This window comes from Physeter macrocephalus, unplaced genomic scaffold (assembly GCF_002837175.3).
Source record: "Physeter macrocephalus isolate SW-GA unplaced genomic scaffold, ASM283717v5 random_32, whole genome shotgun sequence".
Classification (NCBI taxonomy): domain Eukaryota; kingdom Metazoa; phylum Chordata; class Mammalia; order Artiodactyla; family Physeteridae; genus Physeter; species Physeter macrocephalus.
Window position 1 is genome coordinate 14493 of NW_021145318.1, and position 68056 is coordinate 82548.

Consider the following 68056-nt stretch of genomic DNA (forward strand, 5'->3'; position numbering starts at 1 on the left):
TGCCCCGATGGTGCCTGTGAACCCCCAGACTGACACAAAAGGGCAGAAAACACTATGCTGTAAAAATCCAAGAAGGAAAATATTCTCCACCCTGTCAATCGAGCCTGGCTCACCAGCAGGGCTCAGGTAGCAGACGGAAAGACACCCAGGGCATGAGTTGACAGTGGCCAACCCTGGACTTGTCAGATCTGGGTTCCAGTCCCAGCTATTGCTCAAGTTTGCTGCGTGACCTTGAGCAAGTTCCCAGCCTGCTCTGGGTCTGTTTACTCTTCTGTACAATAACGGGGTTGATGCAGGTGGTCCTTCCGGCCAGGTGAGCTGGGAGAGTGGGGCTGGGGCTGTGGAGGCGGACCCCAGGTGCTTCTACGATCCTGTGCCCTCAGGTCGTAGGGAACCTCCTGTACTACCGCTTCCTGAACCCGGCTGTAGTGGCCCCCGACGCCTTCGACATTGTGGCAATGGCAGCAGGCGGCGCCCTGGCCACCCCCCAGCGCCACGCCCTGGGGGCTGTGGCTCAACTCCTGCAGCATGCTGCAGCTGGCAAGGCCTTCTCCAGGGAGAGCCAGCACCTGCGGGTCTTGAATGACTATCTGGAGGAGACACACCTCAAGTTCAGGTCTTGGGTCCTGGCATCCTATTCCTCCCTGTCCCCTCCTCCTCTTCCCATCTTCTTTCACGTACCACTTCCCCTCTCAACTCCATGAGGAGGGGAGGCATAGAGGTGAAGAGTATAGTTAGTGGGTTGGAGGATAGATTGTTGGAAGAACTCCCCATTGGAGAGAAAAGAGGACTGTTGAAGGAAGTTGGCTTGAGGGGACCACCGGGAGAGAAGGTAGAGCAGCACAGAAGGGCCGGAGCCGAGACTGGAGAGTCACAGTTGGCTTGAGCAGTCACTGGAGAGGGCCGGCGGAAGGCTGATGGGAATAGAAATGTGGTGGGTGCCGGCCCGCCCCACCCTCTCACATGATCTTCCTCTGGAGGTAGGAGGTTCATCTGCCGAGCCTGCCACGTGCCAGAGCCAGAAGAGCGCTTTGCGATGGATGAGTACTCAGACATGGTGGCTGTGGCCAAACCTGTGGTGTACATCACCGTGGGGGAGCTGGTCAACACGCACAGGGTGAGGGGCGGCAACCTGGGGGCGCTGGGTATGTGGGCTGGCTCTGGAAGGCCTGGTTCAAACTCTGCATCTCTTTTTCTCCCTCCATCCTATAGCTGTTGCTAGAACACCAGGACTGGATCGCCCCTGATCACCGTGACCCCCTGCACGAGCTCCTGGAGGACCTTGGGGAGCTGCCCACCGTCCCTGACCTCATCGGTGCGTGCCATCCTTGACAGCTGGGGCGGGCGGCGGGGGCCTGCAGGCAGGGGCGGGCAGTCAGGTGAGCAGGGCATGGGAACGTGCCCCCTCAAGTTTTTGTTCAGTCGGGGACGTGTGCCAGGAAACTGGTTACACGCTCTCCCTCTCTCCCTCTGGTCCTAGGATGGACAGACAGTAGGGCACCCCGTACCATCACGTAAATGGCCAGTTAAATCATGCGAGAGAGCCGTGGAGGGATAGGGCCTGTCTTGGGTCTTAAAATGTGTCTCTGATGAGGGGGGATTTCAGGAGCTGTGGAATGGAAGGAAGCTGGCTTACAGGGGTGGAAGGGCAGGGTGGAGGTGGTGACAGATGGGAGACAGCCAGGAGCTCCAGGCTTGGGGAGGCACAGCCCCAGTAATGCAAGGGTGAGCTCTGTGGTTAACAGCCCTTCCGCTGGTGCTCAGGGCTGAGGGTACAGGGTGGTGCCGCAGGGCAGTGTGGGAAAGCTTCCTGGAAGAGGGGCTCATGGAGCAGTGTATTTATTTACCATGGCCCCATCTGTGTGTAAGTGTGCTAGTCTCTCTCCTTCCTCACCTGCCTCAGGGGAGAACGTAGCTGCGGATGGGAACGTGGATCTGAGCAAGCTAGAAGTGTCCCTGACACTGACCAACAAGTTTGAAGGGCTAGAGACAGATGCTGATGACACCAATGCCCGGAGCCTGCTTCTGAGGTGGGAGAGCAGCCTCGGCCCCGTGAGCCTCCCCAGGCCAGTAAGATGGCTACTCTGGAGTGGCCATCCCACCTTCTTCCTGGGCTCTCTTATCCTTCAGAAAGTTCTCCCTGAAGCCGAACTGGCCTTCCCCTTGCTGCAGTCTCAGCTGTTTTCCTTCTGGCAGCCTCAGCTTTTTGCTCTGTCTTGTGGCTGAAGGCAAAGGAATAGTTAGGACATTGGCAACACAGTTGTTTGCATATTGTTGTGCTGTTTACCAAATGCTTTCTTATACATCATTTAACCTAAGGGACAAACGGTGAGGTAGATGATGGTTTCCCGGCCTTCCAGTGGAGGAAAGAAACTTGGGTTAAGTAACTTGCCTGAAGTCCCACAGCCAGTCGGCGGAGGAGCTCGTGTTCTAATTCCCTGTCCTTACGAGTGATGGTCAGGAGACGGGCATGGAGCTTTTCAACCCCAGTTCTGCAAAAGTGAGGGAGGACCCTGCTGGTCATCCAGGCAGAAGAGGAGCCAGGTCGCCACTTTGATCCCCCTGCCAGCAAGGCAGCCCCTCTGCTCACCCATTCACCCGGTAAACCAGTGAGCTGGGTGTTCAGCTCTGTCCTGCCATCAAAGCCCTTACAGCGGGGCGAGGCTAGGGGCGAGCACACATCAGAGAGCCACCAAGAGGGAGGTGGGTGTCAGGTGCATGAGAGCTCAGAGGGACACCTAGGTAGGAAAAGGTCTCACAGAGGAGGAAGTGTGTCCTTCAGCCAAAGGACTCAAAGGAAGACCATTTGTGGGAGGCACTGTAGGCAGAGGACACAGAGGTGTAAGAGAGCACAGTGTGTTCGGAACCATGGTAGTTCTGTATCACAGACCCATCAACCCACCTCCTGGGTCTTCCTCCTGGTTGTGTTCTCCTCACAACACCGACCCCCATCGCACCCTCTCTCCTTACCACCCAAGCATCCCTGGCAGCCATGATGTGTGGCAAGGTCCACTTACTCTCAGCGCCCTAGCCAGCCCCATGTCCAGACCCTCCCCCTGTCCCTCACCTCTCCCCCATCACTTCCCTCCTCCTGCAGCACCAAGCAGATGCTGGCTGACATCATGCAGTTCCACTCTGGGGATTCCCTCAAGGAGATCCTGTCCCTCTCGGCCTCCAGAGAGCAGGTGAGCGGCAGGCTGACCCACAGGTACTGTCTTGTTTGCCCCCCACCAGCATGGCTGATGCCTTTCCTGGGCAGAGACCTGTGCTCACCAGTAATGTGAGCTCTGGGGGGCCGAGGCCTCTGCCCTTGACCCCCAGAGACCCTCAGGCTGTAGAGTGCCAAGACTCCACCTCCCTCCCTACTCCCCACTGAAATAAGAGAGTCCTGCCGGGACCCCAGCCCCTGCTGTCAGTGCTAGGAGTTGCTGGGGGTGAAGAGAGGCAGTCTGGGCAGGCTCCCTTGAAGAGCACCGAAGGGCTGGTGCTCAGCGTAGGGAGTGGGCTGCTTGAGGGCCTGGAGGCAGGAGAAGGTGGTGAGTGGTGGGTGGCCAGGGGCAAGTTGGGCCAGCTGGAGTACAGACTCAGCCAGGGGCTTCCCAGAGAACAGGTGGGGACAACCAGTAGAGGCCTGTCCCAAAACGCAGGACGGAAGGAGGGAGAGAACCCCAGATACCCTGGAGCCGTCACAAAGCTCCGTCGTTGGGAAGTCGCAGCCAGTGTCTACCGGAATCCTTTATGCTGTACTCCTAGTGGGTCCCCCTTGGCCACTCTTCCTCTCAGGTGACCCACGAGGCCCTTCAGCATCTGCGAGGTTGTACACTTTGATGTTCTTCACAAGCTACCTCACCCCGCCCCTCCCCCTCTGGACCATGGCTTGGGGGAGAATGGTAGGGCCTGCTAGACCCCTCAGCATCTCTGCCCCCCAGGAAGCAGCCCACAAGCGGCTGATGTGCCGACGCCAGGCCTGTGAAGCCCAGACCCCAGAGTCGCTGCGACGACACCGCTCGCTGACAGCTCACTCCCTCCTGCCGCTGGCAGAGAAGCAACGGCGTGTCCTGCGGAACCTGCGCCGGCTCGAGGGCCTGGCTTTGGTCAGCGCCAGCAACGGCTACCAGGGGCTGGTAGACGAACTGGCCAAGGTAACGGCCTGGGCCTGGAGGGAGCGGGAGGACGAGAAAGAGAGAGAGAGAGAGGGAGTGAGAGAGAGAGAGAGAGAGAGAGAGAGAGAGAGAGAGAGAGTGTGTGTGTGTGTGTGTGTGTGTGTGTGTGTGTGTGTGTGTGTGTGTACGCATGTCCATAGTGCTGGCACCTCAAGGGCAGGCCTCTCCCTGGTGAGTGCCTACCCAAAATTGTCACCAGCCATGGGAAGGCCAAGCGATCTCCAAGGGTCCTTTTTGAAGGAAAGGTCTCAAAATTCGTCAGGGAAGGGAGTATCCTTGAAACTCTCTTCCACTAAAAAACAAGGAGCCATGGAACAGTTACTCCTCAATCGGGGAGAGGCCCTGGAAACGTCCTTCAAGGGTTTGGGATAGGGTCCTTGAGATTGCCCTCCTCCTAGGGAAAACAACCTTGAAATCTTCCTCTTCCTGCTTTTCCTGAAGATCCTTACAGTGAGTTGTTCTTGGGCCTGAATCAGACCCTGAGGCTCTCCTGCCAGGAAGGGTCAACTCACCCCTCCCCTGGTGCCCCCAACCCCAGGACATCCGCAACCAACGCAGGCACCGGCAGCGGCGGAAGGCAGAGCTGGTGAAGCTCCAGGCCACGTTCCAGGCCCTGAGCACTAAGACCACCTTTTATGAGGAGCAGGGTGACTACTACAGCCAGTACATCCGGGCCTGCCTGGACCACCTGGCCCCCAGCTCCAAGTAGGTGCTCCCTTCCTACACTTTGAAGCTTACCTGTGACCTCTCCTCCTGCCCATGTCGACCTTTGCCCCACTCTTTACCAGCTTTGATAGGGACATCTCACCCCAGAACAGCATGGTCCCTTCCTGACTCTGGTCTTTGAGTTTCACTCGCAAAGTCTTGGGTTCAAGTGCAGCCCCCTCCTTTGTCCTCCACCAGTGAGAAGTCTTCCTCGGGGTCTAATTTCCTTCCTACCAGCCACAGAGAGAACTAGTGTATTTGGTGTTGAAGGGTTTGTTAGATGAATTCTCTGGGGCCTTTTCTTCATCAGGAGTTCTGGCAAAGGGAAGAAGCAGCCATCTCTCCATTACACTGCTGCCCAGCTCCTGGAGAAGGGTGTCTTGGTGGAAATTGAAGATCTTCCCACCTCTCAGTATGTGTCTTTGGAGGGCAGAATGTCCGACCTTTCCCATGTCCTAACCTGGGGGTGGGGCTCTGGGCTGGGCACCAGGTGAGAGGGAAGGAGATGCATGGTCCCTGCCTTGAAGGAGCTGCTAGAACAGTGGGGAAGACACGACATTTCCAGACAGAGTTAAGGGCAGTGGGTGTGGTCTGGCACAGTTCTAGACACCCCCAGGCAGAAGATGCTGGGAAAGTGTCCTGGAGGAGAGAACAGTTGATTAGGGCTGGGCAGAGAAAAGAGCTGAGGTATAAGCAGAGGTGAAAATGGGAGGAGAAAGAGAGTGATAGAGGGAAAGCCTGGCTCTGGGTGACTCACAGCACTGCCTGGGATGAGCAGCAGTGGGTAGAAGAGTGCGGCTGTGACCCTGGAAAGAGGCAGTGGGTCCCTGTTTTGAATCCTGTTCTTGATAGCTTCAGAAATGTGATCTTTGACATCACCCCTGGAGATGAGGCAGGAAAGTTCGAAGTAAATGCCAAGTTCCTGGGTGTGGACATGGAGCGATTTCAGCTTCACTATCAGGTGAGGGGACACTCCCATGAGCCCTCAAGACACCCGATGGGCTTTCGGTGCTAGCCTAAAGATGGCAGCCTCGCCTGGCTTCCCTGGGCTGCGGATGACATCAGCTCTGTTCCCCACCCAATCCATATCATCTATTCCTGAAGAGAAGGGTGATGGTCTCTGTAGCCCAAGCCTCTCTGTCCCCGTGCCCTGACACAGACCCCACTGCCAAGCATCAGGAGAGTGGAGTGGGCTGGTGATGTCAGAGCAGGATTAATATTTGAAGCCCTATCACATGTCAGGGACTTTACACATTACCTCATTTAATCCTCTCCGAAACTCTCAAGCATTATCCCTATTTTATAGGCTCTGAGACTAAAAGGTTAAGAAGCCGGCCTAAGTCATAAGCCAGTGTTCAGGGAAGCAGTGATTTTAAATCCAAATCTTTTTGCTCTGCTGTTTTGTCTTTTAAATGATTTCAAGCCCTGGCTCTGCTTGAATTGACATTTGGTCAAGTCACTGTACTTGTCTCTTGGCCTTGGTTTCCTCCTCTGTGAAGGGGGTTTCAATGCCCACTTCAGTGGCCAGTACCACTGGATGACTGTGTAAGGCTCCAAGATGTTAGTGTTTTATAGACTAGCTGTATGGGCCACCGTGAGAAACCCTCAAACTTGCCTCCCTGCCCCTTCCCTCCCTCCTAGGACCTCCTGCAGCTCCAGTACGAGGGTGTGGCTGTCATGAAACTCTTCAACAAGGCCAAGGTCAACGTCAACCTTCTCATCTTCCTCCTCAACAAGAAATTCTTGCGGAAGTGACAGAGGCAGTGGGTGCTACCCAAGCCTTTCTTACCTCGCTGGATGCTTTTCTTAACACTAATGCACTATTCCACTTCCCTGCAGACACCCAGAGCTCAGGACTGGGCAGGGCTCAAGGAGTCTCACCCTTTCCCCAGCTGAGAGGAGTTTGTCTACCTGGCCACAGGCAGGGACTCTAATTGGCTCAAGCGAGCCCTGTCTCTGAGTCTGGCTGTGTGGCTTTGAAGTCCCAGAACCCCATGGTTCTCCAGCCAGATGGTAGGGGCCTGCCCTTTGACCTGAGAAAGCTATTGCTCTTGTGTCTGCTGCTGCCCTCCCAATACCGTGAGCGCTGCCCCAGCGGCCTGATTTCCTGCTGCCTCCCTTCTCTTCACAGACCCCAAAGCCAGGGCTAGGCTCCCTGTCCCCACTCCCACTTCATCAGCAGTGTGTGTTCCTGCCCTGCTGAAGCCCAGGCCACTCTGCTGCTGTGACGCCTCACACCCTCCAGCCCGTCACCCTCACTCCGGGTGGACAGCGCTCGTGAATGCCCACGTGGCATTGTGACACGGTTGCCGTCCAAGGCGGCCTAGGCAAGATGACCCTCCGTTAACCTCAAATCTCATTCCCTCGTTTACAGTCTGTTTTACATGTGGGTCACTAGGGTATTTATTCTCTCCTACCCCTATACTCTGTGCAGCCTTAATCATGGCTTTCTTTCTTTTTGAGCTCAGAGAAAGAGTTCCCATTTCCCTGTTCAAACTAATATTCGTGCCAATCTTTTATACCTTTTATATAAAGTCACCTTGGATCACTCATGTTTAAGGTCTCATTACTTCAGCTTCATACGGTACAAAGAGCAGGCTTCCCCTTTTCTCTCTCACCCTCAGGATTCTTGCACCTTAGAGCTGACCCTTCCAGGCAGTTTCCATAGATCTGCCGTCTTGTCTCTGCCACTGTCTCTCTCTTGTACCCACATCTACCCAGCTTCCTGTCCCTGTGGCCCTTCTGATTTCATTTTAATAAAAGCAGCTGTTACCCCCACATGTGTTGTTAACCCCTTATTTCACTTCCTGCAGAGCAGGCCTCCAAGTTCTGGGACAGATGTTCCCTGGTGAGCTGGGGAGTCCTTCCTGCAGCCTCCCCCAGCCTCCTGCCTGCCTCGGCTGTGGGCCCACTCTGCCTGCCTGAGCTCATCAATGCTTAATGAGATGTGGCATTTATTCCTCTCTTCCCTCCCCCAGGGGACAGAGAGTAGGAAGGAATGCTTAGGTTTCGATTCTGCTTTTATTGGCCACTCTGAAGACTAAAGCCAAGAGGAGGAGAAACCAGTCCGGCTTCTACTCCACCCGTTTTGCACACATTTGCTGCAAATTCTTTTCCTGAGCCTTGGGTGATGACACCAAACGTGCTTGAGCCGCAGCTCCTTAGTATCGTGGGTTCTACACTCTGATCAAAATCCCGTGTCCATGAGGAAAGCCACCCTCCTTTCCTCCCAGGTTTCAGGAAGCACGGAGGGGAGTCTGGAGGAGGGGACAGCCTATACAGACACCTGTCCTGACATCTGAACTCCCAAGCAGCTCCTACTCGGTGGGCGCACACAAGTTTGCCCGGTGCAGCCCATCTCCCTGCACTCCGTTCCATTCTGTCACTCAGGATCTGTCTTGCTGTCACTTTCAATCTCAGTCACATCCTCTCCCCCCCTTAACATGTCACAGCAAAAACTTCAAGTACTGCCTCGCTCTGGGTGACAGTGACACGTACCAGTGGATCCAAGTTTCTACACATGATCAGTCATCATTAAAAGTCTCTGGGGCTTCCCTGGTGGCGCAGTGGTTGAGAGTCTGCCTGCCGATGCAGGGGACGCGGGTTCGTGCCCCAGTCCGGGAGGATCCCACATGCTGCGGAGCGGCTGGGCCCGTGAGCCATGGCCGCTGAGCCTGCGCGTCTGGGGCCTGTGCCAACGGGAGAGGCCACAGCAGTGACAGGCCCGCGTACTGCAAAAAAAAAAAAGTCTCACACTCACCAAATGGCTCCAACACTATCCCACTGTGATGCCCCCCCCACAATCACATGATCTCAGCTGCAGGCACCACATGTAGAAAAGTCACAACAGCTACTGTTATTGCTGGGATATTTACATACACTTACTCCTCACAACAACTCTACAAAGGTAAGCAGTCACCATTTTTGTTTAACATGATGAAACTGTGATTCAGAGGATTAGATAACTACCCAATGCTACACAGCTGGTAAGGGGCAAAAAGTCTTTAAACTCAGGCCCATCTGCTCAGATTATATTCCCTTGCATTTTTCTCTTCTCTGAAGCATTTCCACTTCCTTCACGCCATACTCTCATGCCACTTCTTCCAGGCTCACCCGACTCGACCCTAGTGATGGTCCCTGATGAGCTTCAGTTCATCAAGTCTTTTCCTAACTGTTGATGCCCAATCTGAGATACAGACACTTAGCTCCAATGGTTGGGGCTATACACCAGTGCAACCTCTTCGGAGGACAATTTGGCAAAATCAGAAATATAAGTGCGGGGTGCCAGGACAATGCAATGGGGGAAAGAGTAGTCTTTTCAACAAATGGTGCTGGGACAACTGGATATCCACATACAAAAGAATGAAGTTGGACCCCTACCTCACACCATAAACAAAAATTAAAACATCATAAACCTAGACATAAGAGCTAAAACTATAAAACTCTTAGAAGAAGCACAGATATAAATTTTCATGACTTTGGATTAAGCAATGGTTTCTTTAGACACTGAAAGCACAAGCCACAAAAGAAAAAGTATTGATAGATAAATTGAACATCAAAATTCAAAACTTGTGCTTCAAAGGACACTTTCAAGAAAATAAAAAGACAACCCACAAAATGGGAGAAGATATTTTCAAACCATGTATCTGACAAGGGATTTATATCTACAATGTATAAAGAACTCTTACGGGCTTCCCTGGTGGCACAGTGGTTAAGAATCCTGCCAGTGCAGGGGACACGGGTTCGAGCCCTGGTCCGGGAAGATCCCACATGCCGCGGAGCAACTAAGCCCGTGCGCCACAACTACTGAAGCCTGCATGCCTAGAGCCCATGCTCCGCAACGAGAGAAGCCACCACAATGAGAAGCCCGCGCACCGCAACGAAGAGTAGCCCCCTCTCGCCGCAACTAGAGAAAGCCCGTGCGAGGCAACAAAAACCCAACACAGAAAGGGAGGGAGGGAGGGAGGCAGGGAGGAAGAAATTAAAAAAAAAAAACGAAACTCTTACAACTCAAAAATAAAAAGCCCAACTAAATGGGCAAAGAATTTGAAAAGCCATTTCTCCAAAGAAGATATACAGATGGCTAATAAGCACATGAAATGATGATCAACATCATTGGTCATTAACAAAATGCAAGTCAAAATCATGAGATACCACTTCACCCCCACTAGGATGTCTAAAGTAAAATAGGTAATAACAAGTGGTGAGGATGTGGAGAAATTACAAGTCATATATTGCTAGGGAGCATGTAAAATAGTGGAGCCACTTTGGAAAACAATTTGGCAGTTCCTCAAAATTTTAAACATAGAGTTACCATGTGAGCCAGCAATTTCACTCCTAGGTATATACCCAAGAAAATTGAAAGCATATGTCCACACAAAAATCTGTACATAAATGTTCATAGCATCATGATTCATAGTAGCCAAAAAGTGGAAATAATCCAAATGTTCATCAACTGATGAATAGATAAACAAAAGGTGATATATCCATACAATGGAATATTATTCAGCCATTGAAATGAAGTACTGATATATGCTACAACATGGAAGAACCTTGAAAACTTATGCTAAGTGAAAGCCAAATACAAAAGGTAATATATTGTATGATTTCATTTATATGAAATGTCCAGAACAGAAAGTAGATTAGTGGTTGCCAGGGCCTGGGGAAAGGGGAGAATGGAAAGTGGCTGCTCATGGATATGGGGTTTCTTTGGGGGATGTTGAAAATATTAATTAAATAGTGGTGATGGCTGCACAACTCTGTGAATATAGTAAAAAAACCACCTGATTGTACACCTTAAAAGGGTGAATTTAATGGTATGTGAATTATATTTATTTTTTTTAATGTAAGCATACATACCCAGTAAGGAATTTTTCCTGTGGAGACACCTGGATAAGGGAGCAAAGAGCTCTGGAGTGTTTGCTGCAGTATTATTTGTAATGGTGATGATCTTAGAAGGGCAGCCACACAATGGTACATTATGCAGCCAATAGAAATGATGAGCTAGATCTGAGTGCAATGATGTGAAAAGCTGTCAATGGTACATGTTGTTTGGAAAGATACACAAGAAATGTGGCAGTGGTCACCTTTGGGGAGGAGGAAGTATCTTTCTGTGCTGTTCTTACAGTGAGTTTATGCTAGTCTTATGAAAAGGAAAGCCAGCGCACGCTACGGCTCTAGAACTGAGGTGTGAACATCACGGAGGAGTGGCGTGTCCCTTGTTCTACAGCAGCGCTCCTGGGATTAGGCACCACAAGCTGTTCCTGGTCCGCTACTGGGACACATGCCGAAATTGAGAGCAAGCATGTAGAAACTCACAGCCAGCAGTTTTACCCCTGAATCTAATAAAAGATTGAGTTTATATTTTATGTCTTTTCATTTCATTTTTCTAATAACTAGTTTTTATTGTATTTCACGAAAATATCAGTCCATAACAGATGGGAAATTTTAAGATGTCACCCTTCATTACAGACAGTTTGAGAAGAACTGTTCTACAGGGAATACTTTTAGTCATGTGACATAAGAATGCATCAGCAGGGACTTCCCTGGTGGCACAGTGGTTAAGAATCCGCCTGCCAATGCAGGGGACACGGGTTCGAGCCCTGGTCCGGGAAAAGCCCACATGCTGTGGAGCAACTAAGCCCGTGAGCCATAACTACTGAGCCTGCGCTCTAGAGCCCATGAGCCACAACTACTGAGCCCGCGCAGCACAACTACTGAAGCCCGCGTGCCTAGAGCCTGTGCTCCACAACAAGAGAAGCCACAGCAATGAGAAGACCACACACCGCAACAGAGAAGCTCTCGCTCGCTGCAACTAGAGAAAGCCCGCACACAGTAAGGGAGACCCAACACAGCCAAAAATATATAAATAAATTTATTTTTTTCAAAAAAAGAATGCATTAGCACTGGGGTTTCTGTTTTTTTTTTTTAATATATTTATTTATTTATTTATTTATTTATTTGGTTGCTCCGGGTCTTAGTTGTGGCAGGCAGGCTCCTCAGTTGCGGCTTGTGGGCTCCCTAGTTGTGGCATGCGAACTCTTAGTTGCAGCATGCATGAGGGATCTAATACCCTGAGCAGGGATCAAACCCAGTCCCCTTGCATTGGGATCCCAGAGTCTTAACCACTGAGTCACCAGGGAAGTCCCACATTGTTACTGTTGAATTAAACCAGAGGGACTGAATGGAGTTGCTGAGATCACACTATATATGCAATTTTAGAGTCTGCTTTATTCATTTAGCTGTAAAAAACATTCTCTATGTCTTAAAAATTTCTTCAAAAACGTTATTAATGTCTATAACATAGCCCATATAGTTCATGTATTTAACATTCCCATAATATTGGACAGTTTTCCATTTTCATTAATTTATATAATTCTGCAATGTATATCTTTGGGTATAAGATCTTTATTTACATTTCTAATTATCTCCTTAGAATGCTAGGACAGAAATTACTAGATCAAAGAGCATGATATTTTAAAAAATTAGGTTTTTCCAGATTATAATACATACTCATTGTAGAAAATTTAGAAAATATTTAAAAAGCAAAAAAAGGTTAAAATAATTCATGATACCATCACCAAATGATAGCTACTTGCAACATTTTGATGTATTTTCTTCTAATCATATTTGCAATTAGAATCACACTATGCATCTTATTTTGTAACCTGCTTTTTCCATTTAACACTGTAAACAATTCACCATATTAAATGGGATATACAATAATTTACTTAATCCATCCACTATAAAATAACCATCTAGAGGGTTAAGTTTTGATATATAGAAGAATGTTATGTTGCAAATCCCTTGTAGGGGGGCTCTGTTGGCATTGTTCTCTCTGGATCTTTTTTTTTTTTTTTTTTTTTTTGGCCGCGCCACGCGGCACGCGGTATCTTAGTTCCCTGACCAGGGATCGAACCTGTGCCCCCTGCAGGGGAAGCCAGAGTCTTAACCACTGGACTGCCAGGGAAGTTCTGAGTCTTTTCCTTTAGGGTACTGATCCTCTCTTCCTCCAAATGACTGGTGGGATTAATGGTTAGCAGAATCTGCCTCCCCCTGACCAGGACACTGGGCTCAAGGCTATAGAATAGACACAGACTCCCTTCCCTTCTGCAATCAGAATTTGAATTCTGAGGGCGGCACCCAGGAAGTAAAGCCAGTTGAAGCTGAGTCACAAGCTGGCAGCACCCTGGAGAGACAGCCACCAGTTTCTGGCACTGAGATCCCTAGAGGGGTCAGCGTGTCATCTTTCCCAGCTCAAGTCATCTCACTCCTTACAACCCTGAGTGCTATCAGCGTCTCCTAACAGATCCCTGCTTGCTGAAATTCCTCAGCGCCATGTTTTATTATTTACAAAGATTCCTTCCTGATTCATCCTTGTACCTAAATCTTTGTGCCTGGGTTTATTTCCTTGGACTATACTCCTAGAAGGGAAGTTGTGTCAAAGGGTAGGCACCTTTTAAAGGCACTTTTTGCATATGACCTAATGTCCTCCAGAAAATCTGTATCAATTAACAAAGAAAGAGGGCACAGAAGGTGAGAGAAAACTGGTACACCCTATGGGGCCAGTACTCCTGGATCCAGAATGAAGCCCAGCCTGACTCTTGCAAATCAACACAAATCTGCCCTCGTGGGGCTTGCGAAACCTCTCAGTTGCCTTCCTACCGCTCCCAGTGTAGCATAAGAAGGCCCCTTCCTCTGCAAGGAACACACATTTAAAAAATACAGATTGCCAAATGCAATGTGGTACCCTGGACTGAATCTTGGGACAGAAAAAAGGACACCAATGGGAAACTGGTGAAAATGAATAAAGTCTAGAGTTTAGTTAATAATAATATGTTAATATTGGTTTCTTAGTTTTTTTTGTTTTTTTTGTTTTTTGCGATACGCGGGCCTCACACTGCTGTGGCCTCTCCCGTTGCGGAGCACAGGCTCCGGACGCGCAGGCCCAGCGGCCATGGCTCACGGGCCCAGCAGCTCCGCGGCATGTGGGATCTTCCCGGACCGGAGCACGAACCCGTATCCCCTGCATCGGCAGGCGGACTCTCAACCACTGCGCCACCAGGGAAGCCCGGTTTCTTAGTTTTGACAAATGTACCACAACAATGTAAGATGTTAACCTTAGGGATATACAGGAACTCTCTGTACTGTTTTTGCAACTTTTCTGTAAATTTAAAACTATTCCAAAATTAAAAGTTTATTTAATACTCTATTACACCAATTTATAGTCCCACTAAGAGGGCATAGAAGTGTTAGTCTTACCACGACCTTGCCAACAGCAAGTATTTTTAAAAATTCAGTCCTTCAGCAAATATTTATTAAGTGCCGTCTCTGTGCCAGGCACTATCCTAGGTACTTGGGATCCATCATTAAACAAAGCAGACATAGATTGATGCCCTCATGGTGTTGACATTGCAAAGAAAGGCAGATACTTTAGTATGTTAGAAGTTAACAAGTGCTTTGAACAACAAGGATTTACTGTATGGCACAAGGAACTATATTCAATAGCTTTTAATAAACTATAATGGAAAAGAATTGAAAAAAGAATATAGATATATACATATATAACCAAGTCACTTTGCTGTACACCTGAAACTAACACAATATTGTAAATCAACTATACTTCAATTGAAAAAAAAAGCAGTAGGAACTTCCATGGTGGCGCAGTGGTTAAGAATCCGCCTGCCAGCGCAGGGGACACAGGTTCGAGCCCTGGTCTGGGAAGATCTCACATGTCACAGAGCAACTAAGCCTGTGCGCCCCAACTACTGAGCCCATGTGCCACACTACTGAACCCTGCACACCTAGAGCCCATGCTTTGCAACAAGAGAAGCCACCGCAATGAGAAGCTCACACACTGCAACTAAAAAAGTAGCCCCTGCTCAACACAACTAGAGAAAGCCTGAACGCAGCAATGAAGACCCAACACAGCCAAAAATAAAGAAATTTAAAGAAAAAAAAAGAAGTAATAAGCACTTTGGAAAAAGCAGAATAAGGGACAGCACAGGTGAAGGAGAGGAATAAAGCGTGGGTTACAATTTTCAGTAGGGTGATCAAGAGAGGCTTCATTGAGGAGGAGACATCTCGGCAATGACTTGAAGGAGGTGAAGAGGTAAGCCATGTGGATATCTGGAGAAAAGGTTTGAGAGATAAGGTGGAAGGACAGATCGTGTATGGCCTTGTGGGGGTCACACAAGATGTGGCAGAGACCACTAAACGCTCACCCCAAGCCCCAATTACTCTGCTACATTCCCCAGCCCCTTGCAGCTAGACAGGTCTATATGAACAGTTTAGACCAATGAAATGTGAGAGCAAGTGTAGTGTGTCACTTCCAGGCTCACAGGCGACAAAAATCCCACATGTGATTTTCTGGTCTTTCTTTCCCTCATCGGTATCTGTGGTCCAGAGAGTGCAGCTTCAAGATGGTAGAGCCTCCATCAGCCTGGGTCACTACTGAGTGGCTTCATGGAGCAGAACCTCCCGCTACTATCCTGTGTGTGACAAGTGTCATGAGCTGAGTCACCAGCTGGTGGCACCCTGCAGAGACAGCCAGGCACTGTCTGGCACTGAGACTTACTATTTTCAGCTACTGAGATTTGGGGGGTGGTCATCACCGCAGCACAACTTAGCCCATCTGGCCTGAGACAGAAGGAGTTGGCTTTGACTCTGTGTTAACCGAATCCATTGTTCGTTTGAAAACTACAAGCGTCATTGTTTAGTTTTCATTTTTTGATAATTACTGAAATAGCAGATTATATTTTCTAAGCTGGCCATAACAAACTCTCCGAGCCCCCATGCTCTCCTTATCATGGCATTGGCACTCCTCCCATTGAGAGCTGGCATCTATGTTCCCTTCCCTTGAATCTGGGCAGGCCTAGAACTACACTGAAAGTGAGGCTCTGGGACCTCTAAAGCTAGTCACAAATGATATGGCTTCCGTCCAGTCCTGTTGGAACATTTGTTCTTGGTAGCCTACTGCCATGCTGTGAGGAAGCCAAGGTGACACAGAGGAGTCAAGTGTAGGTTCCAGTTGATGTTCCCAGCTGAGGTCCTAGCTGACAACTAAACATGTGAGGAAGCCTTTGGGAGGACTCCAGCCATTGTCTGTCTGCAACCCCATGAGTGACCCTAAGACGTAACTGCTTGGCTGAGCTCAGGCAAGCCCAGAACCATAATGATAATGATGATGGTGATGAAGGTGATGATTGTGATGATGACGATGATGGTGATGATGATGATGTTTTAAGCCACTACGTTTTTTGTTTTTTGTTTTTTGTTTTTTTAATAAATTTATTTATTTTTGGCTGCGTTGGGTCTTTGTTGCGTGGGCTTTCTCTAGTTGCAGCGAGCGGGGGCTACTCTTCGTTGCAGTGCGCTGGCTTCTCATTGCAGTGGCTTCTCTTGTTGCAGAGCACGGGCTCTAGGCACGTGGGCTTCAGTAGTTGTGGCATGCAGGCTCACTAGTTGTGGCTCACGGGCTCTAGAGTACAGGATCAGTAGTTGTGGCGCACGGGCTTAGTTGCTCTGTGGCATGTGGGATCTTCCCAGACCAAGGCGCAAACCCATGTCCCCTGCATTGGCAGGCGGATTCTTAACCACTGCGCCACCAGGGAAGTCCCCTAAGCCACTAAGTTGTAGGGTGGTTTGTTACATAGCAATAGATAACTGGAAGAGTGAGGCTGAATATTTTCACTATTTTTACCTAATATATTGAAGTTTTTTTACACCAACATGCCACTCACTCCTTACCAAGCCTGGCTTCTCTCTTTCCAGATAAATATGTGAAAAAGGGTGAGACAATGGATGGAACTACCAGACATGTCCCTCAAAATGGACTCAGAACAAAAATGTTCTGGGAATAGCTGTTCAGTTAACACATGTAGGTATTCAATAAATATTTGTTAAATGAATGAATGATCCTATCCATGGGGGGTGGGGAGATGGAAGATGTTGGTCAAAGGGTACAGACCTCTAGTTATAAGAGGAATAAATTCTGGGATCTAATGTACAGCATGGTGACTACAGTTAACAATACTGTATTCTATACTTGAAAGTTGCTAAAAGAGTAGATCTTAAATGTTCTCACCACACACACACACACGATAATTATGTGAGGTTTATGGAGGTGTTAACTAACCCTGTTGTGGTAATCATTTTGCAATACATACATGTAACAAATCATCACATTGTACACCTTAAATTTATACAATGTTATATGTTATGTCAATTATATCTTAATAAAGACAGAAAAATAATAATAATGCTGTCCAAACTAACACAACATTGTAAAACAACTATACCCCAATAAAAATAAACAAATAAAATAAAATAAAATAATGCTGTCCACACTTCTGCGTCTTGTTTAAATATATTATAATCAACCTAATTAAATGCTTTCATGAAATTCAGATGCATTATACAACATTCCCCAGAAATACCAATCTATTAAATAATTTTATTATAAAAGGCTTACAGCAAAGTTTTACTTTTTTCTTCTCTTCTGTTTCCTTTTCATTAAACAAATAAAATAATGTATATTGTATCTCAATGTAAAAGACTCAAGCAATAGATATGAAGGTAAGCTAAAACATATTTGCAACCTATTTTCCCCAGAGGAAAGGTTTATTGATAGTTTGGTATGGATCCCTCCAGATCTCCTTTCTATATATTATTTGCATTTATGTATATGAACTTTTTGTGGCAGAATGTATTTTCCAAAAATGGCCATGACAACGTTTCCCATCCCACATGCTCTTCCAAAACCTTACCACACCCACTCAGTGGAGGCTCTGTCCTCTACCCTACAGCCTGGGCAGGCCTCTGGGCCTGTCTCACTAAGGTGTGACAAGAGTGGTGCTAGGTGACACCCAAGGCTTGTCATAAGAAGCAATATTGATTCCCCTTGGCTGTCTGTGTTAGGACACATACTTCTAGAGCCGTAAGCCACATTGTAAGAAGTCTGGCTACCCTGAAGCCCCCATGCTGGAGAGACCACAAAGACAGACTACAGAGGGACTAGATCACAGCTTTTCCGGACCCCTGCTTGAGTGTCCCCACCCCATGTGCCAGACATGTGAGGAAGCTTTCACCTTAACCCCTATCAGAGTGTGACAGTGTGAGACCCTGAATGAAAAAGCCACTAACCATTAGATAATTAATATACATATACCTATGTATATTATGCTTACTTGCATAAATGACCTACTATTATATAGATTGCTCTGAGACTTGCTTTTTTCACTGAGCAATTCTGAGACTGATGTGTGTCAGTGGTCTCAGATCCACTCCATGTTTTGTAAGGCTGTGCAGCATTCCATAGCATAGATATTCCATAACAGGGCATAGAAGATTTTCAAACATCTTTTAGCTGTGGCCTGCCTCTTCAAAGGAAAAGTATTCTTGGAAGCCCACTGTTTAAAACAAGTGAAACAAGCCGCTGGGTCCCAGACAGAGCCTCTCCTCACTACACTCCATGGAGGGAGGGGCCCTTCCTTGAAAGAACTCCTAGCTTTTGATGACACATTTAAAAATCACTCACCTTGGGACTTCCCTGGCGGTCTAGGGGTTAAGACTCCACCCTTCCACTGCAGGGGGCACTGGTTCGATCCCTGGTGGGGGAAGTAAGATCCCACAAGCTGTGCTTGCATGGCCAAAAAAAAAAAATTCACTCACCTCATACAGGGTCCAACAGTAGGTCACAGCAGTGCTTCTTGTCTGTTTTTTATTCTCTTTTTCTTTTTTTAAGGTATAATTGGCATATAACATTATATTAGGTTCAGGTGTACAACATAATGATGATTCTATATTTGTATATATTGTGAAATGACCAGCACAATCCATCACCACACGTAGTTCCAATTTTTTTTTTTCTTGCGATAAGCGCGTCTCAGTCTTGAATGTACATTCGAATCACCTCTGAATCTTGTTCAATGCAAGTTGTGGGACTTCCCTGGTGGTCCGGTGGTTAAGACCCCATGCTCCCAATGGAGGGCGCACGGGTTCGATCCCTGGTTGGAGAACTAAGACCCCGCATGCCGCACGGCAGGGCCAAAAAAAGGAAAGGTAAAAAAAAAACAAAACGCGAGTTGTGATGAGTAGGTCTAGAGTGGGTCGAGATTCTCAGCAGTTCTGACCATCTCCCAGGTGATGCTTGTGCCCACTTGAGTGGTCAGGGATTAGCAAACCCCAGCTAGCTCCTGATGACCACTGCTTTCCTCTCTCACCTTCCAAAATGGTGGTGGGGGTTATCTTTCCCTCCTCCTTATTATTATTAATTAATTTATTTATTTTGGCTGTGAGGCATGTGGGGTCTTAGTTCCCCGACCAGGGATCGAACCTGCGCCCCCTGCAGTGGGAGCGTGGAGTCTTAACCACTGGACCGCCAAGGAAGTCTTTCCCTAAAGATTGGAGGCTCCTATTTTCACCTCCAGTCTTTGGCTCCCCTTCTATTCTCCAGAGTTCCTCACAGATCGGGGGCCATGCCACCACAACCATCTGTGCAAATTCCCTCTGCGCCGCTGCGCTGCTGAACTTCACGGGGTGGAGACAGGAAGTTGCTGAACGAATGGGCTGTGGATTTGATTCTCACCTTTCCAGAACTTCACTTCTCTCATTTCCACTTTAAATATCTGTTTTAGGAGAGAAACGGGTAGAAAACAGGAGTTGGGAATTGTGTTCCCTCTGTCATCTGTCACCATTACTCAGCCTGCTCCAGCAGAGGACCCTTATTTGGCCCTTTCTCAACACTTTTGCTCCAGACATGACCTTCCCCCACCCCCTGCCATGAGAGAAAGAGAGAAACCTCTAAGATGGTCCACAAACCTCTACCAGGCTTTGAGCATCCTGGTACTATGCCAACAGATTTGCACCACTCTGGAATCTGGCCTTGGTTACATGTGACCCTCTCCTTCCGTAGGGGATGGAAGGAGAGGGCCTTTGTAGCAAGGCACCATGCATACGTTATTTACATTAACTACTGTAATCTCTGCAGTACTTTATGAGTATCACCCTCATGTTATCACTGAGGAAATTGAGGCTCAGAAAGGGTCAGTGACCCACCTAAGGTCACACCGCTAGAAATGACTGAGCTAGGATTGGATCTCAGCCCTGCCTGACTCAGCATTTTCCCCAGGCTTTCTCTAAACCTGAGCAATTCTGAGGTCCCTGTGTGACCATGCTGGGTCTCTGAGTGCCCTTTTCTCCCTCATTGGCACTTTCAGTCCTGAATTCATGAGGATACAGCCCCAACTACGCCCTGGGGCCTCCCCTTCGGGTGGAGTCCTGGGCCCCTCCGGCGTTCCTGTAACCACGTAGTCAGGGTTGTCTTATTTGGCAACAGTGAAACCCTTTTGTCCCTGACCCGAATGGGCACACACGGGCCTGGGTTGGAATCCCACAGCCACCTGTTGTATGAATACAAACACGTTCCTTAACCTCTCTGAGCTTCAGTTTCATCATCTGTAACATGAGGATGATAACTCTATGTCAGATGGGCTATGGGAGGATGAGAATAGTGCCTCTAATGCCTTTCAGAGTGCCTGGCATCAAGCAGGAATGAAAACAAAACAAGCTTGTACCTTTTTATCCTCAATTTTGTAACTTTCTCATGGATCAGGACTTAGGTGGCCTCTCATTGGCCCCTGCGTCTTCGCAGCACACACAGCCCTCCAGGGGCAAGTCAGGAGTGTGTGAGATGGAGCAATTTCCCAGCTCTGACTGAGAGCAGGAGGGGCTGAAGCACACCCCGTTCCCTGTGGAATTTGGGGACCGTGCCAGGACAGACCGCAAGCAGTTATTAACCAGTATGCGCAACACGTGTGAGTGGAGAGCGATGGGAGAACCAGAGTTTGGCGAGGCACCAGCGGGCAGGCTGGCACTCCGCACGGCGAGCTGGGTATGGACCACCACGGTGCCCACCCCTCGTCACTTCCCCAGCTCCCTGTCACAGGTGCTCATTAAAACTTGTTGAACGAAGATGCTCTTTGGGGATAGGGGCTGAGCCAATGGGGGAAGCGACAGAAGAATGGTGATGGCCCTGTGCTGACACTGCATGAAGGCCTGAGCTGCTTCCTGATAGACCTGTTAGAGGTTTGGTTGGGTGGGTGACAGGGCTCAAAGGAGAAACAATAGAGTCGTTCCTATTGATGGTTACCTCTGTCAAACTCCAGCCAACTTGAAAATAAATTTAAAGTAATAGAATAAAAATAATGAAATACCGTGGGGGACTTCAGCTTTGAGAACACTGAGACTTCCAGGATGAGTGAGGGATCCCGCTGCCAGGCTGCCTCTCCTCTGCAGAGCCTCTGTCTGACTAGGAGGCCAGTGCGGGCTCCAGCCAGCCTCTCCTCCCATTCCAACTCCTGCCAAGCTTCTACCCTCCGGCCTTTGCAGTTCTGCAGAAGCTCCTACCTTTTAGTGGATGGGACAAATCCTTGACCCCTTCTATCACCCGATGAAAAATGCTTGACCTGGTCTTTTGTCCCCTACCTCCCGTCCGCACCCCCAACAGCCCTCAACAGATAGTCTGGAGCTTCCCTGGTGGCGCAGTGGTTAAGAATCCACCTACCAATGCAGGGGACACGGGTTCGATCCCTGGTCCGGGAAGATCCTACATGCTGTGGAGCAACTAAGCCCGCAGCACCACAACTACTGAGTCTGCGCTCTAGAGCCTGGGAGCCACAACTACTGAAGCCCGTGCACCTAGAGCCTGTGCTCTGCAACAGGAGAAGCTACTGCAATGAGAAGCCCGTGCAACGCAACAAAGAGTAGCCTCCGCTCATCGCAGCTAGAGAAAGCCCGTGCGCAGCAACGAAGACCCAACACAGCCAAAAATAAATTAATTAATTTTAAAAAAAAAAGAGAGTCTGATGAGTACCTCACAGGCAAGCCCACACACACAATCATAGCATCCTGGAGAAGGACCATACACACACTCATTAACACGTGGAGTGACAAGTACATCTCTCCTCTGTAACCATCATGAGGAGGATGGGAGAGGGAGCCTTGAGCTTTGTCCACCCTGTTCCTTTACTGTCTCCCTGCCTCCCCTGCCCCCTACAAACGGTGCCAGGGCTCCCTCCTATGCCGCCAGGTACACAGCCTCTGGTTGCTTAGCAACGGCGTGCCTCTTCCCCCTACCTCAGCAACCTCCCCTTGTAGCTCTAGTAGCAGCCACAGCAGGGAGAGCCAGGCTGGACCTGCCAGGAGTTGCTGCTGCTACTGAAGGGGAATGTGTGGGAACAAGCCCCCAAACAGGCCCAGGTGTGAAACCCAAGGTTCTTTTTTAACACACAGGTCCCACACTGACTCTCGGAAAGTCCTGCCACCCTCCCCTGTCCCTAGCTTCTGCCAGGCTGCTGGTTCCCCCTCCCACACTGGACATCTCACCCCACTGCTGTGCTTTCTCTGCCCTGGGTCTCTGGATCTGCCCCATGTGGTCTGTTCCCCTCTTGAGGCTCAAGGCCCCTTGTCCTTTGTCATCCTATAACTCCACATCCACGTGTGTTTGTCTCTGGGGTCTCAGTGGCTGTCCTAGGCTCTCTTTCAGCCCCTCCTGCTCAGACTGAGTAACTAACAGTCTGTCTCCCCTTCACTAACACCAATCCCCTCACTCCCCACCTCCAAAGACTGGTCACTGGGATGACTCCATGTTGCCCCAGCAACCATGACCACACCCCTTGTTACCACCTTTCCAGGAAAGGTCTGTGGTGGGAGGGGCTTCACCAAAATGGCCCCCAGGGGAATCCTGCTTTCTGCACTCAGCCTGCCCTGGGCTTCAGTTTCAATGGAAACTGACACTGGACTTCTGGCCAACTAGAAGAAGACCAGGTCCAGAAAAGAAAGAAAGTCCTCCCTGCTGCCTTCCCTCCATCCGATCAGCTACAATGTCAGAGTCCCCAAGAGAAGCACCTGAAGAGGCTCAGCGCCTGCAGTGGGCAGGAACCTGCCCCACCCAGAACAGTGCTGCCCAGCCCCCAGCTGATAGAGTGCCCTCCCAGGGCGTGGTGTCCATCTCCCTGTCTGTTTCCACCTGACCTGACCTCTTTACCTACACTCCCTGCCATCCCACCTCCCTCAGTCCCTTCGGCTTGGGTTTGACAATATTACCTGCGGGTTAAGAACCAGGACTAGGGAGCAGTCAGCAAAGAGATGGCTGAGAGGAAATACTTTGAGCGAAGGGAGATGGGGTGGAGCCCAGGCACAGCAGGGTTGGAGGGATGCTGAAATGAGAGCATGAGGGAGATTTAGGGAGGGAGGCCTGGATTCTGCCTTCTAGCAGAGGAAGCCAGCAAACAGCAGATGGAACTTTCAGGCAGGAGGCTGGACTGAGTGACCTCACCCAAACCCTGTGGTCTGCTGCTTTTGCAACCTGGCGAGTCTCCCAGCTCTCCTGGGTCCCCAAGTAGGAGAGCTTTTTATAGTTCACTCCCCAACTTGGGTTTGAATAATTAAACAAGATGGACAGAAATAGTAGCCGGACAGCTTAGGCGGGTTATTTTGGGGTTTTCTGGAACACAGAGTGCTCCTGGGCAGCACCCTACCCCGGCAGGGGGTGGAGCCAGCATGAAGGCCGATGGGAGATTCCTGTGCGGGGAAACCCACCGGCACCCCCCAGGGTTCCTTGGGTTGACAGGTTTGCTCTCAGCCAGAGGAGGGTCTCACCACATCTTCCTGGTCTTCAAGGAAGGAGAGGGCTCCCACTGCTTTCTGCTCATAGCTCCTCCCCTGGCAGGAAGTCCCTTCTGTTGTCTGTCAGCCCTTCTACTTCAGAGATGGTGACAGATATTGAAAATCAGATCGATAAGCATCTTCAAGACAGGCTGAACAAGGACGAGGTGGCTACTGCTCCTCTGGCCAAGGAGCTGGAATCAGGTGATAGGAGGTCTTGTGTCCCCCTCGCCCTCCACTATAACTGTTGGAAAGCTGTGGAGGGAATGAGGGTTGGAGTGGGGGACGGGAGGCAGAGCTGGGGAGACGAATTGATGGGGGGGACAGACTAGGCTCCAGGGAAGAAAAGGCCAAAGATGGATTAGTGTTGGGGCTGAGAAACTCTGAAGGGGCAAGAAGCTCTCTTCTTCCAGCTCCCTAGTGTCCTGTGTTCCTGGCAGATGCCCAGCCTGGGTTTGCTGGGACAGGGTTCTAGCAGCTGGGGATGGGGAGAGGTGGGGAGGGCGCCCCTTCAGGTCTCCATTGCAGACCAATCATTTGAGGCTTGACTGCCTAATACTTTTGGTTCAACCGCAGAGATTAGGGCCTCACCCCAACTCTACCTTGAGGCTCTACCACAGAGCTAAAAACCTGGGGCCAGAGGGGGCACTTGTAATGTTTTCTCCCTTTGGTAACAACTTCAGGGGTGGGTTTGGAGGTCAGATTTCAGGAAATACTGAAATACTCATTCATTCATGTTTATTCATTCAACAAACATTTTAAAAGCACCAACTATAAGCCTTGCTTTGTGTTGGTGCTGGGAATAAATTAGTATGGCAAGCTCCTTGCTCTCAAGAGGCTCGAAGTTTAGTGAGGGAGATGGCCATCTTAAAACCTGCTCTCCAACATTATTGAGTGCTTACTATGCATTAGATACCATATAGGAACGTCACAAAAATTGTCCCATTTAATCCTCATAACAAATCTGTGGTCTAAGTAGCATTAGCCCCATTTGACAGTTATTAGAACCAAGATGAAGAGATTTGTCCAAAGTCACTCAGCTTATAAACTATACAAATGGAACTGGAACCTACGTTTATGTGATTCCAAGTTCTGTGCTCTTAACCACTGCCCTTGTGGTCGCTAATGCCTAGAAGGAAGATGTAAATTCATTAAACGCCGTGGGTGTTCAAAAGAGAGTGAGATTGCCTTTAGCTTCGGGTATGTGCTATGCTTGGCTGGGTGGGGCAATCAGGTAAAGCCTCCTAAAAGAGGTGGCTTTGCACTGTACTCCATTCATTCTACAAATACTTAAATTGAGCATCTACTCCCCTTGTTGTTGGTGCTGAGGATCCCGAAGTGACCGAAGTCCTTGCGCTGTGGACATGCTGGGCAGGGATAGAGGAAAGGCTGAAATTATAATTGCGCGAGTCGTAAATGCCAGGTTTCCTTTACCCTCAGAGTTGTTCTGCTCCTCCTGGGTTTCTCTCCCAGGAGCAAATACCCAAACTTCTGGGGAATCTAGAGGAAAGGCCTGTCCGTCCTACTCTGGGAAGTCCTTCCTAACGTCTATCCTGCATTTCTTTCTGTTCCAACAGAGTTCCCCACCTTCCATTTCATTCCTCTTTTTCAAGGCCAAATCTCACAGCACTAACCCGGCAGGCCGAGAGCGTCTGGCCCTTTAAGGCCACCTTCTTCCCCCCACGTGCCGTCTGGTTGGGCTGGCGACGCTGACGCACGCGTGACGTCAATGGCAGCTGGCGGAGTCTGGGCACGAGGAGCGAAGATGGGGTGGGGGTGGGGGGGGCGAAAGTGAGAGGGCGGTTCATTTGCATTTAAAGGGTCCACTCCAGGGTTAGCGATCAAGGCTTTAAAGAAATGTGTATTTGGAAAACTTTCCGTCTTGCGCTATGGGGCAAGAAAAAGGCGTGGTATAGCTAAAGTCGCTGGTGACTCAAGTTTGCAATGTCAATTATGTCCTTCCGCGGAAAGGGGGAAATAGTCCGTCGGTGCCCGGGCTAGAACCACGTGACATGGAGGGGGCGGTGGGGGGTGGGGAGAGGGAAGAAGGGAGGAGCTGGGGAGACGACTGTCAGGCTTCGTTTCAGCTGCCCCCACCCCCACATCCTGCCCACCCTCCTGCAGCTGCCACCACATCCTGCCCAGCCGGGGGCAGGGAACTCGTGGAGGGGGGGGGCACTCACCCAGGACCCAGGTTAGGCACCCCTTCCCTACCTCCTTCAGTTCCAGGGTGGGGCGTCTGCCCTTTACCCTGGGCCTGGCCCCAGGCACCCTGGCATTGAGCTTGGGGCACAGCTCTGCCAACACAGTCTTGGACACCTCTCTGCCCGATTCCGCCCCACACCCTGCCCCTGCCCAAAGCGGGACTTGTTCAGTCCCAGATCAGAGCCCCATCCCTGGACTAGCACAGTTATCAATAGACAATTAGAAGAGTTCAATAACGTTTTTATAATCTTAACTCAGATACACAGCTACAAACACATATACAGATTCATGAGACAGACGTTTGCTGAGCACATTCCATGCCAGGCCCTGAAAAGCCCTGAAGACTCAAAGTTGAGTTAAACTGCTGCCCTCATGGAGCTCAAAATCTAGTGAAGGAGAATAAATTAGAAACCAAAAATGTCAGTACAATGCAGTGTGTACTGATGAGGTAGATACACAGAGCGGAGAACACTATACAGAAGCAGAGGTACAGGAAGACACACAAGTCCACATGGAGAATATGTACACAGAAGGATCGCCAGTATATTAACCCGTGCTGATGGCCCTTCCCCTCACAAGTGAGGTGGAAGATGGGAGAGATTGGGGGCCTTTGCTGGGATTACTGGAAAACTGGGAGGAAGAATGATCAGCCCAATGGAAAGGATGACATGGACGGAGGTGAGGATGGAGATTGTCCAGATGACTGTGGAGACGGCAAGAGGGTTAACCAAGCAGCCAGTTAGAGGCTGAAACAGCGGTAATGGCTTCCCATAGTTATGAAACAGCAGTCAGGAGAGAAGCAGCCCTTGTGGATGAGGAAGACCTTTCCAAATTAAGTTGGATAGGGATGCTTGGGGAGGTGTGAATAAAGGGAGCTATTGATGTCCCTTTGCCATATAAATTGATGAAGATGATACTGTACAGAGGAGTTCACACACACGTTTTAGGACTTTGGTGGGCATCTGTCCGACTCACAGGGGATTTTATAGCAACGTTAGTTGACTTTTCTCTAAGAAAGACTGAGTTGGTAGTCAGAGGGAGAGAAGGAAAAACGAGACTCAGCCATCTGAGCCTGCCTAGGCATTTTCCACCTAGCACATCCTGGGATGGGTAGTCCAGGGGCTAGAAGAAAAAGATGTAGTGAGTCATTTTCAGGAAGTCTTTATTATAATCTAACTTCCAGCAACACTCCCTAGATCCTTTCTTAGTTCTCCATGGAAATCAAGACCTCATGTTTGTTACTTTTCCTTTCCTATGAAGTTCTCTCTATAAATACATGTATATGTAAATTCTATTCTACTTGTAATCTCAGCCTCTCCTACTCTTTCCTACTCTGTTTTCTAGTGGATTATCATTTCAGCATCTCAGGATCCAGGACACTCCATATCCCCCATTGAGCTTTTCCCTGCCCTCCTTTCTCCCTCCTGCTCTTCCTGGCCCTTTAACACCCTCCTAGGTGACTCACCTACCTTCCTTCCTCATTCCTTTATTTAGGACCCAACATTCCAAGGCAGGGAGGACCAGCTGGCCAATCACAGCCCTGGCAAACCTACCTCGGGCTTGAGACTGGCTGGAGCTGTGGTTGGCGGGAGGCTCACCACTCAGATCTCTAGGATGTTGGGGAGGGGGTTTCTGGGAATCAGCCCTGGGAAATAATTTGTTCTGGGGCTGCTAATGGTTTTGGAGAGAATCCTTCCAATAGGGCTGGGGCCAGAGGGGTCTCTAGCTTGAGAGCCTCAAAACTGGAGGCAGGCTGAGAACCCAGCTTTCTCAGTGTCCTGGGGGCTTGACTGCCCCCTGCCCACTTTTTTTTCCTGTGATCTGGGACCCAGGGGTCTGAAGGCTGAGTTCCCAGGCCTGTTCCTAAGAAGTCTTTTCCAGCAGCCCTGGATCTCTCCAGTCTCAACATTCTGCTTTCCCGACGTCGGAAACAGCCGGAAAATAAACACCCTGATGACTAAACGGTTTCTCCAGCTAGAGCCTGGGGAAGCACTAAAAATAGAGGCCACAAGTGAGGGGAGGTTCCCCACTTGAGGGGGGGGGCACTTTCCCATCCTGCTATTGCCACAGCCCCAGGCCTGGCACTAGGCTCTGTTCTCAGAGTCCTTGGGGACAGGGCAGATGGGCTGGCCCTGCCTACACTGAGGTCCTTCAGGCAAGCTAGCCCTGCCTGGTTGGGAAGACTGACATCTTCTGGTGCTGGGGCCCCATCTCTCAAATCTAATGGGGAACTAAGAAGCCATGTTTGGGGACAAAGTGGGACACTTTAAATCAGGTTTCCTGAAGGAGGGGCCAAGTGGTAGAGTTGGAAACTGAGGCCAAGGAAATAGGAGCTTGCTGGCTTCCTGTCTTAAAGCATACAAGATAAGCCTCCAACCTATTTGCAAAGCCATTCCACTGAACTTGCCTCCTCCGCTGATGCTTGTATGAGATAATGGGCCTAAAGGGGGTCTTGACAGTCCAGCCCTTGAATTATTATAATGCAGCATGAGGTACTGTTCAAAGCAATCTACGTGTATGGACTAATTTAATCTTCACACCAATTTATGAGTTAGGTACTATTATCATCATCTCTATTTTACCCATGAGGATCATGAGGTACAGGGAAGTTAAGTAACGCGCCTGTGTTCCCAGTTAATAAATGGTGGAATAAGGATTTGAACCAAGGTAGCTTGACTACTCCAAAGTTGACGCCTCTTAGCACCATAACATGCTGCCTCTTTCGGGATATATTCGTCTCTTCAGCCCTTAACCTATAATTGAGTCTTTGTCCAGTAAATCAGACCCAGCCAGATAGAAATCAGGGTGTGTGAAGAACTGAGTGCCCTTCTGTTCTCCAAGGTTCTCTGAGATCTAAGCCAGATTCCATCATTTCCTCAAGCTCAAAGTAGGAAGCAGACGTTGGAGTAACAGGGATGCTGGGAGAGGAAGTCTGATGGGTCAGTTCTCCAGTAGGCATGGCACCCACACTCCTGTTGCAGGGCACGAGAAGATTCACCACACCCTTGAGCAAACAGGAATTAAAAACTTTTTAAAACAGCTACTACTGCTTCTTTAATAAGATGCTTTTGGGCGTTTCCTGTGCTGGGGGAAATTAGGGTCACACCCCTTTAAATTGCCCCGCTCGGCTGTAAGTGTTCTGGGGCCGCAGGCACTGGGGATTAGGTCACCCACGAACTATGAGCTGTCGCTTTAAATTGCTGGGCGTCTGCCGAGCCGGGCTCCGGGAGGGGAGGGGGCCTGTCTCAGGTAGAGGGAGCAAGCGAGCTCTCCAGGTAACCCCCCAGAAATGAACGTGTCCCTTTAAGTGAAGCTTCGGCACACCCTAAGTGAGGGAGATGGAATCTTTTCAACACTTAGCGTCTACCCTTAATTTATCTACTTAGACTCCCACCTCCCAAATCTCCTGGGGCTTGGGGGATGGGGGGAGCTGTCGAGGTAGCGTGTGTGTGTATCCGAGAGTATGCACGCAGTCCCAGGAAGCTCCCGGGAAAGGACCTCCTCGAGCGCACGGTGGCAGCAGTGCTAGGCAGCCGTCCGGCCAGCTCGAAGCGGGGGCACCACGGGCGCCGGCCGATCCCTTTAGGGGCCTCTGGGTCTCGCCTGCCTTCTTTGCCTCGGTCCGTCGCTGTCTCCCTCCCTCCCGGCTGGCGGAGGGATCTGCCGCTCCCGGCGCCGCAGCCTAGCTTGGAAGGGCGGTGGGGTGGGGGCCGACCCGGCCCGGCTCGGCCGGCCCGAGGAAAGCGAGGGGCGGGGCCGCGTCCCTCGGACCGCCTCTACTCCGGCCCCGCCCCACGCCCCCACGGGTTCCTCCCATTGGCCCCCCGCCTGTCCATCACCCCTGTTCCCCCCACCCCTCAAGCTAGGCTGAGCTGTGCCTACGTCGGCCTTGACTCTTGGGGGCTGGAGGAGTTACCTTTGGAGCCCGAAAGGAGGAAGGAAGCAAAATATCAACAACAGCCGAGGCGACTCGGACGCTCGGCCCGGGTCCCCCGCCTGCCTGCCCGCCCCCGCGCCCACGACGGGGCCCTAGGCTCCCCGGCGCCGCCCAGGGCTCGCGCGGACGCCGGCCTCATTTATTATTCCCCCCGCCCGGAGCTGCGGCTTCCAGGTGCTGAAGATCCCCCGGACTAGGGGCGAGGGCTACCCGCTCCCAGCCGTGACACCCCCCTTCCCCCCAGTGGGGCCGGTGAGTATAGAAAAATAATGAGTCTGCCGCTTTAAGAGGCCCCCTCCCCCACCCCGTCCTGGGGTTAGGGTGGAGGGTGGTCTAGACCGTCCCCCTGAGGGGTGGGATGGGGTGGCCTTCTGGACTGGGAGGAACTCGCGGAGCGGGCTATTTTCGTGTGGCGTTGGTGGGAGATTATATGGGGGACTGTTTGGGTGAGGGAGTCGGCTGTGGGGGACAAGTGGAGTGGGCTGTAATTCCCTTGGGTGTTGGGGTCGGGGTGGGGACCGGGGGCTTGGGGGCGCGCCGGTCTGTTGGTGTCCGGGGGTTAGGGCGATCCCCGAGTGGTCTGGGAAGGGGCGCCATCCTCAGAGGGGGTCTCTGGTGACAGCCGGGAGCGACTGACATTTTAACAGCCGGCCCTCCCTCCCTCTCCCTCCTCGCGCCGCCTGTTCCCTCCTCCTTGGCCCGAAATGGTGCAGAAGGGGGCCTGGGAGGGCGGCGGGAGGGTGGGGGCGGGGGGAGCCGCAGCTGTTTGGGAAGCGGGGGAGGGAGGGGGGATGTTGTTCAGATGACACCAGGGTGGTGGGTTGGGGTGTGTGAGTGTGTGTGTGTCCGGGGACCGGGTTTGCCCGGCGCCTGTGGAGTTGGGACGCGGAGTCACCACGGAGGTGGGCACGCAGGACCCTTCCTTGGGATCTCTTAGACCGCTCCCGAGACCCCTGATCTGGTTTGTCAGCAGCCCCAGCTGGAGAACCCCCGGCCAGAAGTTTGCAGCTGTTCAACATCTGGGCAAGAGTTCTCCAGTCCCTCTCTCCACCTATGGCTAGCTGAACTGGGCTGGGAGTGGGGGTCTAGTGAGTGTTGGGGGGCTTTTGGGGAGGGAGGGCCAAGGAGGCTAAGATGCATCTAGTCTCTCACCCCAGTGCTAGCCCCTTTCCTATCAGGTTTGGTCTTACAGGGTCTCCTTTCCCCTAGTGATTGAAGCTCATCTCTCAGTGGCCTCCTGAGGTCTCTCCCCAATGAAAGGAGGGGTCCTGAGTGTGGGCACCCTTGGAACCACTGACTCGGTTATCCCAGGTTTGTCCTTTGAGTGGGGGACTCTCTCTGCCTTCTCTTAAGCAGCCCATTGTTGATGGGTTGGGGGAGGGTACAGTGGGTGGATCCTGTGTCCCCCTTCTCAGTGCCCAGCCCCCTTTTGAGGTCTCCTTGTAGGCCTGGTTTCTTTGGTTTGGGGGAGTGGCCCTCTGCTGACCCTTCCCCCATCCCCTCAGTGGGTCTCCTAGGCAATTCAGGGGCCAGCCTGGACTATGGGAAGTTTACCGTCTGGGGCGGTGACCTTGGGCTGCTCTGGCCTCGAGATAGCAGGGGAGCCCTGGCCAGCAGAACATTGGGTATTTTGAAGTTAGGGAGCTGTCCACCTCCCGCTCCCCTCCAAACCCCCAACAGAGAAGTCTTAGTAGTCAAGGAGAGCATTGAAAAAGGCACATGTCAGTGTTCACAGATGTCTACCCGCCTGTGGCCGCCGGGTCACACCCGCCCCAGGACTTAGCCTGGCTGTCCCAGCTCCCACGGCCTGCCTGGGAATGAATTTCCTTCCTGTGGTTTCCCAGTGTGTTGGGCAGGAGATGGGGGTGGGGTGGATTCAGTGTAAGGGTGGCTGAAGACCCGTTTATATGGAGAGATTGGGGGTTCACTAGAGCTTATATGTAGCTCTTTCTCCACTTTCCCCAGCAGACGTTTGGACCCTTGGGTCTCAGTAGTCATATTCTCTTTGTTGTAACTTCCCTGCCACCCCTCCCCCAACACAGCCTGTGTGTGTTAGTGTATTTGTGTGTATATGTATGTATATGCATGTGCATTTGTAAAGGGCAGGGTCTCTGGTTTCTCTGGGAGAAGGGGGAGCTTTCACTTACATACCTTTAGAGGCCAGAGAGGTGGTTTTTTTAAATTTGAGGTCACACAGCAAATCTGTGTCAGAGCTTTAGTCCAACTACCGCTCTTTCAGGCATGGCTTCATAGCAGGGAGAGACCATAGGAAGGAAGACACAGTCCTTCCCCTTGGAGGCCTTGGTCGAAGTGGAGAAGCAGGACCCTTGTGTTGGGGGATGGGCATGAGAGGTTGGGCTAGACCTTCTGTCTGCTGTGCCCAGTTCCTGGAATAGAGTAGTGGAGGACATGAGAGGGTGGTGGGGACTGCCCATTGTCTACACTGCTCTGTACCTACTGTCCCTGGACTGGAGGAGCCTGGGCTTCCCAGCTCTGCCCCTCTTGGCTCCTGGTTCTTCTCATAGGCTCAGAGATATGATAGTCTTTCTGGCTGCTGTTACATAATCTCTCCAGAAGATTTTTTTTTTTTTTTTAATCTTTTCTGGGTCTTTCCTGGGAGGTGTGATGAGGGGAGAAGGCAGAGGGTAGACTCCCCAGGTTGGGGCTGGAGGACCAGTAGCAAGGAAGCTGGGAGAGGCCTCCTGGCCTCTGAGGGGGACAGGAAAGAGGACACCTTGGGTTTAGGCCCTCATTGATTGTGACCTAGCCTCTCCCACCCTCCTCCCCGACCCTGCCCTGGGAAGGTCTCTCTGCTCTGGGTATTCCTGGGCCTTGTGCCGCCAGAGAGGCCTGCCCCTCTGCTCATCCTGTCAACCTTCTTCTGGCCAGCTGGGCCCCTTGCCCTCCCCAGTTGGCTTTGGTCCAGAATTTCAATGCTTACCCTGGCCTGGTATGGGAGGGCCCTGCGTTGGACACTTTACCACCCACCTCTGTACCTCTGGGGGCAAGAGGAGTCAGGAACAAATGGGTGGGTCCAGCATTTCCCTAGTTGTATTTAAAGCCAGGCTCCCTGCTTCTCTGCCTCTCTAGTCCAGAGGGTGGTGGCCTTACTGGAGAAGGGGAGTCAGTGGGGGATGTGTAATGGAGGCCTCGACCTCTTGGGAACAAGTCATAGTTGGTGTTCAGCTGGGTTCTGGAAGTGGGTAAGAGGATCAGACATGGGCCTAGAATCCATCCTCAAGGGTCAGACTATGGGTCTGTGGCACTGTGGTGGCGGGTTCTCCCCACCCCTTGAGATCATAGCTGGGACTCTCCAGGCTCTCTGAGGCCAACTGGTTTGAGGCAATTATCTCCCTTTTAGAGGGAAGGAGGAGATGGTGGCAGGGCCAGCATAGCCTCAGCATCACTGTAATCTCTGGTGACTTTTATGAGCCAGTCATGGGGCCGGAGTCTGGCCAACCCGTCTGTCCTTCTGTCCCAGTTTGGTGACTTACTCATGGGGTGAGGGGGAGGTGTTAGGTGCTAGTAGTTCTGTTCTGGGAGCTGAACACCTTTCTGTGGTTGATGTCCCCCTGTCTGTCCACAACTGCAGCAGGCAGAATGGAGCTTAGACTTCAGGAAGAACTTATCAGTGGAGGTAGATGGGAGAGAGAGAGAGAGCTCTAACTTGGCTTGGGAAGGATGGGATCTCAAAATACTTTCTTCGCCAGTGGCTCTTGGTGGCTCTGCTGAAAGACCTTGAACTTTGGCCTAGTGGGGATGGTGCTGTTTGGCTCCTGTAATATTTATTTTCTCTTCTCCCCCCATGCCTGGGACTGAAAGTAGCCTGAGGAGAGTTTGTCCTGAGAGCTGTGGGATGGCTAGCCTTTGGGCTCCTTTCCCCTGACGGGGGCGGGGTGGGGGTCTTGTGCAGACTGGCATGCCCGGATGCACCTGGCAGGTCCACAGCGTTTAGTGGCACACATGCATGGAGGTGTGCAGCACATACACACGAGTGTGTAGACACCCATGGAGCAGCTGCACCCTGTAGGGGGTGGGGGTAGCGAAAGGCAAAGATAATTAAAAGATTGGAGACTGGGGACAGGGTGAGGGGACTGGAGGCAAGAAGGCAGAGGCATGCAAAACTCTGAAGAGAGGAGTGTTGACCTGGTGCAAGAGGGATTGAGTTTAGACCTAGAGCATGGCGTGTGAGTTGGGGAGCCCTGGCTGACTTCCCTCACTGCCCCTTGCAGCACTCCACCCCCGCCACCATTTATCCCTCTCTGTGCCCCTGGCTCAGCCTGCCTCGGCCCCTCACTCGAACCGCATGTCTTTGGGTAAGTCTGCTTTCCAGATGAGCAGGAGTTTCACCTAGCCTTGTGGTGAGCAGAGCACCTGGGTGTTTTGGTGGTTTGTCACTGGTCTCTTTTGCCCTCCCCACTCACCCAGATAAGCAAGGCCATTCTGAGGTATCAAGGTTACATCCGAGCCCTCAAGCATTTTGGGGCCAACTCTTGGCCTGGGTGATCCCCAAGGCCCTTTGCATCTGATTTTTCCTTTTCTTGAGGCTATAGCCACAACCTCTCCTTCCTGGGAGCCTAGCCATGCTTCTTTTCTCTGGATGGTCCTGCCTGGTGTGGAGACAGGGGGATGCATTCACTGACTCTGCACAGGACCCTGATAGCCTGGGGTTGGTGGGTGGCAGTTGTGCCTGTTGTCTGATCTCTCTCCCCTCTGTTGTAGGCTGGGAAGGGGAGGACTTGTATGGAGCTCTGGCCTGTTGCTGGCCTCCCCCAGGTGGGACCATATGTACTCAGGAGGCTCCAGGCTCTAGGCCTGGTCACTGACCTTGGCTTGGTGCCTCTGGCTGGGTGCTCTGGCCACTCCCCTAGGAGTTGGAGAGACCAGGGAAGCACATAGAGAAGGAACTTATTTTGCCCCCTGGTCATGAGCACTTTTACCCAAGGGCAGTACCCCACTCACCCTATTTTCCAATATACTTTGGAGACCAAAAACTAAAACTTTTGAGATCTCTGGGGATTGGAGGAAGGAAACTTCCATTTGTTGTGTCCCTGTGTGCCAAGCTCAGTGCTCGGCATGGAAACATAGGAAGACTCATTTATTTTTCTCCACACTGTTTTTTGTAATTGAGGAGACTGAGTCAGAGATTTAAGTGACTTGCTCAAGCTTTCCCAGTTAGGAGGTGTTAAGGGCTTTTGTCTAAGGTTAAGGGAAGGATCCTGCCCTGCAGGAGGGGCAGTGGAAAAGGAGGCCCAGGGAGACCTGGGAAGAGGAGGAGGATACATTGAAGGGAAGAACGAACCCAGTAGGATTCCCTGGCAGGAGTGCAGAGGATTAGGGTCTGGTGGCAAGATGTGGGGTGGGGGGAGGGACATGGTTTGGTTCCCTGAGGAGGTATTGTCTTCTGATTGAGTGCCATGGGAGGAAGCCCCCAAAGCAGGGGTTATGTAGGCAGGAACAAGTGACACTCAGAGACCCTTCCTGGGTACCAGTTAGTAAAGCTGCCATATGAGATGGATGAGGAGAGAGACTAGATTAGGAAAGACTTGAGCCGCAAGAGTCCTGGGCTTGTGCAAAGGCAAGAGGCATGGCTGACTTGAGCCTCCCAGGCCCAGATATTAGGGAATCTGCCCTGGAAGGAATGTGCTGTTACTCCTGGGAGGGAGAACCTGCCTGTTCTCAGTCCAAGTTGTGCAGGGAAGCGCTGTGCTCAGCAGTCAGCCCTCCTCTGCCACTTATTCCTGGTGACCTTGGGCATGTCCCTGCACATCTCTGAGTTGGTTTCCATTTCTATGAAACAGAGATGCATCCCCTGGAAAAGGAAGGAGGTTCCATGGGAAAACGTGTGGTACTCAACACAGAGTGGGTGCTTGGAAAGTGTCTGCATCCTTTCTTCCAGACATCAGCTCCAACCTGGCCCTGGACTTGCCTGCTAAGGCAGCGGTCCAGAAGGTGGGGTGGAGGCATGCAGTGTCCTGGGTAGGGACTTGATGTGAGGGGGACTTAGGAGGCCCTGAGAGGACCCTGGGACAGGCTTGGGAAGCTGAGCCCAGCTCTGCCCTCCCCAAGCAGCTACCTCCTTGTGTCAGAACCTACCCACTCCACATTTCACCCCAGAGTCTTACCAGATCCCTCTGGCTGGGCGCTTACTTATCTCTCATGATCTCCCTGCCCCCACCCCTGCCAGCAAATACTTGGGATTGAGGGTTGGGAGAACAAGGAATAAGAGAGAGCTCATTCTCAAATCTCAAGGGAAGACATACAGGCGGGAGTTGGTGTGGGTGGGGAGAGGAGGGTTGGTCTCTTTTTGTGGAGTCTTCCCACTCCAGTGGGATCGAGTAACACGGAGGCAAGGGGATGGAGCAGGTGACCTCAAACCTTCAAAGCATGCATGTGTTGATGGTTGGGGGTAGACCAGGAGGAAGGACTGATCTTGAAAGGGTTGCCTCAGGCCTCCCCAGGCACATCTCTCTTTGACCTCTGAGCCCCTTTTCTCCATCCCCCACAGCTGCCTGCCTCTCTGCTGACTCCCCTATGCATACCCCATGGCAGGCCTGTGGGGCCCAGGCTGACTGGGTGGGGACAGGTGTCCTGGCCCAGCTGTTCCCTCTTGTCTCCCCCACCTGTCAGCCCAGAGGGTGGGGAGCTGACAGGGAGCAGAGCTGAGGAACCCCTTGACCTCCTCACCTGCTCCCTGGGGTGGGGCCCTGGTTATAAAATGTAGCAGAGGGATTGAGAGTAGACAATGGGCAGGACTTCCCACTCAGAGGAAGGATAAATCCTGACCATAGGAATGGCAGAGAATGCCGAGTACATAGAGATCCTAGCTGTCAGAAATCAGAGGGGTCTTTGCACAATATCTTCATGAAAGGGTGAGAAACTGGGCATTGGTGAGGGGCATGGATCAAGTCTGGGGGCAAGTATTTGCCTAGGTGTGTGTAGGTACTTCCCCCCCGCCGCCTGCTAGTGTGGCGGGGTCGGGGTGGCTCCATCTGGCTGGGCATCTTAGCCTCACCTGGCACCTTTCCTGAAAGCAGCAAGCTAATCCTATAAGAGCTGCCTGGCTGGCTGCCTCAGCGGGCCCACGTAGCCGCACTGCCGGCCCTCCCTTGCCAGGGGCTTAGAGGACTGTCCTTCGAGTCAGAAGGAGATCCAGCTGCCACCCTGAGCGGCCCCTTTAAATCCCCGGTGGCTTCCCGAGGTCACGATGTCTCTAGGAGGATTTGCTTTCCGTGATTGGATTGGCCTCTTTGTGGGGGGCAGTGCTGTCTGTAATTGTAGGTGAACGCTTCACATTCTCATCCTCCACCTTCCCTTCCATCAGAATTGGTGCTGTCCAGTCTGAGGGCCCAGGCCTCAGGCCTCAGGCCTCCTCCCTTCTCTCCTTGCTCTCACATTCCAGCAGTCAGGACCCCTGGACCCCCTTCATCTGTTTCAGCTAGAGCAGCCTTACCCCTGTTCGGTGGACGGGGAAAAAAGGATCTTGTTGCTTTAAACAAGGGGACAGAGCACTGCCCTGGAATACAGTGCCCTTCTGAGACTGTCTACTGCCTGTTTTTCTCTACTTTTTCCTCTTCAGCTTGTTCTTCCTTTGGCCAGGGGCCCATGCTCCATAGTTTTCCCAAGCCCTCATTTCCATGGGCAGTCCCTCTCCTGATCTAACCACCAGCCTGCCTGCTGCAATGGCAGGCAGCCCAGACCCAGCACTGGTGGCATTATGCTCACCCCAACGGCTCTCAAGCTGACCCGCCCCCAAGGCCCCAGCTGCCACTTTCACTTCTGTCTCCTGAGACCCCAGAGGGAAGTTGGGTGGGGAGGTGGAAGGTGACCCACTAACCGTCCCAACCGCCCCACCTCTCCTCAGCCGAGGCTTCGGATGGCCAGGGGCCCCTGTCCACCACTCTCATCTAGATGAGTGGAATGGGCTTAGGTTGCAGGGGAAGGGTTGGCTGCAGTGGGAGGAATGGGTTAGATAGCAGGAAGGACTTCCCGGGATAGGAGACCACTGCCTGCTTGGCTTCATTGTTTCAGAGGGTACAGCTAGAAGCATAGATAGGTATTATAACTGGACAGACGGAGGTCAATTTGACCTCTTCAAGGTAGGCAGGGGATTGGCTGTCTTCTAGCTCCCATTAGTTGGACTACAATGCTGGGGCTGCCATGACCTCCCAAGTGTTACCAGCTGCCCATGCTTAGTCAGGTAACTTCTAACAAAACAAATTTTAGCCCCAGAGCCTACTTTGAGTTCAAAGACTCAGCCTGGGAAGTCCTCTCTGTAGTCTTACATCTGTCTCGCCTGCTGTACTAGGCTATTTCCTCTCGTTTTGCACTTTGGGGAGTGGAATTTAGAAATGGGAATAGAGGTGGAAGTAAGGACAGTCCACCCGTATCCTACTGCTGCCCCAACCTTGGCACTAGAGAGGGGAATAGGGTTTTTCTCCTGAGGAATCCCCAGGCAGTTTTGGAGCCATCACACTTTACCCCGTGAATCTTATCGAATTCCTCTAGCTGCAGTGCTTACTTGTTCCTCATAATTACACCTCCTCCCCTCAAATCCCTTCCTGGACATGGAACCTGGACAAGAGTGGAGGACCCAGTTGGATTGAGAGCTCTAGACAGTACCACTAGATCAATTCAGAAATGTTTTCTGCAGAAGAAGGATGAGACTGGAGACCTGAGGTGCCAAGAACTCCACTTTGGGTCCCTAACTGCCTAGGGATGCTGGGTGGGGGTGTCCCAGGTCCTAGAATGGGAAGTAGAACTTGATGGAATAAGGTCAGAGACACTATGCCATTCCCCATGCGAATAAGCAGTAGTGAGTGATTACTGATTGGCCTGCTGGGTGGAGCATGAAGCAAGGCTCAGGCTCAGGTTCCAGAGCTGGCCCCACTAATGACCATGACAGTGACCTTGGGCCAGTCACTACTCTAACCAGAAGCAGGATCCCAAGCCCTGGGTCTGATAGGCATTCCAGGTGTGTGAGGGGATTGGCTTGGCAGAATCTCTGCTGCCAGGGCCTGTACGCCCTGCCTGGCACCTGCCCTGGCTGACCATGAGCCTCTGTCAACCCTTGGCCATCTGTTGTGGAGGTTATCGTTCCGAAAGCACCTCCGTCTTCATCAGGCCTGTTCCTCCACTCTTCTGGCCTCCACATTGCCCTCCCCTCCTAAGCTGGAGGACAGGGGACCTAACTGGACCATCTCTTCTGTTATCTCTCCATGGAATCACACAGTCCTGACCTCCCTTCCTTTTGAGCCTCTATAAAGAGCATAGGAACAGAATGTCTAGGCTGGAAGGGCACTTGGGTACCTAGTCTACTCCACCTACCCATTGTACTGGCCAGTGGGGTGAACTCTGGCGGGGGCAGTGCCTTATTCAAGTTCACACAGTGAGTTAGGGCCAGGGCAGGGACTAGAACCCAGGCATCCAGAATCCCTACCCATAGTCCCTGTATTTCCCTGGGCTGTTCATTACCCTACCTCACCTACCCCTTTTCTACTAGGACTCAATCTCCTGTTACCCCAGATTCTTCCTGAGGTCAGCGGGGTGGCTCTGGGAACTTGTGGGCGCAGGGTGGTTCCTAGGAGCCAGCCTAGACGCCACCAGGGCAAGGCCAGAGCTGGGGTGGGAAGTGCTGGAGGTCGGGGGTGGGGGTGTGGCTGCTGCCTCTATAGGGGGCCATACAGCCTCAGTGCTGCTACAGGAAGGATGAGAGCTAGACTACAGGAAGGACAAGCCCGGGTGGGGAAGCAGTGGAGGCGGCTCGGGAGACAGACCCTCACTGGAGAGGCATCTCCTGGGCAGAGAACAGGCTGGCCCCATCCCAGGAGATTTGCCAAGGAGAAGAGGGCGGGAAGCCTAGGGTGGGGCACGGGAGAGTTGTCCAGCGGAAACTGGAGGGAGGGCTCTTAGCCCTGCTCCCCGCACTGGGTGCTCCTCTTGGCAAGTCGATTCCTGTCCCTTAAGCGAAGGCTTCAGTGCCGGTCTCTGCTTATGTTCTTAGGGTGCCTGGGACCTGAGACCACCCCCGCCCCAGGTCCAGCTTTCTTGGACTGGCCCTCTCTCCCTCCCCGGAGCCCAACAGTCCGCCCCCAGGTCCCTTGTCGGTGAGTTAAAATTAGCTCAGTGCCCAGACTAAAAATAGCCCCTGCCCAACCCTGAGGCTGTTGGGCTGGGGGAGGGGAGTCCCCGAGGGAGGGGAGGATGGTGGGAACCAGGGGTTTGGGGAGTGAGCCTGCCAAACAGAACTCTGAAGGGAGGAGGAGGAGGACGGAGATGGGGACCTGCCTGTGCCTTTGAGAGCAGACCCTAGAAGAACTTCGGGGCGAATGAAAAGAGGCTGCCTTGTTGGGAGGGGGAGCAGAGAGGGGGCAGAGAGAATGGAGAACAGGGAGGAGCCAGGGAGCAGTGGGTGGGGAGCAGGCTCGGGGTGTGAGAATTGGACTGTGGGCAGTGGGGGAGAGGGGCAGCCTGAGACCCCAGCACTGCCTTTGCCCAGACTTCGAGGGGAGGGTGATGCCCCCCACTTCGGAGCTAGTAGAGTGTTTGTGAAGGAAGGGCTCTCTGTAGATTCCAGAGGCTGCGAACCCCAGGACTCTCTTGCCTGCGCCCCTTCTCTTGGTGGTCACTGAGTTTACCTTCCCACCCATCTTCCAGAGCTCCTCAGCATGTGTCTCTGCCTAGAGGGCTGCGGTTCAGACAGAGTGGCTTGGAAGGTTTGTGCACCCTGGGGTGAGGCAGGAATGGAGGCAGTACCCAGGACGTTGAGAGGGCCGCTGGGCCTTGTGCCCACCTCTGCCCACTCTCAGGGCCTGCTTGCCCTGGAGCCTGGACCTAGCCAGAGCCTCAAGAGCCAAGATGCTCCATCCCCGGCCAGGTCTGGGCTCAGTCCTGGCCCCTGAGGGCCTCCTTGCCTCTCCCTGCCCTGCCCTAGGTGGGCCCTGCCCTTCCCTTGTCTGTCTCTTGGCAGGACTGCAGGATTTCAGAGGACAGGGTTGGAGTCCTGTCGAGTTTCGCCCACGTGCTTGGCCTAGCATCAGCGTCGTGCAAGCAGTTGTTGAACCTGCCTCTTGTTCTCTACCTGCTTCTCTCAATCTCTGTCTCTGTCTAGTCTCCTGCCTCTCCCTCTCTCCTCTGGCCCTCTCCTTGTCCGCCTCTGCCCCTCACTCTGCCTTCCTCTTGGACTCTCTACCTCTTTTTCTCTGTCTCTTTTCCTGTGTCTGTGTGTCTGTCCCCCTCTGCCACCCCCCTCTGTGTCTGCCTCACCCACGCCTCCTCCCTCGTTAGTGAGCAGGCTGCTTGAGGCCGCCTGACTGTGGGGGTGACAGGTGGATTGGATTGTCACCCCCTCCCCCAGCGCCTGCTGCTTATTTCATGCCCTGCAGCCCAGCTACAGGGAAGGGGCGGGAGGAGGGATGACAGCTGTCTCCAGCACCTCCTGCCTTCCCCTCCAGTCCACAGCCTACAGCCCTGAGCAGCCTGGGAGGACGGGATGAAGGGCCTGCTTAATGAGAGTTTCTCACTATGTGGAAGAGCAGGGTTTGAAGCCCGATGCTGTGTGACGGGGGGCTGCTCACTCAGCCTCTCTGGGCAGCTGCTCCATTTTGACTTGCGCTGGTATGGCAGCTCTAAAAGCAGATGCTCTGCAGTTCCTCTGAACCTCTGGGCCACTGGGACAGAGGATGGATATGGGTGGAAGGGTGCAGGGGAGAAGGGGAGGTAGGTAGTCCCCTGACAACAGCAGGAGAGAGGAGGTGGAGGCTAGCCACTGGAAGGCGCTTCTCCTGCAGCTCCCCCAGGAAGGGCAGCCCTGCTGCAACTGCAGCTTCAGGAGGCTGCCCTGACCGCTCCCCCCAACTCCTCCCGCTGGCCCCAGGCTACCCTCACACAGGAACTGAGATAGCATCATTCTGAAACCCGAGAATGGTTTGAATATTGCTCAGGTACCAAGTGGTGTTACATTGGGGGAGGCAGGAGCCTGTTACTTCTCCCATGCCCCCTCCAAACCAAGATCCCCTTTAGGGTACATTTTATATGTTATTTGCACCTTATTTGCATGTCAGTACAACCCACATGTTCCTATTGGGTCTGTAGCCCAGCTGAGGAAATCGGACGGTTGTCCGTGGGGTCCTTCTGGAACCCCCACCGTTTCTGGTCCCCTCACTCAGCTCTACTCCTTGTCAAGAGTGTTGTCAGATGAGCCTCCTGCCCTGTGTCCTGTCTCATTTGCAAAGGCTTCTCTGCAACCACCCTTCTCCACAGACGGTGGGTCTGCGCCTGCCTCCCTGGGGCTCAGCCCAGCTGCCATCCTCCTCCCTCTTTGCTCCTTCTGTCTCTGTTGGGGGAAGGCCCTATCTCTGTCTGCTCCCACTTACTCCCCAGGAGGTCTACCCTGCCTAATCCTGTCCTGCCAGCACTGCTCCGAGTAGGTGAATCAGAATCAGAAGCAGCTGGAGTCTTCGAGGGGGTACTTCTGGTGACAGAGATGCTGCCAGCCCAAGGAGTCACAGCTGTGGCCTGAGGTCAGGATTGGGTGGGCCCTGGGGCCATCAGAGCAGGAAGGCCATCCTGGATAACCCCGTCTCTGTGGCAGCCCTAAGCCTTCCCAAGCCTTTGGCCTCCAGGAGAAGCAGCCAAAAGCCAGGTCATCTGGGAAGGCCTCCTAGAGGAGGAGCAGGCTGGAAAGAGGAAGAGGAATGGGGCCGGCCCAGGCGAAGGAAAGGCTCACATCTGGATAACAGATGCCCAGGCCTCTGGCTCCTGGCAGTTGGTTAGGTAATTAGGAAGAGAGCTAATTAAGGAGGTCCAGGTGTTCATTAAAATCTCCCTAATTGGATAGGAGGGAAGCTTGGACAAGATAGGCCTCCATACCTTGGATAGGGTCAGTTTAGGGTTCATTGTGCCCACCCAGGCCCCAGCCACCCCTTTTTCCAAAGTAAGGGCTGAGTTCTTGCCCTTAGTGTTCTTGCCCCCAAGCTTTCCAAGACTGCAACAGTGTGGAATGGATAGCAGAAGGGGAAAGAGATGAGTACAGACTGGGCCTGCTTTGTAGGAAGGCTCCTGGTTAGATAGGAGGAAGGACTGCCCAAGGTAGGGGCATCTCCTCCTCTGGCAGTGTTGGCACAGAGGTAGGAGTGGCAATGGGGAAGGCGCCATGGGAACATGGAATCATAAAAAGTGCTTTGGGCTACTGGGTATAGATGAGGCCTGGTCTTTTTAACCCTGACTTTGCTCTGTCAGAGGATGCTCAGTGGGTCTCTGTGGCTTCCCTGTCTTCTCAGCCCTGATCCCTCTAGCATCCCAGCTCCCCCAGCATGAGGCGGGGGTGGGGGTGGTGGTGTAGGAGATCCGCCAGGGAGCTGGTTGCCAGGTGACAGTTGCCTAAGCAACCCAGTCCTCTCCATCTCCATGTACTCAGGGCTGCTCCTTAGAAGACTTCAGAGTCTCACCTTCTGTACCAACCAACCTGAGGGTAGGGAGGGTTGAGGACTGGAGTAGCAGGGGTAGTTGGAGGGTAGGTGGCATCCAAACAGGCAAGCTGCTGGCATAGCCGGGAGAGGAAGAGTTCTATCTCCACAGAGGATAGAGTGTGAGGAGCTGGTCCTGCAACAGAAGTTAGACCAGAAGAAGGACTTCTCACAGGGTCACAGCGATGAAACAATCCTTTCTTCCTTTCAACAGACATTTCCCAAGCTCCTCCTTACAGGGGATAGAGTGGTGAAGGATACAGATGTGATTCCTGCCCTCATGAAGCTTCAGTCTCATAGGGGAGCCAGGCATTAATAGAAGCACAAAATTGTAATTATTTACAATCATGATAAGTTCTAGAAAGAAAAGAACAAAATACTCTTGAGAGTCAGTAATCTTGGGAGAACCAAAGGAATGAAGTTAGATTGTAGGAATGACTTTTCTGAGGATCGTGAGAGCGGAGAGAAGGATCTCTCCCAACTTGAAGGAAGAGATAGCATTGGCCATAAACTGGTAGAGGTTACCTCTCAGCAAAAATTTGCTGATGAACAAAAGGTGGCGAGAAGGAGATAGTAAAATGGGAGAGGGATGAAAGGTGGATAGTGTGAGCCAGAGGAGGGTGATGGTGACTGCATTTACCAGTCTAGATTGGGGTTTTCAAGGCCAGGCCAGAGAATCCCATTTAAAAAGCCCTCTGGGCTTCCCTGGTGGCGCAGTGGTTGCGCGTCCGCTTGCTGATGCAGGGGAACCGGGTTCGTGTCCCGGTCTGGGGGGATCCCACATGCCGCGGAGCGGCTGGGCCCGTGAGCCATGGCCGCTGGGCCTGCGCGTCTGGAGCCTGTGCTCCGCAACGGGAGAGGCCGCGGCAGAGGGAGGCCCGCATACCACAAAAATAAATAAATAAATAAATAAAAAGCCCTCTTCTTGAAAAATTAAAAAAAGAAAAGAAAAAAAAAAAGCCCTTTTCTTAGCCCTCCCTTGCCCTCAGTGTGCCCTCCCCCCACTTCTCTGCCAAACCCGTACCACTGCAACTCTGGAAAATACAGCCTTTGGATTGCACTGGGAGGCCGGGCAGCCGAACTCCTCAGGCTGGAGCCTTTGCAGTGGTGTGTTTGGCAGAGATCGGGTTCACAGGCGAGGGATGGGGTGGCTGGAGCTGGTTCTGGGTCCAGATATCTGCTCAGCCAACTCAGGGTTGGCTGGGCTGGTGATGGTGATGTCCTAGGGCATGTGTGAGGGTGGACAGTAGGAGGCCCAGGGCCTGTGGAGCACCTTGAGGATAAGGAAGAAGGGAAGAGGGTTTGAAGATTTCTCCCTGGGGAGAGAGAGGGAGGTGTGGAGGGTCCTTCTAGGAGTGGGGAGGGGGCTACATTGGTTTCTGAAGGTACCTGGACAGAGCAGAAGCTCTCTTTCCAGCTGGGCTAGGGAACGCCTGAGGGAAAGTCCTCGTAATGGGAAAGCGTGGGGAGGGATATTCCTGCCTCCTCCCAAGTCCATAGATTCCCTGCCTTCCCTCTCTGCTTCCCTCTATGGCCAAGATGCCAAGGCTGAACTTTGGCATCTACTATGGAACCTTGGGGCCCACGGTTGAGTGGATATGGTAGAGGCTAGAGAAACTCAGCAGCCACTGGAAATGGGGGCTGGGGAGAGGGTTCCTAATTACAGGTGTCTCTGTCGTCAAACACACACCCTCTGCCCAGGTTGGTTGGGGGGAGGTGAGAGCCCACCTTCCTGGACTCTGTAGTGGGCCCTCTGGCAGAGACTCTGTGGAAGGGAAACTCTGGAGAGGAGGGCTGGGCTTCTGTGGTCTGGGCTCCTCCCAGGACCCTATCAGAGTGGCTTTAGACAGCATGGGCCCCATGCCTACTGCCCCTTTCCACCATCTCCCACTATTCCATCTCTGGAATCACAGAGCCAGAAGGGCCCTGGGGTCATCTTGTGCCTCCATCCTGGGCCCTTCCAGTCCCCGGGGGCCCACCCAGCCTGTTTAGGTGCTACCCACACCTGAGAACATGCACCTTTTCTGGCTCAGGCTGGGCTGCCATCCCTGTGCCTCCTACCATCCTGTGGTACCTCACGCTGTACAGTGCAGGGCCTCCGTTTCCCTTCCTGGCTCTTTAATTGGAGCTCTTCAACCAGTGGGCCATGATGGGTTTATAGGTATACTGAGACAAGGATCCCTCCACCTGGTGCCTGTGTCCCCCTGGCTGCCAGCAGCCTCTTTCCTGTCTGGCATTGGTTCTGTATTTTCTCTACATGCTCTGAGTTGAGCAACGTTGGGAGGCAGTGCTCTTAGACTGAGCTTGGGTTCTAGACATGCCCCACTCCTCTAGAGCAGGAGTTGGCAAACTGTGACCCATGGGCCAAATCTGGCCATGCCTGTTCTTATAAATCTAGTGTTATTGGGGGCACAGTCACACTCATTCTTTTAAATGTGTTGTCTACAGCTGCTTTCATGCTGCAATGGCAGAGTTGAGTAGTTACAACAGAGACGGTGTGGCCTGCAAAACTTGAAATACTATTTGGCTTCTTTTTTTTTTTAATATTTATTTATCTTTTTTTTTTTTTTTTTTTTTTTGCTGCAACGGGTCTTAGTTGCGGCATGCGGGATCTTTCGTTGTGGCGCGTGGGCTCCAGAGCATGTGGGCTCTTTGTTGCAGCACACGGGCTCTCTAGTTGAGGTGCGCAAGCTCAGTAGCTGTGGCGCGAGGGCCTTAGTTGCCCCGCGGCATGTGGGATCTTAGTTCCCCAACCAGGGATCAAACCCACGTCCCCTGCATTGGAAGGCGGATTCTTTACCACTGGACCGCCAGGGAAGTCCCTACTTGGCTTGTTAAAGAAAAAATTTACTGACCTCTGGTGTAGAAGGGTGGTTTGTTTGTTTGTTTGTTTATTTAAAGCAGCAGAATCCTTTCTTCAAAGCAGAAATTTAGGCCAAGGCCCACTGAGTAAAACAGATTGGTGTAGAGGAGCCCTGGTTAAAGGGAGATAGGGGTTCTGCAGCCCAAGCCCCACTTTGGGACTCCAGGCTCCAGGGTTCCATGCGTCTGGTATGAGGACCACTGCTCTAGACCTGCTCTGGTATATTCTTGAGCCGGGGGTGCAGACACACTCCCATTCTGGCAGCAGGTACACGAGGCTAGCTGTTCACAGCCTCGGCGGGTGTTCACTCAGCACGTTCTCTGCACCGGGCTCCGTATGGGAACCACCATCCTAGGCCAGCGGGGCAGCTGACGAGCCCAGGTGTCTCTACTTCTGGTGCGCTCTGGGGAGAAGTGAGGGGGTGGGACGTTCTCTAAGACCCAGACCCTTAGGAGCCAGGGAGCTCCCTGATTGTGTTCTGTCTGACCTAGAACCTGAGGGCAGCAGTGATGGTGTGGAAGGAGCCTGGAGCAGAGTCCTGGGCCCTGAGTGAATTCCAGCTTGTGCCTGGCTGTGGCATGCCATCACCTCAGGTCGCCACCATTTCCTTAGTTTGTGGATGGGGTTCAGATGCTGCCAGCCTCTCACAGGGGTGCTGTGAGGCTGGCCCGTGTGCCAGAGGAGCAGGCCTGAGGGTTGCCAGGGCTGACAGTCCTCTTGTGACCCTCCCCACCCAGGAGGCTGTGCAGAAGGTGTCCTGCAGACCATGAACTGAGTGCTGGTCCGAGACTGTTCATGAGCACAGTGTAAGGTGTGCCGAGACCCGCCACCCAGCGATCCCCTCCCCTCCCCGGCACTGAGGATACCCGGAAAAGATGGGGAGGAAAAAGATTCAGATCCAGCGAATCACCGATGAGCGGAACCGACAGGTGAGGGGATCCGGGAGCTTCACGGAGTGGATGAGGGCAGGGAGCTGGCCTCTGCCTCCACTCCACTGCCAGCCACTCCAAGAAGGCTTCCCGGAAGAAGGGGGCTCTGGAGTCTGTTATGGAAGGGCAAGGGCTGAGTTGGAAGAAGAGGAATCCCCACCTCCCTGCAGCTCTTAGGACCCTGTGTCCTAGAACCCCAAGACTCATCTGCTGCAACCAGGCAGACCTGAGCCCCTACCGTATGCAATATGCGAACCTCAGGCCGCACCCAGGCACTTCCCCTTTGCCAAGATGAATCCTTCCCCTCCTCCTACCCCAAGGGAAGAGCCTGGAAGCTCTTCTGTTCTCCCTCCCTAACCTCTTTATAGCCCCCAGCACAGAGGTGTGGAGTTATGTCCATCTGAATTTCTCTGCTTTCAGTGAATTGGCCCTGGGCTATGTCTTGGCCACGTGTTGGCAGAGGGGTGCTGGCCTGTTCCTTGCCCAGACCAGGGGCTCCTGAGAACAGGGTTACCCTGAGGCAGGGGCTGGCTATGTCCAGCTTCCTGTAGGTGGTTCTCCTGGGCTGACCTTGACTGAGCCAGACCTGGCCACCCACACGCCCACCTACAGGTGACATTCACCAAGAGGAAGTTCGGGCTGATGAAGAAGGCGTACGAGCTGAGCGTGCTCTGTGACTGCGAGATCGCGCTCATCATCTTCAACCACTCCAACAAGCTGTTCCAGTACGCCAGCACGGACATGGACAAGGTGCTGCTCAAGTACACGGAGTACAATGAGCCGCACGAGAGCCGCACCAACGCCGACATCATCGAGGTGGGCCCACGCACGCGGACCCCACCCCTGCCTGCAACTGCACACCACGTGCCCGTGCAGCATGCACACTTGGACCTCCCCGTGCACACACACATGTACACCTGCCCCTTGAAGCCCCCTCACCTGTGCGCACACACATATAAACCCACATCCTCTCCTACAAACCCCGGGCCCGAGAAGGAAGGAGGGCAGTGAGGTAGATGTCAGATGGGGCTGCCCACCCAGCCCAGTCCCACCCCAGCCCTCTTTGAGCCGCTTTCTTCATGTCTGTCGGGCACAACATGACATCTCTGCTCTGTCTGCTCTCAAATTCTCTCTCTTTCTCTCTCTTTCCTTCCTTCTCCATCTTTTGATATGCTCCTGCATCTGACTCTTCCTTTCTCTGTCTCCGTCTTTGTTTCCGTCTCTGCTGCTCTGTCTCTGTCCCTTTGTGGGTCCCTGTGGCTCTATTTTCTGTTTCAAAGAGAGCTGACATTGTAAACCATTAAAGGACGTGGGCTTTGGAATCCAGCTCTGGCCTTTACTGGCTGTGTGGCCTTGGGCAGGTGGTTTCGCTTCCCAGAGCCTTGGTGCCCACCTCCACGAAATGGGGCCAGTGCCTGCTTTGAAGGGTGTTGTGTGAATTGAATGAGACAGCCCAGTTCCTGCTTCTCACACTGGGGGTACGGGACCTGTGCCGATGAGGAAGGGTGCCTGGGAAGCCACAGGCCTGCCTTCCTGGAGCGAGACTTCCACTCCACAGATGTGGAGGAAATTCCTTTATTTTTATATTAGAGAAAACAGATTTACTTTAGACTAGAATGTAAAATTCACATTCATTTTCAAGACAAAACAAGCATCTGTGAAGATGTTTTGAGCATGGAGAGGTCAGCTTTGGGGTCTCCTCCACACCACCAGGTGTGCATCCCCTACTTTGTGTGGGTGCATGGGAGAAGCTGTGGCCTTTGCTCGAGGACAGCGTACAAGGTGGTACATGGTAGGAACTCAGTAAATGCAAAGAAATGTTTTGTCTTTCTCCCTCTTTTTCTTCTACCTCTCTGTCTCCATTTCGATTTCTCTTTCCCCTTCTTTTAAGCAGAGCCCAGGAATTGAGCCGGGCAAAGTCAGCCCTGACTGCCTTGCGCTGGAGAGCGCTCTGTGCCTTCTGTCTGGGCCTCACCTAAGGGTGGACAGGCACAGGCTGGCTCAGGGCACCAGCCCCTCAGCTCATCCCCCAGAAACCCCCCACCCCACCTGTCACCTTGGAAGCACATGTCTCTGTGGCGGCTGCATTCCCTGGGTTAGGCCCACCTTCCACGTGACCCTGTATTCTGACGCCTCCCCCACCAACCACACAGTCACACAGTGCCCTAGTGGGAGAGTCTTAGGGAAGGGCTGGAAGGAACGCCAGCAAGGCGGTGGGGGGACGGGGGTCGGGGCTGGGAGGACCCTCACCCCTACTGACGGTAGTGGTGCGGTTACAGACCCTGAGGAAGAAGGGCTTCAACGGCTGCGACAGCCCGGAGCCCGACGGGGAGGACTCGCTGGAACAGAGCCCCCTGCTGGAGGACAAGTACCGGCGCGCCAGCGAGGAGCTCGACGGGCTCTTCCGGCGCTATGGGGTGAGCCCCACTCACTCTCTCTCTGTTGGCCCCCCCTTCCGGCCCCTTCCCCCCCAGGCGCTGCACAAGAAGCACAGGGAATGTGAGAGCCCTGAGGTGGACGAGGTGTTTGCCCTGACCCCCCAGACGGAGGAGAAATATAAAAAGATAGACGAGGAGTTTGATAAAATGATGCAGAGTTATAGACTGGCCGTGAGTAGTCGCATGGAGGAGAGCCTCCCTGTGGTGCATGGTGTGGCTTCGCGCCCCGCCCCGGCCCTCGGCTGCCTCTGATGGATGTTCTGCTCTGAGCCATGCTGGGGCTATTGGTGACCACTGAGGAACCTCTGACGTTGGTCGTGATAAACCTGTGACCCTTGCTGAGACTCATCTTGGATGGAGCATAAGCCGGGAGAGGCCTGGAGTGTCCCCCTCACCAGCAAGAAGTGTGTAGATGACCTGAGATCCTTAGATGACAGGAAAGTAGAGAATGTGCTCTTTGTCCAGATTTGTTTTGGGGAGAGGCCCCTTTGGGCCTGCTCTGACACCCCCAGCCCAAGATACTCAATAGCACTGTCAAGGGGAGGCAGAGACTCCTGCTGAAGGGGAAGGCAATGAGGTGGGTGAACGCCCTCTGCAGCAGGCAGACAGATGAGAGACGACAAGTGAGGTGACGCCCCGACCCACGCGCTCATCCTTAACAGCTGTGTGTGTGAGTTTGGGTCTGTACTCGGGGCCTCTAACCTGCTCTCTGTGTGTCCTGCCTGGCTGAGGACTAACCCACCTCCGCTAGGGGGGTTCCAGGTGTCCCCGGGTCTCTCTGCAGTGAGCAGAGCCTTCTTATTCTCTGGGCCAGAGCTGGATCCCAAAGCACTCCAACCAGCGTACTTCCTTGGTGGGAGTGGCAGGCATGACTCCAGGGGGTTCCAGAGCAGAGAGATGGAGCTACTGGCCCAAGGACGCACAGCCCAGAGACTAGAGGAACCCTGGCCTGCCCTCCCAGGCAGAGAGAGTCCAGGGTAAGGGGTCACCCTGGCCTGACCCTGCCTCTCCATCTTCTGTCTAGTCAGCTGTCCCGGCCCCCAACTTTGCCATGCCCGTCACGGTGCCCGTGTCCAATCAGAGCTCACTGCAGTTCAGCAATCCCAGCGGCTCCCTGGTCACCCCTTCCCTGGTGACGTCATCCCTCACGGATCCACGGCTCCTGTCCCCCCAGCAGCCAGCACTACAGAGGAACAGTGTATCTCCCGGCCTGCCCCAGCGGCCAGCCAGCGCAGGTAAGTGATCTGATAGGTGGGTAGGTGACGTGGCAATGAGGTGTGGTGAGACTTTGGGATTCCATTTTCCACGGTGATTATTTCCCTTCATCTACCACAGCCCTCTCCCATGTATGTGGTTCCAGAGGGAAGGGACTGTGACTCCCAGTGAGTCCAGTTCCCAGGACTCACTCTGGAAGAGGGTGTCCTGTCGGCTTATGGTTCTCTTTTTCTTCCAGGGGCCATGCTGGGGGGAGACCTCAACAGTGCTAACGGAGCCTGCCCCAGTCCTGTCGGTGAGTAAAGCTGCCCTTCTGCCTGGGGAAGGGCCAGGGTCTGCCTGCTCGGTGGCCTCAGGTGTTCCAGGGACTGAGAGTGACCTAGATTAGGGGAGAGGAAGATCCCAGGGCCTGAGCTGGATGTAGTGTCTGAGGATTTTTAAGCCCCTGGATTTTTTTGTCTGTAGCAGTGATTGGTGTGGATGATTGGCAGAGATGTAGGCTCAGGGAATTCTGGGCAAACTCTGAGAGCTGACCAACATTTCTAGTTGGAAGAGAGGTTCCAGATTTTTCCAGTTCAGTGGCGGGGGGGGCGGGGCGTCTGGTTGGGATCTGGAAGATACAAGTATCTGACATTGGCGACAGATAAGAGGCACAGACTCACACACACTTACACACGTGCAGACATCTTCTCTTATGGAAATACCCAGACGTTAGATGTGCACTGATAAGCGCACGTCTATGAACCACAGAAGAAAGGCTGCTCGCTCCATGCCACCCCGCCCCCCCAGCAGCTGACAGCCCCTCCTGCCCTGTGCCGTTGTCCGGCCGGTGACTATGACTTCGAATGCCACCATTGACGTCACCCCCACATTCCTGCCATTCCCTGAGTGATCCGGGAATTGGGATGGAGGCAGCCACACACTTCCAGGGAAGCAGTGTGCTCTCAGGGCAGAGGGCGAGGTGATACTTCTGACGTTGGTCACCCCCACATCTCTGGATTTTAGAGTTCCCCAGCTTGGCCCTAGGAGCCATGTACTACCTCCTTGGCAGCAGTTGTGTACGGGGGCAGGAAGTGGGGGGAATGGATGAATACCCCTCCCTCTCCAAGGAAAGGGCCAGAGAAGTGCCTACAGACCTAAAGGGAACGGTGATATTTCTAGGCCCTCGAGCGCAACATGTAGAAAGTGGTTGTGTGGCCCTGGAGAAGTCATCACACCTCTCCCAACCAGCGGTTGGCAGGTGTTTCCTCGTCTGTAAATAGGGCTAATGATACATGTCCTGTCCATCTTGCAGGGTTAGTGTGAGGATTAAATACGATGACATGCGTGTGAAGGCCCTGTGTTGGCTATAGAGTGCGGAACAAACGTAAAAGATGGTTATTCTGCTTGTTATTACCAGTCTGATTTTGGTGGCAGCTATGTCATCAGTCCCCCAGTTCCAGTAACACCAGCACTGCAAGTGAATGGCTCGTCTTTTTCCCAGAGCTACAGGCATCTTGTCATGTGCTTATCCAAATCACAGCATCCCGAGCTCAAGGCGAGGGGAGCAGTCTGAGTGGTTGATTTGCCCTCGTGACCGGGATCCACACTGAGTCTCAACTTCGAAACTGCCACCCTTCTCCAACCTGCGTCATTATGGGCCCGGTTGGGGGCAGGTGCTGGACTTCCTGTCGTTGGAGACCAGCTCCTACTACCCAGTTCCATCACATGTAGCTTAGAGGCAGGGGGATGAACCCGATGATTGAGGAGTAAGGAGTGTTCTCCCCTTACTCCCAAGACCAGGGTGGTTTTAGGGGAAGATTAGAGAACTCAGTAGCCACTCAAAGTCTGAACATGGCTTTGAGAAGTTCTGGGTGACAGGAGTATTGGTTTGGGAGCAGTTAACAGGGCTAAGTGGTGGGTCCATGTTTTTCCTTTTACCCTCATCTCTTCACCTTTCCAGGGAATGGCTACGTCAGTGCCCGGGCTTCCCCTGGCCTCCTCCCCGTGGCCAACGGCAACAGCCTAAACAAGGTCATCCCTGCCAAGTCTCCGCCCCCACCCACCCACAGCGCCCAGCTTGGAGCCCCCAGCCGCAAGCCTGACCTGAGGGTCATCACTTCCCAGGGAGGAAAGGGGTTAATGCATCATTTGGTGAGTGGGGTGTCTGGACCGAGGGCCAGGGGCTGGGGAATGGGAGAGTGGGGAGCAGTAGGGTGGGAGGACAGAGCTGACCCCTAGCAGGAGAGATAACCAGCAGTTAGGACTTCCCTAGAGAGATCATGGAATCGCGGCTTTTTATGAGCTCTTCCTTCCCGAAGGGCCTTACAAGAGGTTGGAACACAGAAGTACCAGTCTCAAGGGCAGTAAAAAGGGACAGGAGGTGGGAGAGAAGGTTCCCTGGTGATGATAGGAGGATGATCAGAGGATCTGCCTTTACAGCAGAGGGATGAGGATTAGACTGTGAGGGTTTCCTAACTGGTGGGCGTTGGGATATAGCATCTTCTGGAAATCAGTCAGGACAGTGAAGAGCTCTGCCCTTCTAGGCTGGAGAGCCATCCTGCTCCGATGCACAGAGGTAGACGCCATGGCTGTGGGGGCAGGGGCATGAGGGGAGGGCTGGGGCCAGAGACTGAACCATCCCCTTGGTTTTATTTCTGCTCCCAGACTGAGGACCATTTAGATCTGGTAAGTGAGGCTATGAGATGTTTGCTGTGGCTTTAAATGCTGGGTTAGCCCATTGCTCTGCGGTCCCCCAGCATGGAGTATGTGTGTGCCTTTGTCCTTTCGCCTTTGTGTGTAGTGTGTGGTGTTTATCTGGTTATTTGCCAAGAGCTATGCTCAGTGCCAAGTGGGATGCAGAGATGAACGGGGTGAGGGCGAGGGGTTCAATGCATGTGTATGTACCTGAGTGTCCGTGTATGTTTTCATGGGACGTTGTGTTCATGCAGACACACCTTTGTGTGTGTTTGTGTGTGTGTGTGTGTGTGTGTGCACGCACACGTGCGCCAGTGGAGTGGGCCTGCCTCAGGCCTCAGAGGTCCCATCTCAGTGTATCCCAGGGTACCTGGATTAGGCCCTTGGACTGAGGGTTGGACTGCACTTGCCCTCTGACTCTACTCATGCCCACCCAGGACAGGGATCTCCTTAGGAGGGATGCCAGCCGGAGAGGAAAATCGGTTTTCTAGGGAAAGCTGAGGCCCAAGGCAAGGCCAGAGTTGTCCTTGGTCAGGGGCTTCCCTGCTTCCCTCTGTCTCCTGGTGCTCCCTCCTGCACGCAGCCTGTCTCACAGACACTCAGAGGCATACGCAGCGCTCTTCCTCTGTCACACATATACACGCTTACATACTCACTCACAGCCAGAAGTGGGGCGGGGGCTCCTCCCTCCCGAACTCCCTGACGGGAGGCCAGAGAGGCTGGAAAAGGCAGGCAGGCTTTGGCGGCCAACACGGCGGCAGTTACGGCCCCAGCGTGGAGTTGGAATAAACAAGTGACTCAGCGGCAGATGGAGCTGACAGCCCCACACACGTGTGTGCGTACACGCAGGCACACGCCACGCCAGGCCCTGCATTCCCCTCACAGATGCCAGCACACTTCTCCCGGGGCGTGTGCTGCAGTGTGACGGATGGAGGGTAGACTCTAGGGGGACTAACCAGGAGAAGAATGGAGACAGGGCCCATGGCTGGTGTTGGGGCCACAGGGCCAGCATATGTACCTTCCTTTTTGCATGTGTATAGGCGTCAGTGAATCTGTGTGCATGTCTCTCTCCATGGATCTCAGTGTCTCTGTGAATGCACCAGTGTGTGTTTGTGTATCTGCGGGGCCTCCATGCTGAGGCATCCCTCCTGGGCCTTGAGATTCAGGGACCCCAGCTTGTCCTTAGAATGGGGGGCCTGGGTAAAGCAGCCCTCCCATTTGCCACCTCTTGACAGACTCTTTTCTCCTGCAGAACAATGCCCAGCGCCTTGGGGTCTCCCAGTCTACCCACTCGCTCACCACCCCAGTGGTTTCCGTGGCAACACCGAGTTTACTCAGCCAGGGCCTCCCCTTCTCTTCCATGCCCACCGCCTACAACACAGGTGAGTGTTCATGTGACATGTAGCTGTGTGCACTTGGCCTTGGGGCACAGGAGGGACCAGAGAAGGAACACAAGGTATTCTCTGGGGGATGCCCCAATCTGAGGAGGGCCATTGATTTGGGGTAGCTCCTACCTAATTAAGGTTGCCAGATTTAGCAAATAGTAACATCGGTTGCCATTCACATGGTGATGGTGTTACTGGAACTGTCTCAAAGACATACTTGTGCAAAAATTATTCATTGTTTTGTCTGAAAATCAAATTTAAGTGGGTATGAGTATCCCTTATTTTTAAATAGGACCTAATGGAGAAGGAAAGCCCTGTCCTTGGGGAGCTCCCATCTGAGGTGGGTTGAGCAGCTGGGTGACTCGGGCTGACCAGGGTCGGGGAGTGGGGAGGGGAGCATGCCGAGGTCAGCAAGGCTTCCTGGAGGAGAAGAATGAAGGAATGAGAGAGAGACAAAGACAGAGAGAGACAGGGAGGCTGAGGAGGCCCAAGAGGAAGCATGGTCAGGAAGATTTATCCAGCTTCCTGGGAAAGCCAAGTAGGGACTCCAGGGCGGGGCGGAGGAGGAAGAAGGGGTCTCTCACCCAGATGTTGGTTTGGTGGAATGATGAGGGGGAAAGGGAGGAGGAGGTCTGATGAAAGTGGGGGAGGGGATCTGAAGGGGAAGAATCACTTGGAGACATGGGAGAGACCTCTGGGTAGAAAAATTCAGAAAGGACACCCAGTGCTTGGGCCGTCCTGGGTCCCCAGGGCTGTCCTGGCCTCTGTCACCCACTCACCCCCTCCCAGGAACAGTCTGTGACATTTTCAGCCATCCTTGCCTGCATTCCAAGCTGCTGTGTCAGGAAGGACTTCCCAGTGCGGAAATGCCTTGTCACCATATTTCAGAGCATCGATGTGGCTGGGAACCTGGTCTGTTTCTCCCACTGAAGAGGCTTCTGATGTTCCCCAGCTTTTCTCACCTGTGAATGGCTTGCATCAGGGCTGTTCTGTGGTGAGATCAGACTAGACCAAAAGACCCCTAAACTTCTACCCACTCCCCAAGCCCACATTCCAGAGTTGAACCATGCTAGGTAGGTCCCAGACACCAGTACAGATACCCACAAAATCCCACCTCTTCCCTGTGTGTAAAAATCCAGAACCCAACCCTGTGTGTGGGAAAGCCCTTTGGGGCAGGTAGGAGAGCTGGAGGAACTGACTCGTGTTGAGAGGCCAGACCCTGGCATGTGGGTCGGTGTCCAGATTTTATCACCTGGGTGTCTTGTGAAGTCCCTCGTCGCTTGTGTGTTCTCCCATGTGTGTACCCACTCCCAAGTTATCATGTCCTTGGGCAGCTTCAGAGAGGACTGCTTCAGATGGCCGCACCTTCGGGGGCCAGTAGGAGTTCTCATCTGTGAGTTGTGGGTGGACAGGAGGTCTCTGAGGCCCTTCTAGCCCTGCCAGCGGGGGCGGTTGGTAGAGGGCAGCACAGGCCACTTTTCAGGAGCTGCTGTTTATTTGGGAATCCCATGGTGGTGGTTTCCTGCCATCTTCTCAGGTCCTCCACCAGTCTCTGTGAAGCAGGAGGCAGGTTAGTGGGTGTCAGTGAACCTGCGACAGGCGCTCAGCAAGGCCAGACTTTAGACTCTATTTGTCAGTCTGGTGTGAAAGCAGATTCTGACCCTGGGCCTGCCGTTGGAGCCCTGCTGGGAAGTATTTGGGCTTTCTCACATCCTCTGAGAAACCAAGGGCTCCAGTTGCTCTTGCTGCAGGAGTAGTTAAGCAGACCTCGGTTTTAAACAGCAGGTGTTTTCAGGTGACCCTACGTATATAAACAAATCCCCAATGAACACATTGCAGTTTAGGTGTTCACTATTTACAGTGCTTGGCCCCAGTCCAAGTTCCGGCTGGGGGTGATCTGCCTGTGGTAATATCATGGATAAGGGACGCACCTGGCCCCTTGTTGACACTGGCTGCAGAGGTCTGGCTGTGGTCGCTCTAGGAGAAGACCGAGGGGCCTGCTGGGGAGCCAGATCTCCAGGTAGACAGGGCTGGAGTGTGGTGGGAAAGTGCAGGACTGGGGTTTGAGTCCCTACCATTCACTGGCTGGGGGACATTGGGCAACACTGCACTGTTCAGGGTTGGTTTCCTTGTTTGTAAAATGAATGTTGTAAATAGTTGGTCCTAGGGGCCCCTGTCTGCCCTTGGTCTGCTTTTTAAATGTAAGCATCTCAAAACTCCTGGCTAATTAACATTGTTATGAGGCCAGAGGCAAGCGTGGACCGTCTGTAGAGTGAGATTTAAAGGTAATAGAGAAGCCTGGGGTCTTGTCTTAGCTCTGCCATTGGCTTTCTCTGTGACCTGGGGAGAGTTCCTCAAACTTGAGGCTGCAGTCGCCTCATTTGTAAATTGATAATAACAGCAGGTAAGTATTTTGAGTATTTATCAGGTGCCCGGACACTGTTCTACATACTTCGTGTGTATTAACGTGCTCAGTCCTCATAGCAGCTGAGTGATGCGGGCAGGATTATTGCCTCCAGTTTATGGACAGACTAAGTAACTCGCCGAAGGTCGCGTGGACTGTAAGTGGAGGTGGCCAGGAAGTTTGACCCCATCGCTCATGCCCTTCACCTACTGTTCTATTGCACAGATAATCCTGTCTTCCCTGCGTAAAGACAGAGGGCTGGAGCAGATGGCCCCTCAAGTAGGAGCACGTGGTGTAGCGTTGGGAAGACTGGCGGGTGTGCCCTCCTCATCACACCACGGTGCAGTCGGCCTGTGTTCCTCAGGGAAGGCATTTTCTAAAGTGTCCCAAACAGGCTGTGGCATGAAACATAACAGAGCTGTGTAAATTGTGAAACATTTCATGGTTCTGTTTGTTCTGTGACAGTGCAAACATCACAGTTTCTTCATTAAGACAGAAATTTTGAAAACAACAAGTGCCACCTCATGGGGAAATCCGCCAGAACCTTGGCCAGTTGCACCGCAGGCCTGTTTCGCTCACAGCCCCTCTGCTCTTGTAGGCCCTTCTGGGCGGCAGATGTGCATCCTCTGTGTTTGTGGGCACAGCAGCCCGAACGCTTGCTGCTACCTATTTCTACCTGTTTTATGTGTTGACAGTCTTCAGGAGACTCAGGGACTTTGAGGAAGGTGGAATGGTAGTTACAGTCATTTGCTTCAGATGTGCCATTCGCCTAGCATTTCCCACCATTCCCCTCTAATCTCAGAAAGGCTCTTGAAGACTTGGCAGTTGAAGAGATGACAATTAGACATATATTAAACCTTCCCTACCTACCTTTTTTCCCCTTCTTTTTTATTTTTTTAAAATTTATTTATTTATATTTTTAATTTTGCCGGCTTTGGGTGTTTGCTGCCACGCGCGGGCTTTCTCTAGTTGCAGTGAGCGGGGGCTACTCTTTGTTGCGGTGCGCGGGCTTCTCATTGTGGTGGCTTCTCTTGTTGCGGAGCACAGGCTCTAGGCACGCGGGCTTCAGTAGTTGTGGCGCGCGGGCTCAGTAGTTGTGGCACGCGGGCTCAGTAGTTGTGGAGCGCGGGCTCAGTAGTTGTGGCGCACGGGCTCAGTAGTTGTGGAGCACGGGCTTAGCTGCTTCACGGCATGTGGGATCTTCCTGGACCAGGGCTCGAACCCGTGTCCCCTGCCTTGGCAGGCGGATTCTTAACCACTGTGCCACCAGGGAAGTCCCTCGCCTTCTTTTTTAAAATTGACATTCTAAAAGTGATACCTACACATGGTTAAAAAAAAAAAAGTTAAACACTATTTTAAATAACCACCTCTCTGCATCCTGTTAAAAAAACAGCACCTCGTAGTTATTAAGATTTGCGTTTCTTTGAGTGCCATCTTCACTGAATTTGTACGCGCTTATTTGATTATTCACATCTGTCCTTAACAACTCCCCCTACCCTGGTAGTCTAGGAGGTGGCTCCCGCATGGGAGCCTCGGTCCTCTCTCCCACTGCAAGAAGCTCACCCGCACTTTCTTCCCCACCCCGTGCAGATTACCAGTTGACCAGTGCAGAGCTCTCCTCCTTACCGGCCTTCAGTTCGCCTGGGGGGCTGTCGCTAGGCAGTGTCACCGCCTGGCAGCAGCCGCCGCAGCCGCAGCAGCCGCCGCAGCCGCCACAGCCCCAGCCGCAGCCACAGCCCCAGCCTCCCCAGCAGCCCCAGCCGCCACCTCAGCAGCAGCCCCACCTGGTCCCCGTGTCCCTCAGCAACCTAATGTGAGTCCGGGGGATGCCCCACCAGTGTTGGGGAAGGGGGAGCTGAGGGGTGGGAAGACGAGGGGCCTCTTGAGAGCTGAGATCCCTTTGAGGTTATCTGTCATCAGTGGACAGCACGTAAGCCACTAAGTGGCAGCCCTGGAGTCCCCTGTCGAGGCCTGGGAGAGCCATCCTGAGCCTTTCCCCCAGCCAGCCCGGGCTTGGGGTGGGGTGTGGGGCCCTCCTGGCTCTGCAGAAGACAACATGGGATGGAAAGACAACTCATGTGACTTCTTTTCCTTCTCTTCCCTTCACTTGGCCCTCTCTCTCGCCTGCTGCCCCTGTCTCCATCCACTTGCCTCATCCCACCCCCAACCCCCATCCTCTCACTTTCTGTCCTCTCTCACTCCCTGTCGTGTGACCTCCCATCACTTTTTCTGTCCCTCACCTCCTCTATTTCTGTCCCCTGTACTCCATGCCCACTTCCTGTCTCCAGCCCCGGCAGCCCCTTACCCCACGTGGGTGCTGCCCTCACGGTCACCACCCACCCCCACATCAGCATCAAGTCGGAACCAGTGTCCCCAAGCCGTGAGCGCAGCCCTGCGCCTCCCCCTCCAGCTGTGTTTCCGGCTACCCGCCCTGAGCCTGGCGACAGTCTCAGCAGCCCGGCTGGGGCCTCCTATGAGACGGGGGACCGGGATGATGGACGGGGAGACTTCGGGCCCACACTGGGCCTGCTGCGCCCAGCCCCAGAGCCTGAGGCTGAGGGCTCAGCTGTGAAGAGGATGCGGCTCGATACTTGGGTACTGTAGCATCACCCCTCCGGTCTGCTGTTGTCTGCTACACCCAGGGACTGGCCCATATGCCCCCAGCCTGTCTCATCTCCCACCTAAGAGGCCCTGTGGCCAGCTAGCCCTTCCATCAGCCCTATGGGGCAGCACCGACACCCTTTCACCCCCGCCAAAGGCCCATCTCCCCTCCCTCCAGGATCAGCCCTTCTGCTCGATGGCTTCCTCCCCTCAGAGCTGGCCCTGCCACTAGAATCCCGGCCCTACTGGGAGAGGGACGTGGGGGGCACATACCCCGTAGCCTGGGCCACGCCCTCACACCCCCTTCTCCATCTCCTCTCTTCACAGACATTAAAGTGACGGTTCCCACTCCCCTCCTCTCAGCCTCCCTGATGAAGAGTTGACAATCTCACCGCCCACCCCTCCCTGTCCTGGGCTCCTCCCGCTCGACCCCCACTTCCTTTCTTGTGCTCCGTGTCCTGTTGACGGTTACATTTGTGTATAATTATTATTATATTATTATTATTATTATATTTTTTTTAATTTGGATTCTCGCTTTGGAGAGGGGGATGCTCCCATCCCCTCTTTCTGCACCCCCCACCAGTTTCACTGGCTGGTGGGCTCTTTTTTGCGGGAAGGGGGGGGACACTTTGCACGTTGTACACATATGCTGCAGGAGGGGGTGGGGGGCCCGATAGGCCTTGGGAAAGGACAGGTGCCGAGCCCTGCATGCGGGGCCCTCCCACCCCATCCCCCAGACAGAGGGAAATAACCAAAAACTACCAAACAACAAAAACCCCTTACAATAGACTGAAACCCCAAAGTCGGCCTCATGGGTGGTTTTGTGTTTCAGGGGGGAAAGTGAGGCAGAGGTTCTGAAGAAGGTCTCTGCTTCTTGGCTCTTCCTGTGGCCACAGGCACATGGGGCAGAATACCCAAGCCTGGGCCCCAGAGGCCCCTGCACACACACCACACACTCTCAACTGATTCTTGTGTGATCTGCACCTCCAAGGTGTGCGGGTGCTGGCCGAGGTTTGGGGCTGGGAAGGCTGCCTGGGAATCGAGGCTGGAGGGGAGGGGCTTGAGGTGGGGCCCCTATGAAGCACAGTTGGAGAGAAAGACAGAGAGCCATGAGGAGAGGGCTGAGGAGGGGCAGAAGGGCTGGGGCAGGGGGTGAATTGGGGGCCCCCTCCCTTCCCCAGCACTTTCTCTAAGATACACAGTGCAATAGCTCCCCATCCCTCAGTTGACACCAGCCCTGTAAAGCTGGCCACAAAGCACAGGAAGAACTGGGGAGAGTGAAGTGGCTCAGCAGGAGGCGGCCTCAGGCCCCCCGGGGTGCCCGAGGACTGGAAACCCTTGCATCCAGGGACTAGCGTGAGTGAGGGGACTTGCTCTTCCTTGCACGTACACATCCCCAGAGGAGTGGACATTGGGGTGGTGTGTGAGGGTGGGCGAGGGGATGGAGGAGGTCCGCAAAAGGCCCGCCTCCCTTCTTTCCTCCTCGGCCCCTCTCCCCAGCCCTCCTCCCAGCTCCTTCCGCTCCTGACCCCACCTCCCTGCTCTTGGCGCCCTCATTGTCTCGCTACCTCCTGTCCCACCACCCCCAGGCCGCATCCCACCTTCTGTCTTGGCTACTGTAATTGTAAATAGCAACCTTTGGAAAACGTTAGCAGTGTAACAGTCCAGGAAACTGTTTTTTTTTTTGTTGTTGTTGTATTGATATGAAATGAGATTCTATTTTTGTCAAAGTATATTGTAATAATAATGACTCAAACGGCCCGTACTGTACAGATGAGATTCTTCTGCTGTTGTTCTTGCTCCCCTCCCCTCCCCCCAAGTCCGCCCTCTCTACTGCCTCCCCAGTGGGGGCAGCCAAAGCGTGGGGTCCTGAGACCCCAGGCTGGATCACAGATCAAACTGGAGGGGGCAGGCCCCCGGCCCGCAATCCACCACTACCCCCTGCCCTAAGGGGCCTGTCCTGGGGTGACATGGGCAGGCAGACTGGGGCCTGCCCCACTCCGTCACATAAGAAGCCCAGCCCCTCTGCCCAAGGGGTGCAGTGCTCCCTTGGGTTTTCATCCTGGTGGGAAAGTAGAGTTAGACAAGGCCCGGTTTTGTGGTAGGCGACACTCTGCCTTGCCTCTACGATCCAGCCGCTTGCAGTATTCCGACACTTGATGCAGGGAAGGAAACCAGAGCAGAGGGGTGCGTGTGACCGCACAGGTACCCGAGTGTGTTTATGAGGGCATCTGGTATTTATGTGTCTGAGTGTACCTTTGTATTTATGTGTGTGTGTGTATGGTTGCATGGGTGTACCTTTATGTGTCTCTGAGCCCGTCTGGGCATGTGTGTGTGAATCTGTGTGAACCGAGCTCTGAGAGTGTGTGTGCGTGTGTGTGTGTGTGTGTGTGTGTGTGTGCGCCTGAGTGTGTGTTTACAGAGGGACGGATGGCTCTTCTTGCAGCCACACAGCCCTGGCTTCCAGCTCTATGACCCTCCTTCCTGAGCCCCACTCTCTTCTTCCCTGCTGCATCCCCTGTTCTCACCCTCAACTCTAATATGTTTATACTTCACTTGGGGATCTGGCACTTGGCCCTCTTTGCGTCTCCCTGTAGCCCTACCTCTCCCGCAGCTCCACGCACAATTGTTCACCCAGTCCCCAGGCCTTTATACCCAGCTCCCTTTCTTGGAGTACCCTCTTCCCCCCACACCCCCTCCTGCTTTCAGGATGATACTCAAGTTCCTCTTCGTCTCTGCAGCTTTTTGCTCCCCTGGGCTGTGATCCTTCCTTACAGCTTACCCCCCAACTGCTGATTGGGCACACAGCATGCCCAGTCTTCCTGCACGTTCCTAGAGGGAGTGTCAAGAATCGATGAGACTTGATCAGGACCTTGAAAGAAGCCAGGGTGTAGTCTTGTGCATGCATGCATGCATTCCCCAGAGCCTTGCCCAGTGCCTGGCACATAGCCAGCGCTCAACAAATGCTGATTGGGTGAAAGGTGAATGATAGGTGCTCAATAAACGTTGAATGACTGGCCTTCCCTTCTCAGGCTATTCCCGCCATCAGTCTGCCCACCTTTCTAGGCTGGGCTTGGCCACCATTAAACATGGGGTCGGGGTGAGGGCCCCTGCAGTTCACGGTGCAATATTCACCAGTTTTGCCCTCTGCCTTGTAATGGCAAACCTGGCTTTTGATTACCATGTGTGGATGTGTGTGTGTCCTTTTCTCTCTATCCCTGGGGGCAGGGGGTGATCTGTGAATGAATATGTGACATTTCTACAATTCAGTATCCCGAGGTTTCTCTTGGGGTAGGGGCCCCCGGCTGGCCTGATGAATGGGTCTCTGGGAACCCAGACCTCAAGTGGGGACTTCATTTCTTCTTCCTCTCACAAGCCAAATTTGCCTCCACCCACTCCTTCCTCCGAAGAACTGGGCATTTGCCAAAGTAATCACTGGAGTCATCCAATGCCCCTCCCCTCCCCAGGTTTCCCACAGCTTTCAGGGATAGTGGGCAAGAGGACCTCCCACACATACACCCCCCACCCCCAGTGGAACACACCATTTCCCCTCCCCCCAGCAGTGCACTCAATGCAGGGAGGAGACTGACCCCTGACCCTTATCCAGCCCTTCCCACCTTGGACAGGAAGGAAGTAATGCACCTTCTCTTGCTGATTATTTATTTGTTTGGAGAGACAGAAATGATGTAAAAGTGTATCTAGAAATATCTATATCTATATATTTTTAACTGACTCTTTGGAATCCCCTGGGGTGGGGTGGGGGGTGAAATTAGGCTTTCACGGAGGGGAGGAGACATGGAGCCTGGGAACGCTTCATCTCCCCTCTTGCCGCCTCTCCATCCCCTAAGCAGTTGGTAGAAGGAATGGGATTTGTAGCGGGGGAGGGGGGCTGGAGTGTTATGTGGAGAATCTGGATTCTCTCTGTCTTCCCCATTCAAGTCCCAGAGGGAAGGGGGGAGGGAGAGGGAGGGGAGACAGGCCCGGAGGTGCCCCACCCTCAAACCCGACAATCACCCACACTCCGAGGGCTCATCCTGGGTCCTGGGGAGGGCGAGTCCAAGTGTGTGACTGTTGATTTGTTTTCAATATTTCTTTTTGTGCTGTATGGTGATGCTTTCTTAGTATTCTACACAATAAGAAAAGACAAAGTCCTCGAGATTCTTATGAGTTTTGTTTGAAAACTCTTTCACTATATTTGTTGTAAAGAGGTTTACTATTAAAAGAAAAAGAATACACGTTTCTGATACTTCGGCCTGGGTTCTGGTTTCTTGGGTGCGGTCGGCTGAGGAGGGGAAGGAAGGATCGTGTGGCCCTGCCAGGGTGGGAGTCCAGAGCTCCACCTCAGCAGGAAAGAAGGGTGGTTGGCCTGCCGGGCGGACACTCACGATGTCTGAGGTGGGGTTTTCAGGTGAGAATTTCTTCCAGGTGCTCTGTCGGAAGCAGAAGCAGCCCCAGGACTCAGGAGGGTTGTCTGGTTAGAAGCCAGAGGAGGGATCCTGGGACACAAGAAAAACGAATACCACTCAAGGCCAGGTCAGGAACACATGGAGTGTGCGTGGAGGAGGAGTGTGATAGAGGACCTTCAGCTACGGAAAACTTTTCCACAGCAGAAAGTTGCCCAGGCACTGTTAGGCACAGATGGATTCCACCCTCACGGCCCCCAGAGTTCCTTCCCGAAGGGGCAGCTGCCCTACCCCTCCCTTTTGAAGCGCCTTTTAACAGTGCCAGGAGCCTCTCCCTGCCCTCCTCACATACCCCAAAGGGCTTCCCCAGCTGGTGCCTTTCTGCAGAGGCTGGCAGGGGCTGGTGGCTCTTGCTCCCGAAGCCGTGTGCCCTGCACAGCTATGCTATAGGGCAGATGCAGGGGCTCTGGAGGGAAGTGCACAGGGAGGGCCTGGCTCGATACTAACAGGGTTTGGCCACTCTTCTGTACTAGGCCCATGCTAGGTGCTGCAGAGGCAAAGATGGAGTATGAAGGGCCCACATACGATGGTGGCGACAGGCCTGCACATGCCTAAAATCCACAAACCGTGGTTTTAATGCTTTGGTTGCTGCATATGCAGGCACATCACAGAATGTCTTCATTCCTTGGGTTCCTCATCTGAAAACTGCGGTCATCTGTACCAGTCCTGCCTCCCTCTCAGGGTCATTACAGATTTTGCTTCCCTTCTCCCTCAGCTGGAGCAGAGGTGAAAGATGCTGAGCAGGAAAGGGTTAAGAAGGTACTATCGCCCGGATGAGGTTCCCCTGCTGGCTGCCTGTGACTAGAACAGCCTTGACCTAACACAAATCCTGGGCAAAACCTCTCTCCTTTGCACATCTCATACACTCAGACTGTTCGGCCTCATCCCTCCTTCTCTATAGGCATCGGCCTCTGATATCCTGGGTAGGCATTACTATTGCCCCCAAATATTTCCTGCCCTCTTCCGCTTCCTGGACACATAGAAGACTGTATTTCCCAGTCCCTGTGTAGTCCAGTGAGGTCATCAGACTAGTTCTGGCCAGTGGACCGTACTGGAAGTAATGTGTGTCACTTCCAAAATCAAGCTGGTATGTGATTCTCCAAGTGCTCTTTCCCTATCGTGGCAACTGTGGAAGCATGTCCAAGCAGCCTGGATGGCTAAGCTGCCTTAAGGTGATGTCCAGCGCCACAGTGGACTTTGTGTGAATGGAAAATAAGCGTGTTATGTTAAGCCACAGAGATTTCAGAATTGTGTCTGCAATATAACCTATCCTATCCTGATTAATGGAGTATCCATTCACACTGGGACAACCTTGAAGCCCCATCTACTGCATACCCGCTGTGGTGTGGTACAAAGATCTCTGGACTTGGCATAGTCCAGAACTTGTTCAACTCCTAGTTCTGTTGCTTACCAGCTGTGTGGCCTTGGGTAGTCACCATTTGCCCAAGCCACTGTTTCAACTGGAAGACAGAGCTAATAGCTACCTGTTTTCTCTAACCCAAGCCTTCGCCTTCTCTAATCCATCCTCCCATCTTTGGCACAGCACTGATCATCCAGCACCTCGTGGTTCTCTACTGCCCACCAAATAAGCCCAAACTCCTGGGCAGGCCTCCCAGGGCCTTCAAAGAACTGACACAACCTCTTTTCCAGGCGTAGTCCATGCAACTCACTGCACATCCCTTGGCCACTAGGGCAACCAGGCAGTACAGTCCATTACTTGACAGACCCTTTTGAGTCTTCAGTCATGCCATCCTCCTGTCTTAAATGCAACAAACATTTATTAAGCACCTGCTGCGTGTGAAACTCTTTGTTAGGTATTGGAGATATAGAGAGGAACAAGACAGCTCCCGCCTCTCAACTCACAGTTAAGCGGCGACAAGAGACAAGTGAACCAACAGTTAACACTTGAGTCAGCAGGCTGCATTAAATGACATGTAGGAAGGCTGTAAGTGGGCTGTGGGATCAGAGGAGGAGGCACACCGAAATCCGACCCAGTACAGATCAGGGGAGGCTACTTAGGGGAGGTATTTGAGCTGGATTTGGAAGACATGTACAAATGAGGGCAGGGAAGTCATTCCTGGTAGCCGGAATAGCATGTAAAGTATGGAGAGAAAATGGTGCATTCAGGAACTCAAATACTGTGGTATGGGTCAAAGGTATAGCAGAGAAAGCTGAAGAGGTAGGCGGAAACCTCCCTGTGAAGGGCTTTGATTGATTGCCATAATTTGGATTTTATTCTGCAGGAGATATTTGGTCATCAAAGGATTTTAAATAGAGGAGGGACGTGATCAGATTTGCACTTCAGAAAGCTTCCTGCCAGTATAAGCTCCCTCAGACAGTAATGCTGAGAACCAGTTGGAAGGCAGGCAGAATTGAGGTCCAGTCAGGGTCCTTTACAAGTGAGAGGATGAATTTAGTAAATACTTAAGAGGTAGAATAACAGGACTTGGAAACTGCCTGGTGAGGGTAGAGAACGAAGGAAAGGGAGGCGAGTCAACGACTCTCAAACTCGTGCTTGGGCTACTGACTGGATGGTGGTGCTGTGGCGCCAGACAAGGCCACCAGGTACGTCCGAAGGAGATGAGTTCCATTTCAGATGAACTGAGTTGGAGGTGTACGTGGAAGCCCTCGTAAGGTATTGATAGATGGTCATCCTGTCCAGGCCAGCAGGATGAGGTCACCCCATGGGTAGAGAGAAGGTTTTTATGAAGAGGGAAGCCATTCACAGTGTTGGTCACCTGTGAAGTCGTCGTCCTTGGGACATGGGAACTCCAAGGACCATGGAAAAAGGCTGGAGGGCGGGGCAAGGAGAGACTCATAGAGGGCCCCAAGCTGCATAAGAGTTTGAGTTGTAGAGATCAGAAGAACCAGAAATGTATTTCTTATCTGTGATCTCCTAACTTCACTAAACGCCTGCTTGACTCTAGTCTTTTTTTTTTTGGCCGCACCGCATCTGGGATCTTAGTTCCCTGACCAGGGATCGAACTCATGCCCCTGCAGTGGAAGTGCGAGTCTTAATCACTGGACCACCAGGGAAGTCCCTTGACTCACTAGGCTTGTGCTAACCTTGAAAAAGGGAAAGCTCACTGATGCATTCTTTGGGGCATCGAAGGTTGGGAGGAGTGTTTTGCTCCCCAGGGGTAACTGCAGGGTCACGTGTGGTGGACCCGGTGCAACCCTAGGTCACTGGTTTTCTTTTGATAAGGAGAGATAACACTTCTTTACTAGATACCTGGAGGATATTCCGGAGGAACTACCTGGTAGGCAGCTGGATGAATGAAGCTGGGGCTCAGGACAATGCCTAGGCCAGAGACAAGAGAAGACTTGTGAGACATCAGCCTAGAGAGTACCTTAACTTCTTCATGACTCAGTCACTTCATGTGTAAAATGGGTTGCTGTGAGATTTAATTAAACATTACATATTAATCACTTGAAACTATTCCTGATCCATAATAAGTGCTCAATCAGTGTTAGTTATTATTTTTATTACTGCTACTTGTCAAAGACATGAAAATAGATTAACTTACTTGGGTAAGAAGAGGTTCTATGGGCAAAAAACAGGGCCCTACATGCCTATTTCTTTGAAAACCTTCCTATCATTCAAGCTTTTTACTCCTACAACTTTCCCTCCATTAAACTTTCCCTGATTTCCCCCATCCTACCCAGCTGGCTATGATATTCTTCTCTTATGAAGTGTCTTAGGAATCTGCCCCTTTTTTATAGCTCCTACCTCATTCTACCTGAAACTGTAGGTACTAGTTTCTATTTTCTCTGTACAACTGGACTGAAAGCTCTTCTTAAAAATTCACTGCCTCGGGGCTTCCCTGGTGGCGCAGTGGTTGCGCGTCCGCCTGCCGATGCAGGGGAACCGGGTTCGCGCCCCGGTCTGGGAAGATCCCACATGCCGCGGAACGGCTGGGCCCGTGAGCCACGGCCGCTG

General features: G+C 52.7%; 2 protein-coding genes and 1 long non-coding RNA gene across 9 annotated transcripts in view; 2 read left to right on the forward strand and 1 right to left on the reverse strand.

The window, feature by feature from the left end:
* LOC102995192 (ras GTPase-activating-like protein IQGAP3) overlaps positions 1-7645 on the forward strand; it is a gene marked incomplete at its 5' end in the record, with an annotated part of 22131 nt that extends 14486 nt beyond the window's left edge. Inside the window, 10 exons of the mRNA XM_028483452.1 lie at positions 384-616; positions 985-1117; positions 1213-1315; positions 1904-2030; positions 3098-3185; positions 3930-4142; positions 4702-4868; positions 5179-5280; positions 5721-5829; positions 6510-7645. Coding sequence (XP_028339253.1) covers positions 384-616; positions 985-1117; positions 1213-1315; positions 1904-2030; positions 3098-3185; positions 3930-4142; positions 4702-4868; positions 5179-5280; positions 5721-5829; positions 6510-6623 — 1389 coding nt within the window. The remainder of the gene's footprint in view (positions 1-383; positions 617-984; positions 1118-1212; positions 1316-1903; positions 2031-3097; positions 3186-3929; positions 4143-4701; positions 4869-5178; positions 5281-5720; positions 5830-6509) is intronic.
* A 6735-nt stretch (positions 7646-14380) lies between these two features.
* On the reverse strand, positions 14381-23616 carry LOC114484795 (uncharacterized). 2 transcript variants are annotated; one of them, XR_003678119.2, is made up of 5 exons: positions 23529-23616; positions 22974-23086; positions 19456-19495; positions 18540-18886; positions 14381-14996 (listed from the first exon to the last, which is right to left on the reverse strand). It is a non-coding gene; the product is annotated as an uncharacterized lncRNA (long non-coding RNA). The 2 variants fall into 2 exon arrangements; XR_008616496.1 differs by having other exon boundaries at positions 18540-19495.
* A 6005-nt stretch (positions 23617-29621) lies between these two features.
* Positions 29622-60163, forward strand: MEF2D (myocyte enhancer factor 2D). 6 transcript variants are annotated; one of them, XM_028483453.2, is made up of 12 exons: positions 29623-29928; positions 46743-46934; positions 47547-47750; positions 49214-49351; positions 50397-50607; positions 50826-50882; positions 52530-52720; positions 53234-53254; positions 54516-54645; positions 58643-58865; positions 59341-59647; positions 59981-60163. In XM_028483453.2, the coding sequence occupies exons 2-12, from the start codon at positions 46881-46883 to the stop codon at positions 59990-59992; spliced, it is 1548 nt and encodes a 515-aa protein (XP_028339254.1). In that variant the 5' UTR covers positions 29623-29928; positions 46743-46880; the 3' UTR covers positions 59993-60163. The 6 variants fall into 6 exon arrangements, with proteins under 6 accessions (XP_007110416.1, XP_028339256.1, XP_028339254.1 ...); XM_028483454.2 differs by lacking the exon at positions 49214-49351 and adding an exon at positions 49409-49543; XM_055082182.1 differs by lacking the exon at positions 29623-29928 and adding an exon at positions 30558-30578.
* The last annotated feature ends 7893 nt before the right edge of the window (positions 60164-68056 follow it).

Excerpts from the sequence above, each read along its gene's own strand:
- MEF2D (XM_028483453.2), top strand. The coding sequence starts at position 46,881 with ATGGGGAGGAAAAAGATTCAGATCCAGCGAATCACCGATGAGCGGAAC. Across the intron at positions 52,721-53,233 it reads AGGGGTTAATGCATCATTTG|ACTGAGGACCATTTAGATCT; the intron begins GTGAGTGGGGTG and ends TTCTGCTCCCAG. Across the intron at positions 53,255-54,515 it reads CTGAGGACCATTTAGATCTG|AACAATGCCCAGCGCCTTGG; the intron begins GTAAGTGAGGCT and ends TTTCTCCTGCAG.